This window comes from Lolium perenne, chromosome 4 (assembly GCF_019359855.2).
Source record: "Lolium perenne isolate Kyuss_39 chromosome 4, Kyuss_2.0, whole genome shotgun sequence".
In the NCBI taxonomy this organism is placed as follows: domain Eukaryota; kingdom Viridiplantae; phylum Streptophyta; class Magnoliopsida; order Poales; family Poaceae; genus Lolium; species Lolium perenne.
This window is the reverse complement of record NC_067247.2, coordinates 185366501-185438589: the sequence shown is the minus strand read 5'-3', so window position 1 is coordinate 185438589 and position 72089 is coordinate 185366501. Positions and strand designations below refer to the sequence as shown.

At 41.8% G+C, this 72089-nt stretch overlaps 2 protein-coding genes and 1 long non-coding RNA gene across 8 annotated transcripts; 1 reads left to right on the top strand and 2 right to left on the bottom strand.

The window, feature by feature from the left end:
• Nucleotides 1-57511: 57511 nt before the first annotated feature.
• LOC127294536 (sodium/hydrogen exchanger 1) lies at nucleotides 57512-62384 on the bottom strand. The gene is made up of 13 exons (XM_051324381.2): nucleotides 62043-62384; nucleotides 61839-61957; nucleotides 61118-61215; nucleotides 60974-61033; nucleotides 60621-60862; nucleotides 60496-60542; nucleotides 60326-60392; nucleotides 60029-60129; nucleotides 59824-59931; nucleotides 59594-59732; nucleotides 59446-59508; nucleotides 58255-58338; nucleotides 57512-58103 (listed from the first exon to the last, which is right to left on the bottom strand). The coding sequence occupies exons 1-13, from the start codon at nucleotides 62193-62195 to the stop codon at nucleotides 57759-57761; spliced, it is 1626 nt and encodes a 541-aa protein (XP_051180341.1). The 5' UTR covers nucleotides 62196-62384; the 3' UTR covers nucleotides 57512-57758.
• A 150-nt stretch (nucleotides 62385-62534) lies between these two features.
• Nucleotides 62535-69170, top strand: LOC127294537 (uncharacterized). Of its 5 annotated transcripts, none has more exons than XR_007846727.2 (7): nucleotides 62535-62666; nucleotides 62791-62853; nucleotides 65743-66009; nucleotides 66124-66507; nucleotides 66630-66860; nucleotides 66943-68078; nucleotides 68170-69170. It is a non-coding gene; the product is annotated as an uncharacterized lncRNA (long non-coding RNA). The 5 variants fall into 5 exon arrangements; XR_007846726.2 differs by adding an exon at nucleotides 63205-63330 and having other exon boundaries at nucleotides 62611-62853; XR_007846723.2 differs by having other exon boundaries at nucleotides 62616-62853.
• On the bottom strand, nucleotides 64721-67701 carry LOC127294535 (kinesin-like protein KIN-14O). Of its 2 annotated transcripts, none has more exons than XM_051324377.2 (10): nucleotides 67568-67701; nucleotides 67385-67468; nucleotides 67124-67285; nucleotides 66933-67039; nucleotides 66650-66837; nucleotides 66397-66561; nucleotides 66087-66296; nucleotides 65946-65983; nucleotides 65724-65851; nucleotides 64721-65640 (listed from the first exon to the last, which is right to left on the bottom strand). In XM_051324377.2, the coding sequence occupies exons 1-10, from the start codon at nucleotides 67680-67682 to the stop codon at nucleotides 65023-65025; spliced, it is 1815 nt and encodes a 604-aa protein (XP_051180337.1). In that variant the 5' UTR covers nucleotides 67683-67701; the 3' UTR covers nucleotides 64721-65022. The 2 variants fall into 2 exon arrangements, with proteins under 2 accessions (XP_051180337.1, XP_051180338.1); XM_051324378.2 differs by having other exon boundaries at nucleotides 66653-66837.
• Nucleotides 69171-72089: the final 2919 nt, after the last annotated feature.

The window sequence follows — 72089 nt, the reverse complement described above, 5'->3', positions numbered from 1 at the left end:
CTTGGCCGCGCCGACCTGTGGTGTGGGGCCCTCGTGTGGCCCCCTGACCTGCCCTTCCGCCTACTTAAAGCCTCCGTCGCGAAACCCCCAGTACCGAGAGCCACGATACGGAAAACCTTCCAGAGACGCCGCCGCCGCCAATCCCATCTCGGGGGATTCAGGAGATCGCCTCCGGCACCCTGCCGGAGAGGGGATTCATCTCCCGGAGGACTCTTCACCGCCATGGTTGCCTCCGGAGTGATGAGTGAGTAGTCTACCCCTGGACTATGGGTCCATAGCAGTAGCTAGATGGTTGTCTTCTCCCCATTGTGCTTAATTGTCGGGTCTTGTGAGCTGCCGAACATGATCAAGATCATCTATCTGTAATTCTATATGTTGTGTTTGTTGGGATCCGATGAATAGAGAATACTATGTTATGTTGATTATCAAAGTTATGTCTATGTGTTGTTTATGATCTTGCATGCTCTCCGTTATTAGTAGATGCTCTGGCCAAGTTGATGCTAGTAACTCCAAGAGGGAGTATTTATGCTCGATAGTGGGTTCATGTCTCCGTGAATCTGGGGGAGTGACAGAAACCTCTAAGATTATGGATGTGCTGTTGCCACTAGGGATAAAACATTGGTGCTATGTTCGAGGATGTAGTTACTGATTACATTACGCGCAATACTTAATGCAATTGTCTGTTGTTAGCAACTTAATACTGGAGGGGGTTCGGATGATAACCTGAAGGTGGACTTTTTAGGCATAGATGCATGCTAGATAGCGGTCTATGTACTTTGTCGTAATGCCCAATTAAATCTCACAGTACTCATCATAATATGTATGTGCATGGTCATGCCCTCTTTATTTGTCAATTGCCCAACTGTAATTTGTTCACCCAACATGCTGTTTATCTTATGGGAGAGATACCTCTAGTGAACTGTGGACCCCGGTCCTATTCTTTACATCGCATACAATCTACTGCAGTACTTGTTTTACTGTTTTCTGCAAACAATCATCTTCCACACAATACGGTTAATCCTTTGTTACAGCAAGCCGGTGAGATTGACAACCTCACTGTTTCGTTGGGGCAAAGTACTTTGGTTGTGTTGTGCAGGTTCCACGTTGGCGCCGGAATCTCTGGTGTTGCGCCGCACTACATCCCGCCGCCATCAACCTTCAACGTGCTTCTTGACTCCTACTGGTTCGATTAAACCTTGGTTTCTTACTGAGGGAAACTTGCCGCTGTGCGCATCACACCTTCCTCTTGGGGTTCCCAACGGACGTGTCAACTACACGCATCAAGCAAATTTCTCGCGCCGTTCTTGGGAGATCAAGACACGCTGCAAGGGGAGTCTCCACATCCCAATCTCTTTACTTTGTTTTTGTCTTGCTTTATTTTATTTACTACTTTGTTTGCTGCATTATATCAAAACACAAAAAAAATTAGTTGCTAGCTTTACTTTATTTACTGTCTTGCACTCTATATCGAAAACACAAAAAAAAAATTTAGTTACTTGCATTTACTTTATCTAGTTTGCTTTATTTACTACTGCTAAAATGGCCACCCCTGAAAATACTAAGTTGTGTGATTTCACAACCACAAATAATAATGATTTCTTATGCACACCTATTGCTCCACCTGCTACTACAGCAGAATTCTTTGAAATTAAACCTGCTTTACTAAATCTTGTTATGCGAGAGCAATTTTCTGGTGTTAGTTCTGATGATGCTGCTGCCCATCTTAATAATTTTGTTGAACTATGTGAAATGCAAAAATATAAAGATGTAGATGGTGACATTATAAAATTAAAATTGTTCCCTTTCTCACTAAGAGGAAGAGCTAAAGATTGGTTGCTATCTCTGCCTAAGAATAGTATTGATTCCTGGACTAAATGCAAGGATGCTTTTATTGGTAGATATTATCCCCCTGCTAAAATTATATCTTTGAGGAGTAGCATAATGAATTTTAAATAATTAGATACTGAACATGTTGCACAAGCATGGGAAAGAATGAAATCTCTAGTTAAAAATTGCCCGACACATGGACTGACTACTTGGATGATCATCCAAACCTTCTATGCAGGACTAAATTTTTCTTCGCGGAATTTATTGGATTCCGCTGCTGGAGGTACCTTTATGTCCATCACTCTTGGTGAAGCAACAAAGCTCCTTGATAATATGATGATTAATTACTCTGAATGGCACACGGAAAGAGCTCCACAAGGTAAGAAAGTAAATTCTGTCGAAGAAACCTCTTCCTTGAGTGATAAGATTGATGCTATTATGTCTATGCTTGTGAATGATAGGACTAATGTTGATCCTAATAATGTTCCGTTAGCTTCATTGGTTGCCCAAGAAGAACATGTTGATGTAAACTTCATTAAAAATAATAATTTCAACAACAATGCTTATCGGAACAATTCTAGTAATAACTATAGGCCATATCCTTATAATAATGGTAACAGTTATGCTAATTCTTATGTGAATTCTTACAATAATAATAGGAACACACCCCCTGGACTTGAAGCTATGCTTAAAGAATTTATTAGTACACAAACTGCCTTTAACAAATCTGTTGAGGAAAAACTCAATAAAATTGATATTCTCGCTTCTAAGGTTGATAGTCTTGCCTCTGATGTTGATCTTTTGAAATCGAAAGTTATGCCTAATAGGGATATTGAAAATAAAATTGTTACTACAGCAAATGTCATCCAAGTTAGAATTAATGAGAATATAAGATTAATGGCTGAATTGCGTGCTAGGTGGGATAGAGAAGAAAATGAAAAACTAGCTAAAGAGAAGAATGTAGCTAAAGTTTGGACTATTACCACCACAAGTAATGTTGATTCTTCACATGTTGCTGCACCTCCTACTATTAATGGTAAAATAATTGGTGTTGGCAATGTTTCTACTCCTAGTGCAAAGCGTACAAAACTGCCTGAAATTGCTAAAACTGCTGAAATTGCTTGTGATAAAACTGCTGAAATTTTTTCCAACCTTGGGGATGATGATCCCATTGCTGTAGCTCATAATGATTTAGATTTTGATGATTGCCACATCTCTGAAGTTATAAAGTTCTTACAAAAACTTGCTAACAGTCCCAATGCTAGCGCTGTAAACTTGGCTTTCACAAAACATATTACAAATGCTCTCATAAAAGCTCGAGAAGAAAAACTAAAACTTGAAACTTCTATTGCTAGAAAGCTAGAGGATGGTTGGGAACCCATCATTAAAATGAGGGTCAATGATTTTGATTGTAATGCTTTATGTGATCTTGGTGCAAGTATTTCTGTTATGCCTAAGAAAGTCTATGATATGCTTGACTTGCCACCATTGAAAAATTGTTATTTGGATGTTAATCTCGCTGATAATGCTAAAAAGAAACCTTTGGGGAGAGTTGATAATGTTCATATTATGGTTAACAATAACCTTGTCCCCGTTGATTTTGTTGTCTTGGATATTGAATGCAATGCATCTTGCCCCATTATATTGGGAAGACCTTTTCTTCGAACCGTTGGTGCTACTATTGATATGAAGGAAGGTAATATTAAATATCAATTTCCTCTCAAGAAAGGTATGGAACACTTCCCTAGAAAGAGAATGAAGTTATCTTTTGATTCTATTATTAGAACAAATTATGATGTTGACACTTTGTCTCTTGATAATACTTGACACACACTTTCTGCGCCTAGCTGAAAGGCGTTAAAGAAAAGCGCTTATGGGAGACAACCCATGGTTTTTACTACAGTACTTTGTTTTATATTTGTGTCTTGGAAGTTGTTTACTACTGTAGCAACCTCTCCTTATCTTAGTTTAGTGTTTTGTTGTGCCAAGTAAAGTCGTTGATAGTAAAGTTCATACTAGATTTGGATTACTGCGCAGAAACAGATTTCTTTGCTGTCACGAATCTGGGCTGTTTTCTCTGTAGGTAACTCAGAAAATTATGCCAATTTACGTGAGTGATCCTCAGATATTTACGCAACTTTCATTCAATTTGAGAATTTTCATTTGAGCAAGTCTGGTGCCCCAATAAAATTCGTCAATACGAACTGTTCTGTTTTGACAGATTCTGCCTTTTATTTCGCATTGCCAGTTTTGTCATGTTCGATGGATATTTCGATTCCATTGACTTTCAGTAGCTTTATGCAATGTCCAGAAGTGTTAAGAATGATTATGTCACCTCTGAACATGTATATTTTGATTGTGCACTAACCCTCTAATGAGTTGTTTCGAGTTTGGTGTGGAGGAAGTTTTCAAGGATCAAGAGAGGAGTATGATGCAATATGATCAAGGAGAGTGAAAGCTCTAAGCTTGGGGATGCCCCGGTGGTTCACCCCTGCATATTCTAAGAAGACTCAAGCGTCTAAGCTTGGGGATGCCCAAGGCATCCCCTTCTTCATCGACAACATTATCAGGTTCCTCCCCTGAAACTATATTTTTATTCCGTCACATCTTATGTGCTTTGCTTGGAGCGTCGGTTTGTTTTTGTTTTTGTTTTGTTTGAATAAAATGGATCCTAGCATTCACTGTATGGGAGAGAGACACGCTCCGCTGTAGCATATGGACAAGTATGTCCTTAGGCTTTACTCATAGTATTCATGGCGAAGTTTCTTCTTCGTTAAATTGTTATATGGTTGGAATTGGAAAATGCTACATGTAGTAATTCTAAAATGTCTTGGATAATGTGATACTTGGCAATTGTTGTGCTCATGTTTAAGCTCTTGCATCATATACTTTGCACCCATTAATGAAGAAACACCTAGAGCTTGCTAATTTGGTTTGCATATTTGGTCTCTCTAAAGTCTAGATAATTTCTAGTATTGAGTTTTGAACAACAAGGAAGACGGTGTAGATTCTTATAATGTTTACAATATGTCTTTTATGTGAGTTTTGCTGCACCGTTCATCCTTGTGTTTGTTTCAAATAGCCTTGCTAGCCTAAACCTTGTATCGAGAGGGAATACTTCTCATGCATCCAAAATCCTTGAGCCAACCACTATGCCATTTGTGTCCACCATACCTACCTACTACATGGTATTTCTCCGCCATTCCAAAGTAAATTGCTTGAGTGCTACCTTTAAATTTCCATCATTCACCTTTGCAATATATAGCTCATGGGACAAATAGCTTAAAAACTATTGTGGTATTGAATATGTACTTATGCACTTTATCTCTTATTAAGTTGCTTGTTGTGCGATAACCATGTTCACTGGGGACGCCATCAACTACTCTTTGTTGAATTTCATGTGAGTTGCTATGCATGTTCGTCTTGTCTGAAGTAAGAGCGATCTACCACCTTATGGTTAGAGCGTGCATATTGTTAGAGAAGAACATTGGGCCGCTAACTAAAGCCATGATCCATGGTGGAAGTTTCAGTTTTGGACATATATCCTCAATCTCATATGAGAATAATAATTGTTGCCACATGCTTATGCATTAAAGAGGAGTCCATTATCTGTTGTCCATGTTGTCCCGGTATGGATGTCTAAGTTGAGAATAATCAAAAGCGAGAAATCCAAAATGCGAGCTTTCTCCTTAGACCAAGTGTATTGCGATGATCCGGTAGTCCAAGCTAATTAGGACAAGGTGCGGGCACTATTAGTATACTATGCATGAGGCTTGCAACTTGTAAGATATAATTTACATGATACATATGCTTTATTACTACCGTTGACAAAATTGTTTCATGTTTTCAAAATAAAAGCTCTAGCACAAATATAGCAATCGATGCTTTCCTCTTTGAAGGACCATTCTTTTTACTTTTATGTTGAGTCAGTTCACCTATTTCTCTCCACCTCAAGAAGCAAACACTTGTGTGAACTGTGCATTGATTCCTACATACTTGCATATTGCACTTATTATATTACTCTATGTTGACGATTATCCATGAGATATACATGTTATAAGTTGAAAGCAACCGCTGAAACTTAATCTTCCTTTGTGTTGCTTCAATACCTTTACTTTGATTTATTGCTTTATGAGTTAACTCTTATGCAAGACTTATTGATGCTTGTCTTGAAGTACTATTCATGAAAAGTCTTTGCTATATGATTCACTTGTTTACTCATGTCATATACATTGTTTTGATCGCTGCATTCACTACATATGCTTTACAATAGTATGATCAAGGTTATGATGGCATGTCACTCCAGAAATTATCTTTGTTATCGTTTACCTGCTCGGGACGAGCATAACTAAGCTTGGGGATGCTGATACGTCTCCGACGTATCGATAATTTCTTGTGTTCCATGCCACATTATTGATGATATCTACATGTTTTATGCACACTTTATGTCATATTCGTGCATTTTCTGGAACTAACCTATTAACAAGATGCCGAAGAGCCGATTCTTTGTTTTCTGCTGTTTTTGGTTTCAGAAATCCTAGTAACGAAATATTCTCGGAATTGGACGAAATCAACGCCCAGGGTCCTATTTTGCCACGAAGCTTCCAGAAGACCGAAGAGGAGACGAAGTGGGGCCACGAGGCGGCCAAACCCTAGGGCGGCGCGGCCTGGCCCTTGGTCGCGCCGACCTGTGGTGTGGGGCCCTCGTGTGGCCCCCTGACCTGCCCTTCTGCCTACTTAAAGCCTCCATCGCGAAACCCCCAGTACCGAGAGCCACGATACGGAAAACCTTCCAGAGACGCCGCCGCCGCCAATCCCATCTCGGGGGATTCAAGAGATCGCCTCCGGCACCCTGCCGGAGAGGGGATTCATCTCCCAGAGGACTCTTCACCGCCATGGTCGCCTCCGGAGTGATGAGTGAGTAGTCTACCCCTGGACTATGGGTCCATAGCAGTAGCTAGATGGTTGTCTTCTCCCCATTGTGCTTAATTGTCGGGTCTTGTGAGCTGCCGAACATGATCAAGATCATCTATCTGTAATTCTATATGTTGCGTTTGTTGGGATCCGATGAATAGAGAATACTATGTTATGTTGATTATCAAAGTTATGTCTATGTGTTGTTTATGATCTTGCATGCTCTCCGTTATTAGTAGATGCTCTGGCCAAGTTGATGCTAGTAACTCCAAGAGGGAGTATTTATGCTCGATAGTGGGTTCATGTCTCCGTGAATGCTGGGAGTGACAGAAACCTCTAAGATTATGGATGTGCTGTTGCCACTAGGGATAAAACATTGGTGCTATGTTCGAGGATGTAGTTACTGATTACATTATGCGCAATACTTAATGCAATTGTCTGTTGTTAGCAACTTAATACTGGAGGGGGTTCGGATGATAACCTGAAGGTGGACTTTTTAGGCATAGATGCATGCTGGATAGCGGTCTATGTACTTTGTCGTAATGCCCAATTAAATCTCACAGTACTCATCATAATATGTATGTGCATGGTCATGCCCTCTTTATTTGTCAATTGCCCAACTGTAATTTGTTCACCCAACATGCTGTTTATCTTATGGGAGAGATACCTCTAGTGAACTGTGGACCCCGGTCCTATTCTTTACATCGCATACAATCTACTGCAGTACTTGTTTTACTGTTTTCTGCAAACAATCATCTTCCACACAATACGGTTAATCCTTTGTTACAGCAAGCCGGTGAGATTGACAACCTCACTGTTTCGTTGGGGCAAAGTACTTTGGTTGTGTTGTGCAGGTTCCACGTTGGCGCCGGAAACTCTGGTGTTGCGCCGCACTACATCCCGCCGCCATCAACCTTCAACGTGCTTCTTGACTCCTACTGGTTCGATTAAACCTTGGTTTCTTACTGAGGGAAACTTGCCGCTGTGCGCATCACACCTTCCTCTTGGGGTTCCCAACGGACGTGTCAACTACACGCATCATTTCACCACCACAAGCTTCACTTGCTAGTACTTCTGCTGAATCTGAAAACTCTTATAATATTGATAATGTTTCTGATGTGCTTGATGATAGTGGTTCATTGGGATCTTTTCTAGATGCTACAATTGCTAGGTCTAGACAAATTGAAAATACTGGAACTCCTAATGAAAATGCTGCTACACCTGTTAATTCACCCGAGTCTGTTGATTATTCTAGTGATGATCCTGATGAAGATTATGTGGAGCTTGATGATGATTTTATTGATAAATGCAATGCTATTACTGATGCAAGAAAAATTAAAAAGTTTCTCGCACGACATACTATTAGATATAAGTTATCTCCTGATCCTAAATTTGCCACATCTCCTATAAACATTAAGGATAAAGATTATGATTTTTCTCTTGATCTATCTCATATAGCTATCGTAGAGAAAACACCCTTTTGTGGTACTGAAAAAGAAAGTGCTGTAGAACACATGAATGAACTTTCTTCTATGAGTAGCTTGTTTTCTGATGATGTCAAGATGCGTACTTATTTTGTTGCTAAAAATTTTCCTTTCTCATTAAAGGATGATGCTAAAACATGGTATAATAATTTGTCTCCTGGTTCTATTAATAGTCCAAGTGATTTGCTTGATGTTTTCTTTCGGAAATACTTTCCTGCTAGTGCTCAACATGCTGCTTTGCAGAAAATTTATAGCTTTGACCAGGAAGATGGAGAGAAATTGCCTGAAGCATGGGCAAGATTTTGCTCTCTTATCAGAGCTCGACCTGGACATGATTTGGAAAAGCATGATTTACTTGATATATTTTATAGTGGACTAACTGTTGAGTCTAGAGCATATTTGGATAGTTGTGCTGGTTGTGTTTTCAGGAAAAGAACTCCAGACGAAGCTGAAGAATTATTGGCTAAAATAGGCCGGAATCATAATGATTGGACTACACCTGAACCAACTCCGACGCCGATATTGAAGAAGAGGGTCTTAATTAAATTAAATGATGAAGATATGAGGGAAGCCAAGAAATCTCTTAAGGAGAAAGGTATTAAATCTGAAGATGTGAAGAACTTACCTTCCATAGAAGATCTATGTAAGATAACTCCCCCTTCATCCATGATTGAGGTAAACTCTCTTCAACGCTTTACTAGGGAAGATATACCGTATTCAAAACCTTCTGCTCAATGCTTAGATGAGTTTGATAATTATATTGTTAAGCAAGAAAATTTTAATATAAGAGTAGAGAATCATTTAATGGAAAATTCTCAAGCTATTAGTAATTTGCATGATATTGTGGAGAGAACCTCCAATGATGTTAAGATGCTTGTTAAACATTTTCGTATGGTTCAAACTCAAATTGATCAACTCACTAAAGTGCAAAATGACTTGTTAAAAAATAATTCTAAAGAGAAACATGCTTATGAAGTAACAACTAGAGGCGGTGTTTCCACTCAGGATCCTCTATATCCTGAAGGGCATCCCAAAAGAGTTGAACACAAGATTCTCAACGAATTGAATCTAGTGCTCCTTCTAAGAAAAAGAAGAAGAAACATAAAAATGTTGTAGAATCCTCTGAACATGTTAATGATCCTAACAGTATTTCTATTTCTGATGCTGATGCTGAAACTGAAAGTGGTAATGAACATGATAATGATAATGATAAGAATGATGCTTCTGATAAAGAAGAGGTTGAAGATGAACCTGAAAATCATGCTAAAAATAAAAAGTATACTAAAGAAGATTTTACTGCTAAGAAACATGGTAATGAAAGGGAACCTTGGGTTCAAAAGCAAATGCCTTTTCGTGCTAAGAAACTAAAATCAAAGGAAGAAGAGCATTATAATAAATTTTGCGATTGGATGAAACCTTTATTCTTGCAAATCCCTTTGACTGATGCTATTAAATTGCCTCCTTATTCAAAGTATATGAAAGATATTGTCTCTAACAAAAGGAAAATTCCTAATGAGGAGATTTCCACTATGCTTGCTAATTACTCTTTCAATGGCAAAGTTCCAAAGAAGTTGGGCGACCCAGGTATACCGACTATTCCTTGTTCTATTAAGAATAATTATGTTAGAACTGCTCTATGTGATTTGGGAGCGGGTGTTAGTGTTATGCCTTTTTCTCTTTATAAGAGACTTTATTTAGATAAGTTGATACCGACTGATATATCTTTGCAAATGGCTGATAAATCTACTGCTATTCCTGTTGGTATATGTGAGGATGTTCCTGTTCAAGTTACTAATAAATGCTTGATATTAACTGATTTTGTTGTGTTGGAAATGCCTGAAGATGATAATATATCTATTATTCTTGGGAGACCTTTTCTTAACACCGCAGGGGCTGTTATTGATTGCAATAAAGGAAAAGTTACTTTCAATGTTGATGACAAGGAGCATACCGTTTATTTCCCCAAGAGGATTGATAAAGTACGTGGAGTTAATACTATTTCTAATGTGAGAACTATCAAAGTGGGAACTATTGATTGTCCTATATATGAGTCTAAAGAAGGATATCAAAATCTTATGATTGGATCCATATCAATACAATTCAAGGTAACATGATTGATTTGAGGTTTATTTCTTCTTATGCTATGTAAAATTTATTTGGTGGCAAGACTTGATCAACCTTGTTAACAAATACTTTTTATATGCATAGAGGAGGTAAACAACATTTCTTTCTTCCTCCACTTGTTCTACTTGCTGTAGCACTTTTGTTTTGCAAAGTTCTTTAGTTAATTAGAGTTTTCAAAATCTTTTTCTGCCCAGTGATAATAAATTTATTACCCAGAAATGTGCATTTTTCAAAGTTTTCAAAAATTCACAAAAATTATACCGTTGGTCTTATTTTTCGAAGAAGCACCTGGGAGCACATGGGGATGACCAGTGGGGCACCCCAGGGTGGCACCCCACAGGCCTGCGCGGCCAGCAAGGGGGGCGTGCCACCCTGGCGTGTGGGCCCCTCCTTGCCCCACCACTTCATCTCTTCCTCCCACTCTCTTCTCTCTCCCGAAAAAACTCGCACCAGCTTTCTCTCACTTGTGTTTCTGCTCAAGAGCTCAAGATTTCTCGATCTCTTTGCTCAGCCCAGATTTCTGTCTGAAATTTGGCACATTTGCTCTCCGGTATGTGACTCCTCCGATTATCCAAGTAGAATTTTGTTTGGTTGAGTATATCTTGAATATTTTGCTGCTGTAGGTAACATGTTTAGTGAGCTTGCATGCTTGTTCTAAGTTGTAAGAACTAGTTTTGATGCATGATTAGTGCTCTAGCAAGTTCCTATAGTAGTTCCCTTCAATTATATGTCACCAAATCAAATTTTATATTGTTTGTTGAAAATTTCAGAAAATGGAGTGGAATAATCACCAACTAAACCAACAAGAATTGGAGGTGCAACAGGTTATGAGAGTTCGCCGCGAAGAGGGAGTATACTCTTCTTACTATCCGTGCGTTGATTTTATGAGGAATGCAGGAATTCTGCAAGATGTTCAAAGTCTAATTTCCAGTGCAGGGTTGGATGATTTTGTTGTTGATGAACCATGCCAATATGCAAAACTGACTATGTCTGTAGTGCAGGATTATGAATTCAATTGGTCGCAATCTAACCCCATGGTTCAGTACAAAATTTATACTAAAACTATCAACTTGCCTTTCAATGATTTTTGTGCAGCAATTAGAGTGCCGCAATGGGGATCGTGCGAGAAGATAAGGGGATCACCGCAAGAGCTCTTGAATCTCTACAAGATGATTTGTCATGGAAGGAGCTTCTCAGAGGATGGTGGTAAAATCAGTAGTATTCAACTCCCAGCTATTCGTTACTTTGCTTATTTCATCACCAAGTGCGTTCTTGCTAAAAAGAATGCCAGTAAGTTATCTATCCAGGATTTAACTTTTCTAGCTGCTGCATTACAAGGTGATAGGACTTATAATTTGGGAGATTTGATAGCCCATAGACTTGCTACTAACCGTGAGAAGGGAGGAATTTGCGGAGGTCTCATCGCCTCTCGTTTATTAGCTATGCATGGTGTAGAACCTCACCATCTTGATATTCAGCTTTCAGTAGAGAAACTTGACATAGTCTCCATGATTAAACATGAATTTGTTTCTGATTCGTCTAATTTGAGTAACCTGTCTTACAAGATACCATTTTATAAGAAAACTTGGAGAACAACTAAGAAAACTGAAAGACTAGTAGGATTGCCTGCACCTGTTCTGTTTAACTTTGATTCCAGGAAGGATTGGTCAGTCACAGAAGGTGAACTGAATGCATACTTGGAGGGAGATGGCCATCATGCAAGAGACGGAATGGAGGAGGCCGAGGAACACCTCGACTCGTCATCCGATGCAGCAAGTTCTTCGCATCAACATTTTGGGCATGAGGAGCCTTCACCCTTTTCTTCTGCACTGGGACCTCACTATGACTACGCCATGTATGATCCACCGGCGTGGAACACTGACCCTCGCTGGGGTTGAACTCCACTTAGGCCAAAAGCCTAAGCTTGGGGGGAGGTATACCGGCATCACTCATTCTTTGCATATTATAGTTTCTGGATACTTGTATATACTTGTTTAGTTTTGTTGAAGTGGTTTTCTAATAAGAGGGAGATGATATTTGGGGAAGTGCTGATTGAAAACAGATTCTGGACTGTTACCAAAAAAATTCTCAAAAACAGCCAGAACGTTATTTTGCGAAGCCAATTTTTGTGCGTGTTCCTCAGGTTGTTATCTAACTTTCACTAGTTGAACACTTTTCTATTTGAGCAGCGGAAGAATTTCTTAAAAATCGATTACTGTACTGCTGTCAAGTTTGACGAATTCCTGCTGCTTTGTGTTTATGTGACTTTTCTGGTTTTCATTTTCTAGTTTTTTACTTTGTTTCTTTCCTAAAACACAAAAAGACCAAAAATATTTCTGTTGTTTCTATTCACCATTTGCTTATTTTGGTTTCTTGCTTTTACTTTGCTTTATTTGCTATCGTTGGTTTGCTATAAGAAAATCCAAAAAGATTTTGCTTTGTTTGCTTGTTTCCTTTTGTTCTTGTTTCCAATTCGAAAACACCAAAAATATTTGCTGTTCTTCTCTGGTTTTGTAAAGTTCATTTTGGAGTTCAATGGTCTTCGGTGGCTGGAGCGTGTTTTTATTCCATATTATTCAAGCTACACAAGTGAAAGGCAATAATGACGATCTACGACAATTCGACTGTGGTGAGAGGCTGGTATGAACTCTGTTTGTTTTCATTTTTGTACATATACACATCCATGTGAGCATGCTTAGTTGGTTCATGTGAGGTATATGTCATTTAAGAAAGTCTAGTAGTTCATGATCTCTCATGTTTAGCTCCAGTTTATTAATATGAGTAGCATGTCATGGATGTTTGCTTGCATTGTTTTATTCATAAATAGGTATGACATTGTGGTATCCTCCTCTAAATAATTCATTTGAATCGACTTGGCACATGCTCACGCATGCATATGACTGAACAAAAGTCAATTAAGCCTCGATGATTTACTTTGCTTCAGAGTTCTTGTATCACTTTTATGCATCCGTTAATTTATTTTGCCGCAAGCATGATTATGACAGTTACAGCTCTCTTGATTTGTCGCTCCCCAGTCTATTGCTAGCCTTCACTTGTACTGAGCGGGAATGCTGCTCGTGCTTCCAAAACCCTGAAAACCAAGTTGTTCCAAAGTGTCCACCATATATACCTATGCATGGCATTTCAAACCATTCCAAGTAAATTCTCATGCGCTACCTTTAAACCTTCAAAATGCTTCTCAATTTGTGTTAATGTTTTATAGCTCATGAGGAAGTATGTGGTGTTTATCTTTCAACCTTGTCATTTACTTTTGACAGACTTTCATAATGGACTAGTGGCACATCCGCTTATCCAATAATTTTGCAAAAAGAGCTGGCAACGGGGTTCCCAGCCCCGATTAATCAAACTTCATTAATAATTCTCTTCACATGTTTTGCTCTGATTCATCAGTAAGCAACTTAATTTTGCAAATAGACACTCCTCCATGGTATGAGATTGATGGAAGGCACCCGAGGATTCGGTTAGTCATGGCTTGTGTAAGCACATGTTGGGGGGGAGTGTCACTCATAATAAAACTAAAGTACATGTGTAAACAAAAGAGAAGAGGGATGATCTACCTTGCTGGTAGAAATAACGTCCTTCATGGGAGCCGCTCTTGAAAGTCTGGTTGGCGAGGTAGTTGGTGTACCCATTACCATTCATTGACAACAACAAACACCTCTCAAAATAATTTTACTCCTGTTTTAAAAATGAAAAGCTCTAGCGCATGTTAATCCCTGCTTCCCTCTGCGAAGGGTCAATCTTTTATTTTCATGTTGTGTCTCCATCCTTTCTTTGAGCACTTTCTTGAGAGCACAACTGTCATTCTTAGTATAATATGCTTGTCCCAAAATATGATTGACTGTGGTATAACTTTGATGCTTTTATCTTTGATAATCTCTATTTCTAGTCTTTCCATGAACTTCAGAGGTGCCTGAGAATTTATGTTTTGCTGATCAAATACGGGCAAGCGAGACACCACTTTATCATACCCTTTTATAAACATTGCAATCCTGCTAATAGACATGATTCATGATGCTTATTATTAATTTATTGGTACCTTTCCATGATTGACATAGCTATTAGATGATCTTATTTGCATGTATCTTATTATGAATTGCCTAAGTACTTGTCCATATCATGAGAATATTTACATCATATGAACAAATGTGTTCGTGAAAGTTCTTTTATCGCACTCAGTTGTTAACTGAATTGCTTGATGACAAGCAATAAGCTAAGCTTGGGGGGAGTTGATACGTCCAAAACGTATCTACTTTCCCGAACACTTTTGCTATTGGTTTGCCTCTAATTTGTGTATTTTGGATACAACTAACACGGACTAACGCTGTTTTCAGCAGAATTGCCCTGGTGTCTCGTTTTTGTGCAGAAATTCAACTTTCAGGAAAATCCCCGGAATTTATGTCGAAGGTCTTATTTTTCCAGAAGATTTACGGAGCCAGAAGGGCAAGCCTGGTGGAGGCCCGAGGCCCCCACACACTAGGCCGGCGCGGCCCAGGAGGGGGGCACGCCGCCCTACTGTGTGGCCCCCTCGGCTAGCCTTCGACACCCTCCTCTGGACTACTTAAGGGTTTCGATCTAAAAACGCGAGACGAGAAGTTGAAGTCGCCAGAAACCATCCAGTACGCCGCCACCGTCGCGAAGCTCCGTCTCGGGACCAGAAACTCCGTTCTGACACTCTGCCGGGACGGGGAATTGGAGGAGATCATCGCCATCATCATCACTGACGCCTCTCCATCGACCAACAATGTTTCCCCCATCAATGTGTGAGTAATTCCCCCGCTGTAGGCTGAAGGGGATGGTAGGGATTGGATGAGATTGGTCATGTAATAGCATAAGATTGTTAGGGCATAGTGCCTAGTGTCCGTAATTGGTACTTTGATGATATTGTTGCAACTTGTTATGCTTAATGCTTGTCACTAGGGCCCGAGTGCCATGATCTCAGATCTGAACATGTTATTGTTTCATCATGATATACATTGTTTTATGATCTTACCTGCAAGTTGTATACACATGTCGCTGTCCGAAACCCGAGGCCCCAAAGTGACAGAAATTGGGACAACCGAAGGGGAAGTCAGTGATGTGAGGATCACATGTGTTCACGGAGTGTTAATTCTTTGCTCCGGTACTCTATTAAAAGGAGTACCTTAATATCCAGTAGATTCCCTAGAGGCCCGGCTGCCACCGGCTGGTAGGACAAAAGATGTTGTGCAAGTTTCTCATTGCGAGCACGTACGACTATATACGGAACACATGCCTATGGATTGCTTAGTACTTGGACACCATTTTATTATTATCTGCAAATGCCCTGCTTTGATTGTTACATGAGTTTCTCTCATCCATGCAACGCCCGTCATCCATCCATGTGCCTATAGTATTTTAATCCTGCTGTTTACTATAATCACTACTGCTGTCTTTGTTACTCTGCTGCTGTTATTTCACTACTGTTACTGCTATAAACTATTACTACTGATAAACTCTTGCGAGCAAGTCTGTTTCCAGGTGCAGCTGAATTGACAACTCCGCTGTTAAGGCTTTCAAGTATTCTTTGGCTCCCCTTGCGTCGAATCAATAAATTGGGTTTTACTTCCCGCGAAGACTGTTGCGATCCCCTATACTTGTGGGTCATCAAAGGTCACCCCTCCAAGTGTAACAAGCTCACAATCTCTCACTTGAACTAATCGTAATGGAGAGCTCAACACTTATGCAAGGATGCAAAAGAAAGAACACCAAATGTGTTCAAAACCCTCACACTCAAATCCCACCAACGTAACAAGTGCTAGGGAGGAATTAGAGAGGAAGAACAATGGAGGAAATCAATAAATGACTCCAAGATCTAGATCCCAAGAGTTCCCCTCACAAAGAGGAGGAATGGATTGGTGGAGTTGTAGATCTAGATATCCTCTTTCAAATCCCTCAAGAATATGCAAGAATGTAAGGGTATTTTACCCTTATCCATTATTTTGGTAACAATGACACCGTGGTAGAGTATTTGGCCTAATACGTTTATAAGGATAATCTCAGGTATTAGGCAAAGAGGCATAAATGGTGTATCAAAGGAACAAGAAGGCTAAAGGAGACCCCCCACTTCAACAACAATCAAAAAGGGGTCTACAGCAGGAATCCGGCCTGCCGCCCGGTCAGCCGGCCTCCCAACCGGCCTGCCCGGCTTGCCGACCGGTCAACCGGGCGCCAACCGGGCGCCAACCGCGCCGGACTAGCTCCGGTCTGCCGCCCGGTCAGCCGGCCCCTCAGCCGGCCAGCCCGGTGTGCCGACCGGTCGACCAGGCGCCAACCGGGCGCCAACCGGGTGACCTCCTGGACGACGCAAAGTGACCCCGGTCAGGGTCCGGCCTGCCGCCCGGTTTGGACCGGCGGGTCCGGTCCCTGGTCCGGTCCGACCGGCCTCTGCACCGGACACTCCGGTCTGTGGTCCGGTTGATCGGGACTGTCGGGAGAAAAGTTGATGTGACAAGTGACCAACGGCCATATTTCGAAGAACACTATAAATAGCCCTTCTCCTACCTCTGAACAGTTAGGCACTACACTACAAGCTGTTCCTGAGCTCTCTCTCTCATACTCCATTGCTAGAAACACCAAAAGCCTCAGATCTCCCTCCTCCTCCACCCAAACTCAAATCCCTCTGGGGAAACGTTAGAGGAGGACCCGATCTACTGTTCTACCAAGCCAAATCTCATTCCCCCTTGTATTCATCAAGAATCTTGCTTCCTAGGGTTCCTTGGAAACCCTAGGTGGGCAAGAGGAGTCCGGAAGCATCCGGGCTGTGGATTTGCTCCGGGCAAGATTGTGAAGGTTTGGAGGCTACCTCAAAGTCTACCACAAGTGAGTGAGCTATTCCTTCGTGGGATAGGCTTCGGAGAATAGGGTGAGCCTTCGTGGCATGGGGTATCCTTCGTGGGACCTCCACCCCTCCAAACGTGACGTACCTTCTTGCAAAGGAAGGGAACACGGGAATACATCCTCGTCTCCGCGTGCTATCGGTTATCTCTAACCGAACTCCTTACTTGTGATTTAACTGCCTGTGAGAGCCTTCGTGCTCGAGTTAGTTGTATCCTCATATAGGTTGTTTCACCTAGTTTGCATTAGGCTCACCTTTATATTCCGCAAAGCCTAATATTGCAAAGAAAGAATTAAAATCTATAGAAACCTATTCACCCCGCCTCTAGGTTTACCATCTCTATACTTTCAATTGGTATCAGAGCCTGGACTCTTATTTAGGGCTTCACCGCCTTAAGAGTGAGATGGATAAACTATTCGAGGGTCTAGATGAAGACTCTAACCTTTCTGTTAAAGAGATGAAATCTAGATTCTTGGCATATGATGCCGAGAAGAAGAAAAAGGAGGATGCCTTACAAAGCCAAATGGCAGAGATGACTGCCATGCTTAAGAACTTGACTGGTGGGAATCCTAGTGGAGCTTCGGCTTTTCAAGGGAGTTTCCATGAAGTCAACCATGACTATCCCAAAAACACTTCACCCATGCCTCATATAAACCATAGTGGGAATGTTCCCCATTTTGATGGAACTCACTTTCCTTTTTGTAAATCTGCTATGGAATCTCATGTTTGCAGCTGCAGTGTGGAGCTATGGGAGATCATTGTTCATGGATACCGGGAGCCACAAGATCCCATTCGGTTGACCTCCACCGAATTCTACAACCGTCAGCTCAATGCCTCCGCACGTGACAAGATTAGGAGTGGCATCAACCGCAAGCTCCTTGATCAAGTCAATGACATAGACTCCGCTAAAGAGTTGTGGGATCGAATCATAGTACTCCAAGAGGGAACCGATTTGATCCAATCAGCTCTTTATGAGACCGCAAAGCAAGAGGCCCATCAATTCATGATTTGAGAAGGAGAATCCGTGGTCGATGCTTATGCAAGGCTTGGTGCTCTTAGAGTAAGGGTCAAGGGACTTGGAGTTGAGAAGTACAATGACGGCTTCAAGATGAATGAAGCATTCATAAAGTCCAAGGTCATTGCTATGATTGCTGTCAAGCAAGAAGACACCAACCTTGCACTCAACTTGCAAATCATGACCAAGAGTGCCGATCTGAACTCCGATGATCTAGTCTCCTATGTGGCCGCCAATGAAAACATGGCCAAAGCAGGAAAGAGGCTCATGGCAATGAACTGTGTTGATGAAGCCTCACACAACCATGAAGCGTCACACAACCTTGCTCTCAAAGCTAGAGCCGACCATGGAAGCAAAGAAGACTATGAAATTGAAGAAGATGAAGAGATGACTTCAACTAGTGACATTGCTACCGACTTTGCTTTCTTTGCCAAGAAGTACAAGGCGAAGTTCCCAATGCTCCTCAATGACAAGAAGAAGAAGAGAACTTGCTACAATTGTGATGAAGATAGCCACTTTGCAAATGAGTTCCCTTATGAGAAAAGGGTAGACAAGCCAAAGTTCATCAAAGGGGTCAAGCCAAGATTGAAGCCAAACCCAATCAACGATCGATACAAGAAGAACAAGGAAAGAGCTTTTGTTGGGGCCGAGTACTTGTCTGATGAAGAAGAGGAAGATGAGGAGAAGGAGGCCGGAGTGGCCGGTTTGGCTTTCTCTAAGCCCGGGTCACTCTTCACATATGACTACTCCAAGGATTACTCCACGGAGAATGATGTTGGCTCTTCCTTCATGGCAAGAACAACCCAAGATGATGACTCCGATGACTCTCCCTGCTCTACAATCGTTGGCTCTTGTCTTATGGCAAGGGAAACCAAGGTAATGGAACCCCCACCTTCCCTATCTAGTGTTCTCGATGATGAAACTGAAAATCAAGAAGAATTAATTGTGCTTAAGGAACTTTATGATGTTAGATGCACCCTTCGTGGTGAAGCTCTTGTCAAGTTTGATTTCTTGATGGACTCTCTCAAGGAAAAGGATGAGTCCATTGAGGAATTAGAATATCATTTGAATGAAAAGGAACGGAGATTCAATCTCCTAAGACAAGAGCTAAAAACCGAAAGCTGCATATCTCAAGGCCTTAAGCAACAAATTGAAACTTATGAACTTGATAAAGTTAAGGACCTATAAACTATTGATAGGGCTCAATCATTGACTCAAGAGCTCAATGCCTCAAAGGAGGAGCTTGAAGTTGCTCATGCTTCTCTCACTAGGGATCTTGACCGCCTTGAAAGAGCTAACAAGCTTGTTAAGGATGAGCTCAAGAAACTTGGAGAGAACCATGACCTACTCCAAGAAACCTACAAAAAGGCTCTTGGATCAATGAAGGATCCCATTGTTGTTGAAAAGCTTGCTTGTTCCTCTACTTCCTTTACTAGTGAGCATGCTAAACTTGTTGAGGAACATGTTCGTTTACAAGAGGAACTCTCTTTGCATGTTGATACCAATGCATATCTTGAATCATTGGTGACCAAGTATGGCCTCGACTATCATCCTAATGAATCTTCTTGTGAGCAAGCATCTATTCTTGAGGAAAATGTTAGGTTAACAAAGGAACTTGCAAAGTTCACCACCGCCAAGAACAAGATGGGATTGGATGACCTCTTGAGTAAGCAAAGGTCAAACAATCAAAAGTTTGGACTTGGATATGATCCCAAGTCTCACAAGAAGAACAACTACAATAAGGAGAAACCCGCTCAAGATAAGAACAAGAAGGTCACTAATGTTGGCAAAGCCTCAAAGGGCAAAGCCACTAGTGGTGACCGCACGGGGCCAAACGATCACTATGCTTTATTTGTTGATTATTATGGTGATGTCTATGCTAACTATGTTGGCCCTCGTAATGGCTATGCTTATAGAGAGTACTCAATTTGGGTACCAAAAGATATTGTTGCCATTGCAAAGGAGCCCATTAATCGATGGGTTCCTAAATTCTCTACTTGATTTTGTAGGGATATTCCTCCGGTGGTCCAAAATGGGTGTTTGATAGTGGATGCACCAATCATATGACCGGAGGAAGAGGTGTGCTTGATCAATTCATTGAAGATATCAACAAGAAGTTAAGCATCACCTTTGGTGACAACTCAAAGGGAAAGGTACTTGGGTATGGCAAGGTGGCAATCTCTAAGGACTTGTGCCTAGAAACGGTCATGCTTGTTGAATCCCTTGGCTATAACTTACTCTCTATATATCATCTTGCCGATGCCGGTTACAATTCATATTTTACTAATTATTGTGTGAAAATCTTTAGGAGTGAAAATCTCAAATTGGTCCTTGTTGGATATGTGGAGAACAACCTTTACGTGGTTGACCTCTCGAAAGAGAGCTCCTCTCCCTCCACATGTCTAATGGTGGCCAAGCATGACGAAGGTTGGTTGTGGCATCGCCGCCTTGGTCATGTCAACATGAGAAATATTAAACAACTCCTAAAGGGTGAGCACATTGTGGGACTAACCGGCATTTCTTCTGAGAAAGATCGTGCTTGCAGTGCATGTGTAGCCGGAAAGCAACTCAAGAAGAAACATCCTATCAAGAGTATTGTCACCACATCTAGGCCTTTGGAGCTCCTTCACTTGGATCTCTTTGGGCCATCACACTATGATACTCTTGGTGGGAGCAAGTATGTACTTGTCATTGTTGATGATTACTCAAGATACTCTTGGGTCTTTCTACTTAAGTCTAAGGATGAGACCCATAGAGAGTTCATCACCTTCACCAAGAAAGCTCAACGTATGTATGAATCCGAGATCAAGGCGATTAGGACCGACAATGGCACCGAGTTCAAGAACTACACCATGCAAGAGTTTGTTGATGAAGAGGGCATCAATCATGAGTTTTCGGCGCCATACACCCCTCAACAAAATGGTGTTGTTGAAAGGAAGAACCGGACTATCATTGAGATGGCAAGAACCATGTTGAGTGAATTCAACTCACCCCACAACTTTTGGGGAGAAGCCATCTCTACGGCTGTCCACTACTCCAACCGGCTCTTCCTCCGCCCCCTCCATAACAAAACTCCATACGAGGTTCTCACAGGTAACAAGCCTAATGTCATGTACATTCGTGTCTTTGGATGCAAATGTCTTGTTAAGAACAACAAATGAAAGCTCGGTAAATTTGAAACTAGAACCATAGAGGGCATATTTGTTGGTTATGCGGAGAACTCTCACGCCTATAGATACTACAACCGGTCCACTGGGACTATTGAAGTATCTTGTGACGTGGTGTTCTTGGAGGATAATGGCTCCCAAGTGGAGCAAGTTGTTCCATGTGTTGCAGGTAATAGTGATGATCCATCTAGTGCCATCAAACATATGGGCATTGGACACATCCGGCCCATGGAAGTTCATAATGATGATCAAGATGATGGAGTAGAAGTATCAAGCACGGCTCGAGTGGAGCCTAGCTCAACTCAAGCCGAACCATCAAGTGCAACTCAAGAACCATCCTCCACTCAAGATGAGTCACATTCCGAAGAACAAGAAGAAAGTCCTCATTCCACTGAGCAAGACCATGATGATGATCAAGAAACATCCTCAACTCATGATCAAGCTCAAGTGGTCCCTCATGATCAAGTACTAGCAAGAGATGAATTCATTGATCATGAAGGAACCATTCGGAAGATCAAGGCCGCTACAAGGGCAAGTGACATGAAAGTAGATCAAGTCCTTGGTAGCATCTCAAGAGGAGTGGTAACTCGTAGACACCATGCATTACTTATCACTTATTGTCAACACCATGCTTTTGTGTCTAGTTTTGAACCACTCAAGGTACATGAAGCCTTGGTTGATCCGGATTGGGTAATTGCCATGCAAGAAGAATTGGAGTGTTTCACTCGTAATGAAGTATGGTCTCTAGTTGAGAGACCCAAGGATCATCACATCAATGTTATTGAGACCAAATGGGTATTCAAGAACAAGCAAGATGAGAATGGCATTGTCATACGAAACAAAGCAAGGTTAGTGGCACAAGGGTTTGCCCAAATAGAAGGTATGGATTTTGAGGATACCTTTGCGCCGGTAGCCCGTCTTGAAGCTATTCGTCTTTTGCTTGCATTTGCATCTTTCCACAATTTCAAACTATATCAAATGGATGTGAAAAGTGCATTTTTGAATGGTCCCCTAAAAGAAACCGCATATGCGGCTCAACCCCCGGGTTTCGAAGACCCATGCCGACCCAACCACGTGTATTTACTCCATAAGGCACTCTACGGTCTCAAGCAAGCTCCACGTGCTTGGTATGAGTTCCTTAGGGATTTCTTACTACATGATGGGTTTTGCATGGGTACGGTCGATTCCACCCTTTTCACCAAGCGGGTTAAAGGGGGTGGCTTATTTATATGTCAAATATATGTTGATGATATTATCTTTGGTGGAACTAACCCCAATCATAACAAAGCTTTTGAGCTATTGATGACTAGGAAATTTGAGATGTCCATGATGAGAGAGTTGAAGTTCTTCTTAGGCTTCCAAGTGAGGCAACTTGCAAAAGGCACCTTCATCTCTCAAGAAAAGTATGTGAAGGACATGCTCAATAAATTCAACATGACCAATGCAAGCCCAATGAAGACACCCATGCTCGTAAAGGGGCAACTTGGCTCATGTGACGGTGAGAAGGTTGTGGACATAAAGGTATACCGCTCCATGATAGGATCCTTGCTCTACCTTTGTGCCTCTAGGCCGGATATCATGCTAAGTGTAGGGATGTGTGCTCGTTTTCAATCCGCTCCTAAGGAGAGCCATTTAATGGCGGTCAAACGGATTCTAAGATACCTTGTTCTCACTCCTACTCTCGGGCTATGGTATCCAAAGGGGTCAACCTTTGAACTCATTGATTATTCGGATTCCGATTGGGCCGGTGATAAGGTTGACCGGAAGTCTACCTCCGGGGCTTGCCAATTTATTGGCCGGTCATTGGTGAGTTGGTCATCCAAGAAACAAAACTCCACCGCTCTATCCACCGCCGAAGCCGAATACATATCCGCGGCATCTTGTTGCACTCAATTGTTATGGATGAAGCAAACCTTGAAAGACTATGGTGTGTCTCTTGGTACGGTGCCTCTTCTTTGTGACAATGAAAGTGCAATTAAGATCGCCAATAACCCGGTTCAACATTGTCGCACCAAACATATTGACATTCGCCATCACTTCCTACGTGACCATGTTGCCAATAAGGATATTGATCTCACACATTTGGGAACAACCTACCAATTGGCGGATATTTTCACTAAGCCTTTGGATGAAGCCCGGTTTGTTAACTTGAGAGGAGAACTGATACGTCTCAAACGTATCTATAATTTCTTATGTTCCATGCTACTTTTATGACAAAAATCACATGTTTTATATACACTTTACATAATTATTACGCATTTTCCGGCACTAACCTATTGACGAGATGCCGAAGAGCCAGTTGTTGTTTTCTGCTGTTTTTGGTTTCAGAAATCCTACAAAGGAAATATTCTCGGAATTGGACGAAATCAACGCCCAGGGCCTTATTTTTCCACGGAGCTTCCAGAAGACTGAAGGGGTTACGAAGTGGGGCGACGAGGCGCCGCCACCATAGGGCCGCGCGGCCAGGGTGGGGCCCACGCCGCCCTATGGTGTGGGCCCCTCGCCAGCCCTCCGACTCTGCCCTTCCGCCTACATATACTTTCCGTCGCGAAAACCCTATTACCGAGAGCCACGATACGGAAATACTTCCAGAGACGCAGCCGCCGCCAATCCCATCTCGAGGGATTTAGGAGATCGCCTCCGGCACCCTGCCGGAGAGGGGAATCATCTCCCGGAGGACTCTTCATCACCATGATCGCCTCCGGATTGATGTGTGAGTAGTTCATCCTTGGACTATGGGTCCATAGTAGTAGGTAGATGGTTGTCTTCTCCTAATTGTGCTATCATGTTAGATCTTGTGAGCTGCCTATCATGATCAAGATCATCTATTTGTAATGCTACATGTTGTGTTTGTTGCGATCCGATGAATATGGAATACTATGTCAAGTTGATTATCAATCTATCATATATGTGTTGTTTATGTTCTTGCATGCTTGATGACCCACAAGTATAGGGGATCGCGATAGTCTTCGAGGGAAGTAAAACCCAAATTTATTGATTCGACACAAGGGGAGGTAAAGAATACTTATAAGCCTTAACAACTGAGTTGTCAATTCAGCTGCACCTGGAAAAGCACTAGTAACAGGGGTGATGCGAAAGTAGCAGTAATATGAGAGCAATAGTAAAAGTAACACAGCAGCAGTAATAGCAATATGAGAGCAATGGCACCGGAAGATAGTTGATACTACTTCCAATGACATGTAGAACAAGTATATAATGATGAGAGATGGACCGGGGTTCCCAGCGATCTACACTAGTGGTAACTCTCCAATAAGTGACAAGTGTTGGGTGAACAAATTACAGTTGGGCAATTGATAGGAATCAAAGCATTAAGAAAGAACATCAATTCATTAATTATGTAGGCATGTTTTCCAATTATAGTCGTACGTGCTCGCAATGAGAAACTTGCACAACATCTTTTGTCCTACCAGCCGGTGGCAGCCGGGCCTCAAGGGAAACTACTGGATATTAAGGTACTCCTTTTAATAGAGTATCGGAGCAAAGCATTAACACTCCGCGAAAACATGTGTCCCTCACATCACCACCATCCCCTCCGGTTGTCCCGATTTCTGTCACTTCGGGGCCTTTGGTTCCGGACAGTGACATGTGCATACAACTTGTAGATACAATCTAAGCAATAATATAGAGCTCAAATCTAAGATCATGCCACTCGGGCCCTAGTGACAAGCATTAAGCATAACAAGATTGCAGCAACAATAACTTCACAAACTTTATAGATAGACTAATCATAATGTATCATCCATCGGATCCCAACAAACACAACACCGATTACATCAGATGAATCTCAATCATGTAAGGCAGCTCATGAGATCATTGTATTGAAGTACATGGAGGAGAGAATACCAACTAGCTACTGCTAGAACCCGTAGTCCATGGGGGGAACTACTCACGGAGCATGATGGAGGCGGTGGCGTCGATGGAGATGGCTTCCGGGGGCACTTCCCCATCCCGGCAGGGTGCCGGAACAGAGAGTTCTGTCCCCCGAATTGGAGTTTCGCGACGGTGGCGGCGCCCCTGGAGTCTTTCTGGAGTTTCGTCCATTGGTACTGCGTTTTTAGGTCGAAAGGGGTTTTATAGGCGAAGAGGCGGCGCAGGGGGGCGCCTGGGGGCGCCTCACCCTAAGCCGGCGCGGCCAGGGTCTGGCCCGCGCCGCCTTGTGGTGTGGTGGCCCCTTGGCCCCTCTCCGACTCTTCTTCGGTGTTCTGGAGCCTTCCGAGAAAAATAGGAGGTTTGGCGTTGATTTCGTCCAATTCCGAGAATATTGCCCGAACAGCCTTTCTGGAACCAAAAACAGCAGAAAACAGGAACTGGCACTGTGGCATCTTGTTAATAGGTTAGTTCCGGAAAACGCATAAAAACATTATAAAGTGCAAGCAAAACATGTAAGTATTTTCATAAAACAAGCATGGAACATCAGAAATTATGGATACGTTGGAGACGTATCAGCATCCCCAAGCTTAGTTCCTGCTCGTCCCGAGCAGGTAAACGATAAAAAGGATAATTTCTGTAGTGACATGCTACTTACATAACCTTGATCATACTATTACAAAGCATATGAAATGAATGAAGTGACTCAAGGCAATGATCTATAGTTGCTAACAAATAGATAACATATAGCAAAACTTTTCATGAATAATACTTTCAAGACAAGCATCAAAAGTCTTGCACAAGAGTTAACTCATAAAGCAATAAATTCAAAGTAAAGGCATTGAAGCAACACAAAGGAAGATTTAAGTTTCAGCGGTTGCTTTCAACTTTCAACATGTATATCTCATGGATATTGTCAACATAGAGTAATATGATGAATGCAAATATGCAAGTATGTAAGAATCAATGCACAGTTAACACAAGTGTTTGCTTCTAAGGTGGGAGGAATTAGGTAACTGACTCAACATAAAAGTAAAAGAATGGCCCTTCTACGAGGGAAGCATCGATTGCTATATTTGTGCTAGAGCTTTTATTTTGAAAACATAGAGAGAGCATAAAAGTAAAGTTTTGAGAGGTGTTTGTTGTTGTCAACGAATGGTAGTGGGCACTCTAACCCCCTCGCCAGACAAACCTTCAAAGAGCGGCTCCCATGAATTATTTTATTTTTGGGTGGCACTCCTTCCAACCTTTCTTTCACAAACCATGGCTAACCGAATCCTCGGGTGCCTGCCAACAATCTCATACCATGAAGGAGTGCCTTTTTATTTTAGTTTTATTATGATGACACTCCTCCCAACCTTTGCTTTCTCAAGCCATGGCTAACCGAATCCTTCGGGTGCCGTCCAACAATCACAAACCATGGAGGAGTGTCTATTTTTATTAATTAATTTGGGACTGGGAATCCCATTGCCAGCTCTTTTTGCAAAATTATTGGATAAGCGGATGAAGCCACTAGTCCATTAGTGAAAGTTGCCCAACAAGATTGAAAGATAAACACCACATACTTCCTCATGAGCTATAAAACATTGACACAAATTGAGAAGCATTTTGAATTGTTTAAAGGTAGCACTCAAGCAATTTACTTTGGAATGGCAGGAAATACCACATAGTAGGTAGGTATGGTGGACACACATGGCATAGGTTTTGGCTCAAGGTTTTGGATGCATGAGAAGTATTCCCTCTCAGTACAAGGCTTAGGCTAGCAAGGTTATTTGAAGCAAACACAAGTATGAACCGGTACAGCAAAACTTACATAAAAAACATATTGCAAGCATTATAATACTCTACACTGTCTTCCTTGTTGCTCAAACACTTTTACCAGAGAATATCTAGACCTTAAGAGAGACCAATCATGCAAACCAATTTTAACAAGCTTTACAGTAGTTCTCCACTAATAGGTTTAAACTACATGAAAAAAAACTTAATCATGATCTACTTGAGAGCTCAAAACAATTGCCAAGTGTCAAATTATCCAAGACATTATGAGGCATTTTCTGTTTCCAACCAAATAAGTATTGTAGCTTCCAACTTTTATCATTGAACATTAAAAGTAAAACGAAGAACAAGTGTTCATATGAAAAAGCGGAGCGTGTCTCTCTCCCAATCAAGGATTGCTAGGATCCGATCTTATTCAAACAAAAACAAAAATAAAAGCACACAGACGCTCCAAGTAAAACACATATGATGTGATGGAATAAAAATATAGTTTCAGGGGAGGAACCTGATAATGTTGTTGATGAAGAAGGGGATGCCTTGGGCATCCCCAAGCTTAGACGCTTGAGTCTTCTTGAAATATGCAGGGATGAACCACGGGGGCATCCCCAAGCTTAGACTTTTCACTCTTCTTGATCATATATCATCCTCCTCTCTTGACCCTTGAAAACTTTCTTCACACCAAACTTCTCATAAACTTCATTAGAGGGGTTAGTACTCAAAAAATTTGAATCCACCTTGGTCCTGTAGTGACACATTGCAAGAACTCAATAAAACATTAGCTACAGCTCTCCACGTCTAGAAAGCCTCGCTTAAAGTCCACAAGAGACAATGCAAAAAACAGAGACAAAATCTACCAAAACAGAACAGCCAGTAAAGACGAATTTTAAAGAAATACTTCCGTTGCTCAAATCAGAAAACTCAAAACTAATGAATGTTGCGTACATATCTGAGGAACGCGCACGTAAATTGGCATATTTTTCTGAGTTACCTACAGAGAAAACAGCCTAGATTCGTTACAGATAGAAATCTGTTTCTGCGCAGAAATCCAAATCTAGTATCAACCTTCGATTAGAGGCTTCACTTGGCACAACAAAACACAAAACTAAGATAAGGAGAGGTTGCTACAGTAGTAAACAACTTCCAAGACACAAATATAAAACAAAGTACTGTAGCAAAATAACACATGGGTTATCTCCCAAGAAGTTCTTTCTTTATAGCCATTAAGATGGGCTCGGCTTTAATGATGCACTCGCAAGAAATAGTATTTGAAGCAAAAGAGAGCATCAAGAGGCAAATTCAAAACACATTTAAGCCTAACATGCTTCCTATGCAAAGGAATCTTGTAAATAAACAAGTTCATGAAAAGCAAAGTAACAAGCATAGGAAGATAGAACAAGTGTAACTTCAAAATTTTAAGCATATAGAGAGGTGTATTAGTACCATGCAGATTTCTACCACCATGTTTTCCTCTCTCATAATAATTTTCAGTAGCTTCATGAATAAACTCAACAATATAACTATCACATGCAACATACTTTTCATGATTTCCAAACACATAATTTTTATCAAGTTCAAGAATACTGGAATTAAAACTTTCAAACTAACTTTTATTAATAAAATAACAAGGTAGTTGATCAATCTCAAGAGATATGGGACTCATAGATAAAGTCAAAAACTCTCCAATCCCATTTTCATTAGTAGCACAATTAATAGTATCAAGTAACATAGGACCATCATCTAGAGCTTTATCATAAACATTTGCTAAGCAAAATTCTTTAGTACCATGCATTTCGACATCAGGCACAAACAAAGCATTATCATAAGATTTATCAAAGTAGCATGGATTATCATAAATAACAGTAGCATAATTATTCTCACAAGTTTTACTCATAGGTACTATTTCAAGAGAATCCACAGGAACATAACATTCAACCTCTTTCGGTAAGCATGGAGGACAATCAAATAGTGTAAGAGATAAAGAGTTACTCTCATTAGAAGGTTGGCATGGGTAGCTAATCCATTCTTCCTCCTTTTGTTCGACGCTCTCCTCTTCTTTTTCATCCAATGAGCTTTCAGGTTCATCAATTTCTTCTTCCACCGGTTCCTGCAAATTGTGAGTGCATTCTTGTGCATTAATGTGTCTCTCTTTATAATCAAGGATATAAGGATTCCTACTGTAGCATTCTATGCAAGAATTAAGGATAGTAGAGACATAATCTTTAAGGTCCTTACAAATAGCACAAGTTTCATAATTCTCAACCATGAAGGATTCTATCTCGGAGGCTCCCATAAATAAGACAAATTGTTCTACCTCTTCGAACCCATAATGAATATAGCAATTCCGATTATAGTTCTTAATTAAAAATTCCTCACTAAAGCCACATTGAAATTTAAGATGTTTAGTATCCTGTTGAGAGCAACAGTTTATATCATGGCGTCTAAGCAAGATTCTAGCCATTGTATTCAATTTTTCTATCATAGCACTCATTATTTTACCAGTTCTTGATTCTCTATAATTATTATAACATTCTATAAGCTCCAAGTAGGTTGTTGGTTCTCCCATAACAGCAGTTTTTAATTTTTAGGTTTTTCAAATTTTTATGGATTTTCGGGTATATGAGGAAAATAAAACAAGACAAAAAGAAACTAAGCAAAAGTAAACTACGCAAAATAATACTAGACAGAAATAAACTAAGCACAAAGAAACTAGACAAAAGTAAACTAAGCAAAACGAAATAAAAGAAAATAAAAACAGAGAGAGAGGTAGAGTGTACTCCCCAGGTGAACTTATGAGTAGAGCTATGCCTCCCCGGCAATGGCGCCAGAAAACGGTCTTGATGACCCACAAGTATAGGGGATCGCGATAGTCTTCGAGGGAAGTAAAACCCAAATTTATTGATTCGACACAAGGGGAGGTAAAGAATACTTATAAGCCTTAACAACTGAGTTGTCAATTCAGCTGCACCTGGAAAAGCACTAGTAACAGGGGTGATGCGAAAGTAGCAGTAATATGAGAGCAATAGTAAAAGTAACACAGCAGCAGTAATAGCAATATGAGAGCAATGGCACCGGAAGATAGTTGATACTACTTCCAATGACATGTAGAACAAGTATATAATGATGAGAGATGGACCGGGGTTCCCAGCGATCTACACTAGTGGTAACTCTCCAATAAGTGACAAGTGTTGGGTGAACAAATTACAGTTGGGCAATTGATAGGAATCAAAGCATTAAGAAAGAACATCAATTCATTAATTATGTAGGCATGTTTTCCAATTATAGTCGTACGTGCTCGCAATGAGAAACTTGCACAACATCTTTTGTCCTACCAGCCGGTGGCAGCCGGGCCTCAAGGGAAACTACTGGATATTAAGGTACTCCTTTTAATAGAGTACCGGAGCATAGCATTAACACTCCGTGAAAACATGTGTCCCTCACATCACCGCCATCCCCTCCGGTTGTCCCGATTTCTGTCACTTCGGGGCCTTTGGTTCCGGACAGTGACATGTGCATACAACTTGTAGATACAATCTAAGCAATAATATAGAGCTCAAATCTAAGATCATGCCACTCGGGCCCTAGTGACAAGCATTAAGCATAACAAGATTGCAGCAACAATAACTTCACAAACTTTATAGATAGACTAATCATAATGTATCATCCATCGGATCCCAACAAACACAACACCGATTACATCAGATGAATCTCAATCATGTAAGGCAGCTCATGAGATCATTGTATTGAAGTACATGGAGGAGAGAATACCAACTAGCTACTGCTAGAACCCGTAGTCCATGGGGGAACTACTCACAGAGCATGATGGAGGCGGTGGCGTCGATGGAGATGGCTTAGGGGCACTTCCCCGTCCCGGCAGGGTGCCGGAACAGAGAGTTCTGTCCCCCAAATTGGAGTTTCGCGACGGTGGCGGCGCCCCTGGAGTCTTTCTGGAGTTTCGTCCATTGGTACTGCGTTTTTAGGTCGAAAGGGGTTTTATAGGCGAAGAGGCGGCGCAGGGGGGCACCTGGGGGTGCCTTACCCTAAGCCGGCGCGGCCAGGGTCTGGCCCGCGCCGCCTTGTGGTGTGGTGGCCCCTTGGCCCCTCTCCGACTCTTCTTCGGTGTTCTGGAGCCTTCCGGGAAAAATAAGAGGTTTGGCGTTGATTTCGTCCAATTCCGAGAATATTGCCCGAACAGCCTTTCTGGAACCAAAAACAGCAGAAAACAGGAACTGGCACTGTGGCATCTTGTTAATAGGTTAGTTCCGGAAAACGCATAAAAACATTATAAAGTGCAAGCAAAACATGTAAGTATTGTCATAAAACAAGCATGGAACATCAGAAATTATGGATACGTTGGAGACGTATCAATGCTCTCCGTTGCTACTAGAGGCTCTGGCCAAGTTGATACTTGTAACTCCAAGAGGGAGTATTTATGCTCGATAGTGGGTTCATGCCTCCATTGAATCTGGGACAGTGACAGAAAGTTCTAAGGTTGTGGATGTGCTGTTGCCACTAGGGATAAAACATCAATGCTTTGTCTAAGGATATTTGTGTTGATTACATTACGCACCATACTTAATGCAATTGTCTGTTGTTTGCAACTTAATACTGGAAGGAGTGCGGATGCTAACCCGAAGGTGGACTTTTTAGGCATAGATGCATGCTGGATAGCGGTCTATGTACTTTGTCGTAATGCCCTGATTAAATCTCATAGTAGTCATCATGATATGTATGTGCATTGTTATGCCCTCTCTATTTTCAATTGCCCAACTGTAATTTGTTCACCCAACATGCTATTTCTTATTGGAGAGACACCACTAGTGAACTGTGGACCCCGGTCCATTCTTTTACATCTGAATACAATCTACTGCAAACATTGTTCTTTACTGTTCTTCGCAAACAAACATCATCTTCCACACTATACATTTAATCCTTTGTTTAGTGCAAGCCGGTGAGATTGACAACCTCACTGTTACGTTGGGGGCAAAGTACTTTGATTGTGTTGTGCAGGTTCCACGTTGGCGCCGGAATCACTGGTGTTGCGCCGCACTACACTCCGTCACCAACGACCTTCACGTGATCCTTGACTCCTACTGGTTCGATAAACCTTGGTTTCTTACTGAGGGAAACTTGCTGCTGTACCATCACACCTTCCACTTGGGGTTCCCAACGGGCGTGTGCTTTACGCGTCATCAAGCTAAATTTCTGGCGCCGTTGTCGGGGAGATCAAGACACGCTACAAGGGGAGTCCCCCACATCCAATCTCTTTACTTTGTTTTTGTCTTGCTTTACTTTATTTTATTTACTGCTTTGTTTGTTCATTATATCAAAAACACAAAAAAATTAGTTACTTGTTTTACTTTATTTACTATCTTATTTGCGTTCTCAATATTAAAAAACACAAAAAAATAGTTACTCGCATTTACTTTATTTTATTTCATCATGTTTCCTCCTAAGTTCACTCTGAAAGATATACCGGTAGGACAAGGGTCTATCATTGGAAGAGATAATATATAAGATTTTTTCACTCATGTTAGTACGGTTGAAGATTTTGAAGATAGACACTTGGTAGAACTTGCTCCTACTTATGAAATTGCTGCTGCTTCTTTAGTACACATGTTAGAAGCTAGATTTGTTAATCTCAACCCCGTAATGCAACATATGTTTCTTACACTCTGTGATATGGAAGAAGGAGAAAAGAAAGATTTTGTCTTAGAAACCCTTCTTAAAGAATTTGGTGATGTAGCAAGAGAAGCTAGAAAAGTATTTATTAAATATAAGATGCTTGGCTTTTATACCAACTTTGCTAGTACCCTTGAAAAGATGGAAAAAGATAGACTAAAGTACAGTAATAAAGTTAATTGTGAAGGGAAGATTAAAACATCAATACCTTGCAAGCTCTTAGGAATGTGCGAGGCACTAGAAAAGAATTATGATTGGATTGTTCCTGAAAATTTATTTGATGAAAATAGCAAGCCTAAGAGTAATGAAAAAGGAGCCTCTGAAACTTACATAGATAAGATACAATGCATAGTTGAGAAAACTCTAAACCCCTCTGTTGATGCTTCATCTCTTGATAATACTTGATTCACACTTTCTGCGCCTAGCTGAAAGGCGTTAAAGAAAAGCGCTTATGAGAGACAACCCATTATTTTACTTCTGCACTTTTGATTTATATTTGAGTCTTGAAATTTGTTACTACTGTAGCAACCTCTCCTTATCTTTAACTTATTGCATTGTTGTGCCAAGTAAAGTCTTTGATAGCAGGGTTGATACTAGATTTGGATTACTGCGCAGAAACAGATTTCTTACTGTCACGAAATTGAGCAGCCCTGTCTGTAGGTAACTCAGAAAAATCTGCCAATTTACGTGCGTGATCCTCAGATATGTACGCAACTTTCATTAAATTTGAGCTTTTTCATCTGAGCAAGTTAAGTGCCCCAGAAAAATTCGTCTTTACAGACTGTTCTGTTTTGACAGATTCTGCCTTTTATTTCGCATTGCCTGTTTTGCTATGTTTGATGGATTTCTTTGTTCCATTAACTTTCAGTAGCTTTGTGCAATGTCCAGAAGTGTTAAGAATGATTATGTCACCTCTGAATATGTGAATTTTTGATTATGCACTAACCCTCTAATGAGTTTGTTTCGAGTTTGGTGTGGAGGAAGTTTTCAAGGGTCAAGAGAGGAGGATGATACAATATGATCAAGAAGAGTGAAAAGTCTAAGCTTGGGGATTCCCCCGTGGTTCATCCCTGCATATTTTAAGAAGACTCAAGCATCTACGCTTGGGGATGCCGAAGGCATCCCTTCTTCATCGACAACTTATCATGTCACCTCTAGTGAAACTATATTTTTATTCCGTCACATCTTATGTGCTTTACTTGGAGCGTCTGTTTGTTTTTGTTTTAGTTTGAATAAAATCGGATTCTAGCATTCTTTGTGTGGGAGAGAGACACGCTCCGCTGTTGCATATGAACACATGTGTTCTTAGCTTTACTTTTAATGTTCATGGCAAAGGATGAAACTGCTTCGTTCATCATTATTATGGTTGGAAACAGAAAATGCTTCATGTGGTAATTGGTATAATGTCTTGAATAATTTGATACTTGGCAATTGTTGTGCTCATATAGATCATGTTTAAGCTCTTGCATCATGTACTTTGCACCTATTAATGAAGAACTACATAGAGCTTGTTAAAATTTGGTTTGCATGATTGGTCTCTCTAGAGTCTAGATATTTTCTGGTGAGGTGTTTGAACAACAAGGAAGAAAATGTAGAGTCTTATAATGCTTGCAATATGTTCTTATGTAAGTTTTGCTGTACCGGTTCATACTTGTGTTTGCTTCAAACAACCTTGCTAGCCAAAGCCTTGTATTGAGAGGGAATTCTTCTCGTGCATCCAAAATCCTTGAGCCAAAAACTATGCCATTTGTGTCCACCATACCTACCTACTACATGGTATTTCTCTGCCATTCCAAAGTAAATTACTTGAGTGCCACCTTTAAAATTTCATTCCTTGTCTTTGCAATATATAGCTCATGGGAAAATAGCCTTAAAAACTATTGTGGTAAAGAATATGTAACTTATGTATCTTATTTCTTATAAGTTGCTTGTTGAGCGGTAACCATGTTTCTGGGGACACCATCAACTATTGTTGAATATCATGTGAGTTGCTATGCATGTTCGTCTTGTCTGAAGTAAGGGTGATTTATCATGATCAAATGGTTTGAGTACACTACAAGAAAAGTTATGATAGACAACGTCTCAAAATCGTCCGCTAAGGGGTATTTTTCGTCGCCTATGGGCCTAACCCGACGATATGGGTTCTGTTGTGGAAACTGCGTCAGGCAAAGTCCTACGACGATTTTTTCGGTCCGTCGCGCTTGGGCGCCCTTCCGCCACGGAAAATCGGACCGTTGCCCAAGTGTTTCCGGGAGCCCGTTGACTGCTGACGTCATGCAAACTGACACGTGGAAAATCGGACCGTTGCCCAAGTGTTTCTCTAAGCTTGGGGATGCTTGATACGTCTCAAACGTATCTATAATTTCTTATGTTCCATGCTACTTTTATGACAATACTCACATGTTTTATATACACTTTATGTCATTATTACGCATTTTCCGGCACTAACCTATTGACGAGATGCCGAAGAGCCAGTTGCTGTTTTCTGTTGTTTTTGGTTTTAGAAATCCTACAAAGGAAATATTTTCGGAATTGGTCGAAATCAACGCCTAGGGCCTTATTTTTCCACGGAGCTTCCAGAAGACCGAAGGGGTTACGAAGTGGGGCGACGAGGCGCCGCCACCATACGGCCGCGCGGCCAGGGAGGGGCCGCGCTGCCCTATGGTGTGGGCCCCTTGTCAGCCCTCCGACTCTGCCCTTCCGCCTACATATACTCTCCGTCGCGAAAACCCTATTACCGAGAGCCACGATACGGAAATACTTCCAGAGACGCAGCCGCCGCCAATCCCATCTCGGGGGATTCAGGAGATCGCCTCCGGCACCTTGCCGGAGAGGGGAATTATCTCCCAGAGGACTCTTCATCACCATGATCGCCTCTGGATTGATGTGTGAGTAGTTCATCCTTGGACTATGGGTCCATAGCAGTAGCTAGATGGTTGTCTTCTCCTAATTGTGCTATCATGTTAGATCTTGTGAGCTGCCTATCATGATCAAGATCATCTATTTGTAATGCTACATGTTGTGTTTGTTGGGATCCGATGAATATGGAATACTATGTCAAGTTGATTATCAATCTATCATATATGTGTTGTTTATGTTCTTGCATACTCTCCGTTGCTAGTAGAGGCTCTGGCCAAGTTGATACTTGTAACTCCAAGAGGAAGTATTTATGATCGATAGTGGGTTCATGCCTCCATTGAATCTGGGACAGTGACAGAAAGTTCTAAGGTTGTGGATGTGCTGTTGCCACTAGGGATAAAACATCAATGCTTTGTCTAAGGATATTTGTGTTGATTACATTACGCACCATACTTAATGCAATTGTCCGTTGTTTGCAACTTAATACTGGAAGGGGTGCGAATGCTAACCCGAAGGTGGACTTTTTAGGCATAGATGCATGCTGGATAGCGGTCTATGTACTTTGTCGTAATGCCCTGATTAAATCTCATAGTAGTCATCATGATATGTATGTGCATTGTTATGCCCTCTCTATTTGTCAATTGCCCAACTGTAATTTGTTCACCCAACATGCTATTTCTTATTGGAGAGACACCACTAGTGAACTGTGGACCCCGGTCCATTCTTTTACATCTGAATACAATCTACTGCAAACATTGTTCTTTACTGTTCTTCGCAAACAAACATCATCTTCCACACTATACATTTAATCCTTTGTTTAGTGCAAGCCGGTGAGATTGACAACCTCACTGTTACGTTGGGGGCAAAGTACTTTGATTGTGTTGTGCAGGTTCCACGTTGGCGCCGGAATCACTGGTGTTGCGCCGCACTACACTCCGTCACCAACGACCTTCACGTGATCCTTGACTCCTACTGGTTCGATAAACCTTGGTTTCTTACTGAGGGAAACTTGCTGCTGTACCATCACACCTTCCACTTGGGGTTCCCAACGGGCGTGTGCTTTACGCGTCATCAAGCTAAATTTCTGGCGCCGTTGTCGGGGAGATCAAGACACGCTACAAGGGGAGTCCCCCACATCCAATCTCTTTACTTTGTTTTTGTCTTGCTTTACTTTATTTTATTTACTGCTTTGTTTGTTCATTATATCAAAAACACAAAAAAATTAGTTACTTGTTTTACTTTATTTACTATCTTATTTGCGTTCATCATTATTATGGTTGGAAACAGAAAATGCTTCATGTGGTAATTGGTATAATGTCTTGAATAATTTGATACTTGGCAATTGTTGTGCTCATATAGATCATGTTTAAGCTCTTGCATCATGTACTTTGCACCTATTAATGAAGAACTACATAGAGCTTGTTAAAATTTGGTTTGCATGATTGGTCTCTCTAGAGTCTAGATATTTTCTGGTGAGGTGTTTGAACAACAAGGAAGAAAATGTAGAGTCTTATAATGCTTGCAATATGTTCTTATGTAAGTTTTGCTGTACCGGTTCATACTTGTGTTTGCTTCAAACAACCTTGCTAGCCAAAGCCTTGTATTGAGAGGGAATTCTTCTCGTGCATCCAAAATCCTTGAGCCAAAAACTATGCCATTTGTGTCCACCATACCTACCTACTACATGGTATTTCTCTGCCATTCCAAAGTAAATTACTTGAGTGCCACCTTTAAAATTTCATTCCTTGTCTTTGCAATATATAGCTCATGGGAAAATAGCCTTAAAAACTATTGTGGTAAAGAATATGTAACTTATGTATCTTATTTCTTATAAGTTGCTTGTTGAGCGGTAACCATGTTTCTGGGGACACCATCAACTATTGTTGAATATCATGTGAGTTGCTATGCATGTTCGTCTTGTCTGAAGTAAGGGTGATTTATCATGATCAAATGGTTTGAGTACACTACAAGAAAAGTTATGATAGACAACGTCTCAAAATCGTCCGCTAAGGGGTATTTTTCGTCGCCTATGGGCCTAACCCGACGATATGGGTTCTGTTGTGGAAACCGCGTCGTGCAAAGTCCTACGACGATTTTTCGGTCCGTCGCGCTTGGGCGCCCTTCCGCCACGGAAAATCGGACCGTTGCCCAAGTGTTTCCGGGAGCCCGTTGACTGCTGACGTCATGCAAACTGACACGTGGAAAATCGGACCGTTGCCCAAGTGTTTCTCTAAGCTTGGGGATGCTTGATACGTCTCAAACGTATCTATAATTTCTTATGTTCCATGCTACTTTTATGACAATACTCACATGTTTTATATACACTTTATGTCATTATTACGCATTTTCCGGCACTAACCTATTGACGAGATGCCGAAGAGCCAGTTGCTGTTTTCTGTTGTTTTTGGTTTTAGAAATCCTACAAAGGAAATATTTTCGGAATTGGTCGAAATCAACGCCTAGGGCCTTATTTTTCCACGGAGCTTCCAGAAGACCGAAGGGGTTACGAAGTGGGGCGACGAGGCGCCGCCACCATACGGCCGCGCGGCCAGGGAGGGGCCGCGCTGCCCTATGGTGTGGGCCCCTTGTCGACCCTCCGACTACGCCCTTCCGCCTACATATACTCTCCGTCGCGAAAACCCTATTACCGAGAGCCACGATACGGAAATACTTCCAGAGACGCAGCCGCCGCCAATCCCATCTCGGGGGATTCAGGAGATCGCCTCCGGCACCTTGCCGGAGAGGGGAATTATCTCCCAGAGGACTCTTCATCACCATGATCGCCTCTGGATTGATGTGTGAGTAGTTCATCCTTGGACTATGGGTCCATAGCAGTAGCTAGATGGTTGTCTTCTCCTAATTGTGCTATCATGTTAGATCTTGTGAGCTGCCTATCATGATCAAGATCATCTATTTGTAATGCTACATGTTGTGTTTGTTGGGATCCGATGAATATGGAATACTATGTCAAGTTGATTATCAATCTATCATATATGTGTTGTTTATGTTCTTGCATACTCTCCGTTGCTAGTAGAGGCTCTGGCCAAGTTGATACTTGTAACTCCAAGAGGAAGTATTTATGATCGATAGTGGGTTCATGCCTCCATTGAATGCAGGACGGGACGAGAAAGTTCTAAGGTTGTGGATGTGCTGTTGCCACTAGGAATAAAACATCAATGCTTTGTCTAAGGATATTTGTGTTGATTACATTACGCACCATACTTAATGCAATTGTCCGTTGTTTGCAACTTAATACTGGAAGGGTGCGAATGCTAACCGAAGGTGGACTTTTTAGGCATAGATGCATGCTGGATAGCGGTCTATGTACTTTGTCGTAATGCCCTGATTAAATCTCATAGTAGTCATCATGATATGTATGTGCATTGTTATGCCCTCTCTATTTGTCAATTGCCCAACTGTAATTTGTTCACCCAACATGCTATTTCTTATTGGAGAGACACCACTAGTGAACTGTGGACCCCGGTCCATTCTTTTACATCTGAATACAATCTACTGCAAACATTGTTCTTTACTGTTCTTCGCAAACAAACATCATCTTCCACACTATACATTTAATCCTTTGTTTAGTGCAAGCCGGTGAGATTGACAACCTCACTGTTACGTTGGGGGCAAAGTACTTTGATTGTGTTGTGCAGGTTCCACGTTGGCGCCGGAATCACTGGTGTTGCGCCGCACTACACTCCGTCACCAACGACCTTCACGTGATCCTTGACTCCTACTGGTTCGATAAACCTTGGTTTCTTACTGAGGGAAACTTGCTGCTGTACCATCACACCTTCCACTTGGGGTTCCCAACGGGCGTGTGCTTTACGCGTCATCAAGCTAAATTTCTGGCGCCGTTGTCGGGGAGATCAAGACACGCTACAAGGGGAGTCCCCCACATCCAATCTCTTTACTTTGTTTTTGTCTTGCTTTACTTTATTTTATTTACTGCTTTGTTTGTTCATTATATCAAAAACACAAAAAAATTAGTTACTTGTTTTACTTTATTTACTATCTTATTTGCGTTCATCATTATTATGGTTGGAAACAGAAAATGCTTCATGTGGTAATTGGTATAATGTCTTGAATAATTTGATACTTGGCAATTGTTGTGCTCATATAGATCATGTTTAAGCTCTTGCATCATGTACTTTGCACCTATTAATGAAGAACTACATAGAGCTTGTTAAAATTTGGTTTGCATGATTGGTCTCTCTAGAGTCTAGATATTTTCTTGTGAGGTGTTTGAACAACAAGGAAGAAAATGTAGAGTCTTATAATGCTTGCAATATGTTCTTATGTAAGTTTTCTTTGTACCGGTTCATACTTGTGTTTGCTTCAAACAACCTTGCTAGCCAAAGCCTTGTATTGAGAGGGAATTCTTCTCGTGCATCCAAAATCCTTGAGCCAAAAACTATGCCATTTGTGTCCACCATACCTACCTACTACATGGTATTTCTCTGCCATTCCAAAGTAAATTACTTGAGTGCCACCTTTAAAATTTCATTCCTTGTCTTTGCAATATATAGCTCATGGGAAAATAGCCTTAAAAACTATTGTGGTAAAGAATATGTAACTTATGTATCTTATTTCTTATAAGTTGCTTGTTGAGCGGTAACCATGTTTCTGGGGACACCATCAACTATTGTTGAATATCATGTGAGTTGCTATGCATGTTCGTCTTGTCTGAAGTAAGGGTGATTTATCATGATCAAATGGTTTGAGTACACTACAAGAAAAGTTATGATAGACAACGTCTCAAAATCGTCCGCTAAGGGGTATTTTTCGTCGCCTATGGGCCTAACCCGACGATATGGGTTCTGTTGTGGAAACTGCGTCAGACAAAGTCCTACGACGATTTTTTCGGTCCGTCGCGCTTGGGCGCCCTTCCGCCACGGAAAATCGGACCGTTGCCCAAGTGTTTCCGGGAGCCCGTTGACTGCTGACGTCATGCAAACTGACACGTGGAAAATCGGACCGTTGCCCAAGTGTTTCTCTAAGCTTGGGGATGCTTGATACGTCTCAAACGTATCTATAATTTCTTATGTTCCATGCTACTTTTATGACAATACTCACATGTTTTATATACACTTTATGTCATTATTACGCATTTTCCGGCACTAACCTATTGACGAGATGCCGAAGAGCCAGTTGCTGTTTTCTGTTGTTTTTGGTTTTAGAAATCCTACAAAGGAAATATTTTCGGAATTGGTCGAAATCAACGCCTAGGGCCTTATTTTTCCACGGAGCTTCCAGAAGACCGAAGGGGTTACGAAGTGGGGCGACGAGGCGCCGCCACCATACGGCCGCGCGGCCAGGGAGAGGGCCGCGGCTGCCCTATGGTGTGGGCCCCTTGTCAGCCCTCCGACTCTGCCCTTCCGCCTACATATACTCTCCGTCGCGAAAACCCTATTACCGAGAGCCACGATACGGAAATACTTCCAGAGACGCAGCCGCCGCCAATCCCATCTCGGGGGATTCAGGAGATCGCCTCCGGCACCTTGCCGGAGAGGGGAATTATCTCCCAGAGGACTCTTCATCACCATGATCGCCTCTGGATTGATGTGTGAGTAGTTCATCCTTGGACTATGGGTCCATAGCAGTAGCTAGATGGTTGTCTTCTCCTAATTGTGCTATCATGTTAGATCTTGTGAGCTGCCTATCATGATCAAGATCATCTATTTGTAATGCTACATGTTGTGTTTGTTGGGATCCGATGAATATGGAATACTATGTCAAGTTGATTATCAATCTATCATATATGTGTTGTTTATGTTCTTGCATACTCTCCGTTGCTAGTAGAGGCTCTGGCCAAGTTGATACTTGTAACTCCAAGAGGAAGTATTTATGATCGATAGTGGGTTCATGCCTCCATTGAATGCAGGACGATGACGAGAAAGTTCTAAGGTTGTGGATGTGCTGTTGCCACTAGGGATAAAACATCAATGCTTTGTCTAAGGATATTTGTGTTGATTACATTACGCACCATACTTAATGCAATTGTCCGTTGTTTGCAACTTAATACTGGAAGGGGTGCGAATGCTAACCCGAAGGTGGACTTTTTAGGCATAGATGCATGCTGGATAGCGGTCTATGTACTTTGTCGTAATGCCCTGATTAAATCTCATAGTAGTCATCATGATATGTATGTGCATTGTTATGCCCTCTCTATTTGTCAATTGCCCAACTGTAATTTGTTCACCCAACATGCTATTTCTTATTGGAGAGACACCACTAGTGAACTGTGGACCACGGTCCATTCTTTTACATCTGAATACAATCTACTGCAAACATTGTTCTTTACTGTTCTTCGCAAACAAACATCATCTTCCACACTATATATTTAATCCTTTGTTTAGTGCAAGCCGGTGAGATTGACAACCTCACTGTTACGTTGGGGGCAAAGTACTTTGATTGTGTTGTGCAGGTTCCACGTTGGCGCCGGAATCACTGGTGTTGCGCCGCACTACACTCCGTCACCAACGACCTTCACGTGATCCTTGACTCCTACTGGTTCGATAAACCTTGGTTTCTTACTGAGGGAAACTTGCTGCTGTACCATCACACCTTCCACTTGGGGTTCCCAACGGGCGTGTGCTTTACGCGTCATCAAGCTAAATTTACGGCGCCGTTGTCGGGGAGATCAAGACACGCTACAAGGGGAGTCCCCCACATCCAATCTCTTTACTTTGTTTTTGTCTTGCTTTACTTTATTTTATTTACTGCTTTGTTTGTTCATTATATCAAAAACACAAAAAAATTAGTTACTTGTTTTACTTTATTTACTATCTTATTTGCGTTCTCAATATTAAAAAACACAAAAAAATAGTTACTCGCATTTACTTTATTTTATTTCATCATGTTTCCTCCTAAGTTCACTCTGAAAGATATACCGGTAGGACAAGGGTCTATCATTGGAAGAGATAATATATAAGATTTTTTCACTCATGTTAGTACGGTTGAAGATTTTGAAGATAGACACTTGGTAGAACTTGCTCCTACTTATGAAATTGCTGCTGCTTCTTTAGTACACATGTTAGAAGCTAGATTTGTTAATCTCAACCCCGTAATGCAACATATGTTTCTTACACTCTGTGATATGGAAGAAGGAGAAAAGAAAGATTTTGTCTTAGAAACCCTTCTTAAAGAATTTGGTGATGTAGCAAGAGAAGCTAGAAAAGTATTTATTAAATATAAGATGCTTGGCTTTTATACCAACTTTGCTAGTACCCTTGAAAAGATGGAAAAAGATAGACTAAAGTACAGTAATAAAGTTAATTGTGAAGGGAAGATTAAAACATCAATACCTTGCAAGCTCTTAGGAATGTGCGAGGCACTAGAAAAGAATTATGATTGGATTGTTCCTGTAAATTTATTTGATGAAAATAGCAAGCCTAAGAGTAATGAAAAAGGAGCCTCTGAAACTTACATAGATAAGATACAATGCATAGTTGAGAAAACTCTAAACCCCTCTGTTGATGCTTCATCTCTTGATAATACTTGATTCACACTTTCTGCGCCTAGCTGAAAGGCGTTAAAGAAAAGCGCTTATGAGAGACAACCCATTATTTTACTTCTGCACTTTTGATTTATATTTGAGTCTTGAAATTTGTTACTACTGTAGCAACCTCTCCTTATCTTTAACTTATTGCATTGTTGTGCCAAGTAAAGTCTTTGATAGCAGGGTTGATACTAGATTTGGATTACTGCGCAGAAACAGATTTCTTACTGTCACGAAATTGAGCAGCCCTGTCTGTAGGTAACTCAGAAAAATCTGCCAATTTACGTGCGTGATCCTCAGATATGTACGCAACTTTCATTTAATTTGAGCTTTTCATCTGAGCAAGTTAAGTGCCCCAGAAAAATTCGTCTTTACAGACTGTTCTGTTTTGATAGATTCTGCCTTTTATTTCGCATTGCCTGTTTTGCTATGTTTGATGGATTTCTTTGTTCCATTAACTTTCAGTAGCTTTGTGCAATGTCCAGAAGTGTTAAGAATGATTATGTCACCTCTGAATATGTGAATTTTTGATTATGCACTAACCCTCTAATGAGTTTGTTTCGAGTTTGGTGTGGAGGAAGTTTTCAAGGGTCAAGAGAGGAGGATGATACAATATGATCAAGAAGAGTGAAAAGTCTAAGCTTGGGGATTCCCCCGTGGTTCATCCCTGCATATTTTAAGAAGACTCAAGCATCTACGCTTGGGGATGCCGAAGGCATCCCTTCTTCATCGACAACTTATCAGGTCACCTCTAATGAAACTATATTTTTATTCCGTCACATCTTATGTGCTTTACTTGGAGCGTCTGTTTGTTTTTGTTTTAGTTTGAATAAAATCGGATTCTAGCATTCTTTGTGTGGGAGAGAGACACGCTCCGCTGTTGCATATGAACACATGTGTTCTTAGCTTTACTTTTAATGTTCATGGCAAAGGATGAAACTGCTTCGTTCATCATTATTATGGTTGGAAATGTAAAATGCTTCATGTGGTAATTGGTATAATGTCTTGAATAATTTGATACTTGGCAATTGTTGTGCTCATATAGATCATGTTTAAGCTCTTGCATCATGTACTTTGCACCTATTAATGAAGAACTACATAGAGCTTGTTAAAATTTGGTTTGCATGATTGGTCTCTCTAGAGTCTAGATATTTTCTGGTGAGGTGTTTGAACAACAAGGAAGAAAATGTAGAGTCTTATAATGCTTGCAATATGTTCTTATGTAAGTTTTGCTGTACCGGTTCATACTTGTGTTTGCTTCAAACAACCTTGCTAGCCAAAGCCTTGTATTGAGAGGGAATTCTTCTCGTGCATCCAAAATCCTTGAGCCAAAAACTATGCCATTTGTGTCCACCATACCTACCTACTACATGGTATTTCTCTGCCATTCCAAAGTAAATTACTTGAGTGCCACCTTTAAAATTTCATTCCTTGTCTTTGCAATATATAGCTCATGGGAAAATAGCCTTAAAAACTATTGTGGTAAAGAATATGTAACTTATGTATCTTATTTCTTATAAGTTGCTTGTTGAGCGGTAACCATGTTTCTGGGGACACCATCAACTATTGTTGAATATCATGTGAGTTGCTATGCATGTTCGTCTTGTCTGAAGTAAGGGTGATTTATCATGATCAAATGGTTTGAGTACACTACAAGAAAAGTTATGATAGACAACGTCTCAAAATCGTCCGCTAAGGGGTATTTTTCGTCGCCTATGGGCCTAACCCGACGATATGGGTTCTGTTGTGGAAACTGCGTCAGGCAAAGTCCTACGACGATTTTTTCGGTCCGTCGCGCTTGGGCGCCCTTCCGCCACGGAAAATCGGACCGTTGCCCAAGTGTTTCCGGGAGCCCGTTGACTGCTGACGTCATGCAAACTGACACGTGGAAAATCGGACCGTTGCCCAAGTGTTTCTCTAAGCTTGGGGATGCTTGATACGTCTCAAACGTATCTATAATTTCTTATGTTCCATGCTACTTTTATGACAATACTCACATGTTTTATATACACTTTATGTCATTATTACGCATTTTCCGGCACTAACCTATTGACGAGATGCCGAAGAGCCGATTCTTTGTTTTCTGTTGTTTTTGGTTTTAGAAATCCTACAAAGGAAATATTTTCGGAATTGGTCGAAATCAACGCCTAGGGCCTTATTTTTCCACGGAGCTTCCAGAAGACCGAAGGGGTTACGAAGTGGGGCGACGAGGCGCCGCCACCATACGGCCGCGCGGCCGTGGAGGGGCCGCGCTGCCCTATGGTGTGGGCCCCTTGTCAGCCCTCCGACTCTGCCCTTCCGCCTACATATACTCTCCGTCGCGAAAACCCTATTACCGAGAGCCACGATACGGAAATACTTCCAGAGACGCAGCCGCCGCCAATCCCATCTCGGGGGATTCAGGAGATCGCCTCCGGCACCTTGCCGGAGAGGGGAATTATCTCCCAGAGGACTCTTCATCACCATGATCGCCTCTGGATTGATGTGTGAGTAGTTCATCCTTGGACTATGGGTCCATAGCAGTAGCTAGATGGTTGTCTTCTCCTAATTGTGCTATCATGTTAGATCTTGTGAGCTGCCTATCATGATCAAGATCATCTATTTGTAATGCTACATGTTGTGTTTGTTGGGATCCGATGAATATGGAATACTATGTCAAGTTGATTATCAATCTATCATATATGTGTTGTTTATGTTCTTGCATACTCTCCGTTGCTAGTAGAGGCTCTGGCCAAGTTGATACTTGTAACTCCAAGAGGAAGTATTTATGATCGATAGTGGGTTCATGCCTCCATTGAATGCAGGACGTGACGAAAGTTCTAAGGTTGTGGATGTGCTGTTGCCACTAGGGATAAAACATCAATGCTTTGTCTAAGGATATTTGTGTTGATTACATTACGCACCATACTTAATGCAATTGTCCGTTGTTTGCAACTTAATACTGGAAGGGGTGCGAATGCTAACCCGAAGGTGGACTTTTTAGGCATAGATGCATGCTGGATAGCGGTCTATGTACTTTGTCGTAATGCCCTGATTAAATCTCATAGTAGTCATCATGATATGTATGTGCATTGTTATGCCCTCTCTATTTGTCAATTGCCCAACTGTAATTTGTTCACCCAACATGCTATTTCTTATTGGAGAGACACCACTAGTGAACTGTGGACCCCGGTCCATTCTTTTACATCTGAATACAATCTACTGCAAACATTGTTCTTTACTGTTCTTCGCAAACAAACATCATCTTCCACACTATACATTTAATCCTTTGTTTACAGCAAGCCGGTGAGATTGACAACCTCACTGTTACGTTGGGGGCAAAGTACTTTGATTGTGTTGTGCATGTTCCACGTTGGCGCCGGAATCCCTGGTGTTGCGCCGCACTACACTCCGTCACCAACGACCTTCACGTGATCCTTGACTCCTACTGGTTCGATAAACCTTGGTTTCTTACTGAGGGAAACTTGCTGCTGTACGCATCACACCTTCCACTTGGGGTTCCCAACGGGCGTGTGCTTTACGCGTCATCAAGAACTTGGTATTCTTGATCCTAAAAACTTGGATCGATTAACTTCTTGCACTATATTCTTGCATTTATCTTGCTCTCTAGTTTAGAGGTATAGCACATATGGGGATAGTCATCTTACCATGTCTTGGTATGATGCATACCTATGTGTGCAACATAAATAGACCCAATGTCATTATATGGACCCAAGCACGTCTCTTCGAGGTCTCATGACATTTGCGCTTTCACATAGGGGGAGTAATCCCCCGCCCCTCATTGAGCCTCTATTACAACTTGATTTGACTATATAAGGCCAAATGATCTTATTGCAAAAACCATTTCAAAATGACTTATGATTCTTGATATATATTTCGAATCATGCCCATTGTTGCTACTTACATCTTGTTTGGATTTTCACTCCAATGGGTATGCCTAGAGAACTTTGTGTTTCCGATCCCATGTCTATGCTCATCTCATCATCATCATCTATCTATCTATATGTACATGTCATCATCTGAGCATTCATACACATTTACACAAAGAATAGGGGCAAAACGAGGCAAAACGAGACAAAACGGGGCAAATTGTCCCTGGCCCGGTTGGACCGGCCTCTGGGCCGGACCAGCCGGCGCCAGGCCCGGTCGACCGGGCGCCCGACCGGCCGCGCGACTGGTTATGTTTTGGGAGAGGATACCCCTTGGGGTCTTCTTCCTCATTATCCCCCATCTCCAAAACCTCCATGGCCGCCGCCTCCACCACCTCCACCACGTTCTAGGACCTTCCCACCACGAGAATCCTCCCAAACTCCACCAAACCATAGATCGGGTCCCTTGGAACATCTCCACCAAAGGATTTGGTCCCTCTCAAGATATTTTGGGAGATCTTGGAGTTTTGGCTTTCAAGCCCTACCTAGGTGTTCTTCTTGCTCTCTTGATCAAGGAGGACCATGTCTTCGGGTAATTTGTTCTCTCTTTCTCTCTATTTCCTAGTCCTCATCACACATTGCACATCTTTGAGAAGATTTGAGGAAATTTTAGGGTTAGGGTTAGGTTTTGTAAGTCCTCATGCCATTAGAGTGTCTCACAACACAATGCACATATTCCACTCTATTGATATAGTCTATATTCAAGTTTATGAGTTTTTGCATGATTTTGTGGTAGAAATTCTGGGCAACATCTCACAAATTCGACAGACCCGGTCACCAGCCCGGTCAACCGGCCTCTCAACCGGCCGGCCCGGCATGCCGCCCGGTCAACCGGATTGGCAACCGGCTCGTCCGGTCTGCCGCCCGGTTGGACCGGCCTGTGCGCCGGATCGCCCAGTTCTTCGCACAATCTCATAAAACACTTGGATATATGCTATGCTTTTTGGCTTCCCTACTTACTGATGACATGTACACTTACCCCACTGATATCCTCGCTCTATTTTCTCATTCACAGATAGTTGGAGTGGTGAAGAACGTGACAATGTTGCCAAGAGAGGAAGGCCTACTGAGCCTCCACCCCGCCGTACTAGTGGCCGCATGCCCCCTAAAGCACCTCAGACTACTGACACTGGCAGCTCCGCTGGGGGAAGAAGCAAGAAAGTTGGTGGTAAGAGGAAGGACAAGCATGCCGCCCAAGAGGATGATGAAATAGTGCCAGCCTTTAATATTGGAGACGCACATCATGGTGATTGGCAGGATTTGAGGACGGAGAATCCGTATCGCTATGAGCAACGGACTTACACTGGTGGGAACAAGTTATTCTGGACCAAGACTCAAGCATGCCTATGGGAAGATTTCTATGACACTAGAGAGTGCATGAAGAATGGTGCTGTTGTGATGCCCAAGGCCATCAACCCTGAAGAGCTTACCTTGCATGCTGCCACAAAGTACCGCTTTGTGGTTGATACCTTGAAGGGTTTGGGACTCTATGAACTTGTGTGCCTGAAGCCCGATGATGAATTAGCAGAAAGCATCTATTGTCCCCTTCTAGTCCGTCAATTCCATTGCACCATATTCTTCCATGATGATGAGGACCGCACTATGACTTGGATGACTGGCAAGGAGAAGTACTCATGCACCTACACTCAGTTCTATGAAGCCATGGGTTTTGGTGGTGGCCTTGCTCAAGGGTACATGATTCATTCTCGGTCTAAGCTCACTAAAGGTGACATCTCCTTTTGCTATCCCCCGAACCCCACAGCTGGGCCTCCCACTATCTCTGGGATGTACTACTCTTATCTTGTCCTTGCCAAGATGTTCCGTGAGAGTTTCATCAGCAAGTCAGGCGATACCAGTGAAGTCAGGAACTACCACCTGAATCTGATGTACTATTGTCACCCTGACAGGATAAGGAAGATTGATGGCTGTGATCTCATTCACTGTGAACTGAAGCGTTCAGTTATGGGCCGCATGACTCCCAACTATGCTCAGTATGTTCAGCGGCTCATCAACCACATGGTACCTCCTCCTCTCAACACACTTGATCAAAGAGTCATCATGGAACCATTCAAGTTCCCCACTCAGGACGGTCGCCAGGACGTCCCTTCCATGATGCCCTCCTCTGAGCGCCGTTCCAAGGAACGCCATGATCCTGCAGCGAGCTCCAGCTACTCTCGGCGCCCCAAGCGTGGTGCCGCTCGCTTCTTCTCCAGCATGTGGCAAATGTGCAAAAATACCAATGATGTTGCACATCAAAGTCTTGCTTTGAACCAGGAGACACGGAGGAGACAGAATGAGTTCATGACTGCACGGAATGTCACTGTTCCTCCTTCTGGCCCTGAGATGGAGCATGTGGTTGCACATGCTTGGGAGATGCCTCCCATTACTGATGAGATGCTCCAGAACTTCGACATCTCCATGTATGCTCATGGCGGCCCTCCTCCTAGGACTGCTCGTGCTCCTACTGATGATGATGCTGACGAGGATGAAGGTGATGCGGATGCGGCTGCGCGTTATGATGGCGAGAGCTCCTATTCCACTGGGCATGAGTTCTACTGATGGTGCGCTAGCATCTCTCCTCTTTTCTTCGCCTTTTTGGTGTTCCAATGCCAAAGGGGGAGAAGAGAGTAGAGTCTAGGATCACGGGGTTCTTTGATTGTCACAAGCCATGGGTGTTGCTTTATTTGATTCTTATATGGCTTGTGCTTATTTGCTTTGATTTCTCAAGAACCATTTGCTACTTCGAATAATTCGTGTATGAACGACTATTTGTATGCTTAAGCACTCTATTAGGATGATCATGCTTTATGCTTATATATCTTGTTATACTTGTCCATACCATGCTTGTTTCCTAAAGATATTGGGGGAGCTTCTCATATTCCACAAATGGTGCACTTTGTATTCAAACGCAAATTCTCCAAGTGCACACATTATGGGGTAGCTGTCTTAATATCTTATATGGAATCAAGGTTACAACTTATCATAATATCTATATGTGACTCTAGCTCGGTTTGTCATCGTATACCAAAAAGGGGGAGATTGTAAGGGTATTTTACCCTTATCCATTATTTTGGTAACAATGACACTAAGGATAATTTCAGGTATTAGGCAAAGAGGCATAAATGGTGTATCAAAGGAACAAGAAGGCTAAAGGAGACCCCCCACTTCAACAACAATCAAAAAGGGGTCTACAGCAGAAATCCGGCCTGCCGCCCGGTCAGCCGGCCTCCCAACCGGCCTGCCCGGCGTGCCGACCGGTCAACCGGGCGCCAACCGGGTGCCAACCGTGCGCCGTACTAGCTCCGGTCTGCCGCCCGGTCAGCCGGCCCCTCAGCCGGCCAGCCCGGTGTGCCGACCGGTCGATCGGGCGCCAACCAGGTGACCTCCTGGACGACGCAAAGTGACCCCGGTCAGGGTCCGGCCTGCCGCCCGGTTTGGCCCGGCGGGTCCAGTCCCTGGTCCGGTCCGACCGGCCTCTGCACCGGACACTCCGGTCTGTGGTCCGGTTGACCGGGACTGTCGGGAGAAAAGTTGATGTGGCAAGTGACCAACGGCCATATTTCGAAGAACACTATAAATAGCCCTTCTCCTACCTCTGAACAGTTAGGCACTACACTACAAGCTGTTCTTGAGCTCTCTCTCTCATACTCCATTGCTAGAAACACCAAAAGCCTCAGATCTCCCTCCTCCTCCACCCAAACTCAAATCCCTCCGGGGAAACGTTAGAGGAGGACCCGATCTACTGTTCTACCAAGCCAAATCTCATTCCCCCTTGTATTCATCAAGAAGCTTGCTTCCTAGGGTTCCTTGGAAACCCTAGGTGGGCAAAAGGAGTCCGGAAGCATCCGGGCTGTGGATTTGCTCCGGGCAAGATTGTGAAGGTTTGGAGGCTACCTCAAAGTCTACCACAAGTGAGTGAGCTATTCCTTCGTGGGATAGGCTCCGGAGAATAGGGAGAGCCTTCGTGGCGTGGGGAATCCTTCGTGGGACCTCCACCCCTCCAAACGTGACGTACCTTCTTGCAAAGGAAGGGAACACGGGAATACATCCTCGTCTCCGCGTGCTATCGGTTATCTCTAACCGAACTCCTTACTTGTGATTTAACTGCCTGTGAGAGCCTTCGTGCTCGAGTTAGTTGTATCCTCATATAGGTTGTTTCACCTAGTTTGCATTAGGCTCACCTTTATATTCCGCAAAGCCTAATATTGCAAAGAAAGAATTAAAATCTATAGAAACCTATTCACCCCCCTCTAGGTTTACCATCTCTATACTTTCAAAGAATCATGAGAGGGATGGAGAGGTAGCAAGCTTTTGAGGTTCAACAATGGAGTAGGAGAGAGAGAGAGAGCAAATAGAATGGTTGACCTTACCTCCTCAAGGAGGATGAAGGGATATAAATAGTCCAAGGAGAAAACTAGCCCTTTTAGGGCAGAGTCACATAATCCGGCGTACAACTCGGTAGGGCTGGGCCAGAGGCTGGGTCACCTGGTAGAAGCACCTAGTTGGCTGGGCCAGAGGCCGGCCTACCCAGCAGCAGCACCCGGCGGGCCAGGCCAGAGGCCGGGTCGACCAAGCGGTTGGGACACTCGGCACCACACCCGGTAGGCCGGGCCAGGTGCCGACATACCCGGCAACAGTACTCGGTCCTGTTGGGCCTTATGCCGGATTGCTCGACTTCACTCAAACGACCATTTTTCTCCGATAACTAAAAAGCTCTTCTCACGTAGTTCACGAACTCCGATTGAGATGAAACCAATTTTGTTGGAAAGATAACAACGAATAGATAAAGACCAATTTTTTGTGTGTGGAAATATTGAGACTTATAGAGGGAGCCTCCCAACGTCAAGAAACGGTAAAGACGTCCAAACTCGGAAACGTAATATATAATATGCATACGAATTCCGTTTTCGATGAACTTGGGCTTGTTGAAAATCTAACAACAAGCTCAAGAACCTCACACAGAAAAACACCAAGAAGCAACAAGAATATAGGGATGCAAGATATGCAAAGGATTGAGCTCCCTAAGATGATGCGATCAAATTATTCAGCCGAAAGCCCCTCTTGATAGTACGACTATCTATCCTATAACCCGGTCTCCCAACAACCACCTTGAGAACGGTAAAAGGAAAACCTGGCAAGGCCATACCTTTGCCTTGCGCACCCCTCTTGATCTTGACGACAATGCTTCAAGCTCCACGTACTCAAGCCGAGATGCCTCACTGATGCATGTAAAATGCATACATGAACTTTGTCCTTTATCATATTGGATGCCACATATTTGCAACATATATGATGATAATACCATGTTTTACATTGATTTATGGGGATTTACCAATGAGCCCCTTTATTTAGGTTATAACGCTGCAGAACAGGAAAACCCTATTTTGTGTATTTTTCACTTTCAGAGACCTATATAGAGTCAAATTGACCTAGGATTTTTGGAGCGTCATGTTTTCATCGGGAGAAGCAGCATGGGACTTGGAAGCTCAACTGGAGAGGCCCGAGGGCCAAAAGAGGCCAGGTGGCGCGCCCAAACCCTTAGGGGCGCCACCCCCCCTCTTTCAGTCGTCGATCGCCCGTTTGCCCTGATTCTTTTGCGAACCGACGTGTTTTGCCCTAAAAACGACTATATATATGACCTTGAAGAGTTCTCGGGAGGAGAGCGCCGCGCAAACACAGAAACACGAAAATGGAGGTTGCTGCAGAGAAGATTGGAGGGGGAAACTCCACCGGGATCACCGCCGGAGGGATCTCCAGCTTCTCCAACGTCTTCATCATCATCACCATGACCAAGAGGGAGTAGTCCACTTCTGGACTAAGGGTTTGTAGTAGTAGCTTGATCTATTTCTCTCATGTTCTTCACAGTTCTTAGTGCTATATGAGCTGCATATCATGATTATGGCCATATTTGTAATACTTATGTGGTGGATCCTTATTCTATGATATTGTTTTATGAGATCTGATCTTGTTTTTAAGAATTTATTCTGATCAAACATATGTGCATGAGCGTGTGTGGGGTGATGTGTGTACTAGATGGAGTAGCATGGTTTTAGTGATTGGATAGCGACAATATGTCTAAGATCTATTATTGTTTGGCCTTTTCTTTTGCTACCTCACTAGGGATAAAGTGAATGCATGTGCTATGTTCATCATTTGACAATAGTGATGATCTTGTTTGTTCAAGGTAGCACATTTGATATTCAAACTTCATGTCAAAGTACTTATTGCTATGCTCTGTTAATTCTTAATACAAGATTAACAAAGTTTCTTTCTTGTGGAGTATAAGAGAGGTGTGTTGCATCATCTCTATGTTAGGACGTGATGCCCATATTAATTCTGATCTTACATATAATATTATTTGCACCTTCATATCTCATTGATGAATTGTTTTTTTGTCCACCACAACTTTAAGAGAGAATAGTCAAGTGACCCATGAACCTTGGTCCACTTTTTATCATAAGAAACACCTATATATTGTTTACCTTGTTTTCTATTTGTGCACTATTTTAATCCGAAAATACAAAAGTATTTACTTTTCTTATTTGCATCCAAAACACCAAAAAAATCAATCTCTTTATAGTTTTTACTTAGTTATTTTATCTAGTTTAGTTTTTACTTGTTTTATTTCTACTTGTGTTATTTACTTACACGAAACCTTGTGCTTGACAACCACACGGTGGAGTTGGGGACACAAGGCGCTTACTTTACCTGCAGGATTGCTAGAAGAAGAGAGAAGAGAACACTCTTTCATCCAGTTTCCCGAGAGTTCGATATAAACCCTCGAGTCACCCTTGTGGGGAAAATACTTTGCTGACGCAACACTCTGCACTTGGAGCCCCAAGTCATCACTCACTTGATCGTTGTTGCTTCCTGAAGACTCACAATTGCTCCCCCATACACCACTATGGGATAGCTCCATTGAGGCGCATCTTCACATGTCCATTATCACCAAATAGATGACAAGTTTCAAGCATGATATCTTCGATATGATCATCTTAAACTTGCCCTTATCAACCTTGATGACATCAAAGCTTGATGCCATCCTCCCATGGGCTATATGAGATCATACTCTTGATGCATACCCATGGCAAGATACGTACCTAACCCACATAGACAACACAGATGCACATATATAGTGGGTTAGCTCATGAAGCATAATTGACAAGCCTTACCATCCACAAGATCACATGATCCAAAGTGGTACAATCTTTATGCTTCATGTGTTGACCAACTTGAATTCAATCTTCACTCTTAGTATTGGTCAACCCTTGTATCTCTTCATGCTCTATCATAATATCTTGATCATTCATTGCTTAACACACAAGCTAGAGCATGACAAACTTGAGTTCCACACAAGAACTCCATCTTCATTTCTTCTTCTTGATCATATCATATTTTTCTCTTTAAATCGATGATCTTGATGCCAATACCAAAAGTATAACATTATATTCATGGTATCCACATTTGAATCCAACATATGGACTTCAAGAAATACCTATGGAATATTCCTTCATATAAACACAATGAAAACATTAGTCCATTGAGGATTGCCATTAATTACCAAAAACACACTTAGGGGCAATGCACCCTTACAACATATAAGCTTGATACTTTGCGCTTCACATTCATCTAGCAAAGACTTGGTTCTTGCATATTCATCACTCAAGAACTTCTCACGGAGATCAAATTGACTAGGAGGCTCATAACCGGGGCCAAACTTTCCGCTGGCCTCACACATTTCCTTGAAATCTTCATTATCAAGAGCACTGAAGGGTACAATGATGGGTTCGAAACATAGAAAACAAAATTTCAACCGTAAGAGTGAAAAAAAACCAAGATCCAATCTACTAGATGAGAGCAACGAGATACATCTTACCCTTGAAGACCGAAAGCGTTAACGAGATCAGATGATATCCACTACTTGCTGAAATATAATACATGATAATGTATGATACTCAACAATTTAACGCATATTCTGTTTTAGTAGAATACATTTTTTTAGTCACGAGGCATAATTTATATGTGTCAAAATATCAAGTATCTAAAGACTTTGTGTTTCATCATAATGAACCAAATAACACCAACATGATTTAAAATAGTAGTGTCATTCAAAAATGATGTCATTACCAATTTTGGATATATTTCATCATTTTAATGTTTATAAATGCTTAAACTACTACCATCGAGATTAAAATAAGAATAACTCATTCATAACCGAACTGTGGCCACAAAAGATTTTTATTCATAAAAGAATAACAACTCGTTTGTCTTTGATATGAATAATTGTCTCGCAAAATGCAAGACATGCTAATAAAGTTCGCACACATAGCGATTACAAAATTTATTCAAATCCATATAATTAATATAGATGATAAAGTAGAGGGAGAGTGTCGTTGGCCATCAGCCATCTTGCTGCCATCAACACACATTGTCTCCTCATCTCCTCCAAACAACTCTCGAGCAATAGGTTATGTTTTCAAAAATAGACAAAGTATCAAATACTTAGAAAACCGTGGTAAGTGTTTGTAATAAAAAACATTTATAACACATATATCATATATACCTTCTCGTCGATGACTTCCCCTGCAATTATTGGTGTCACTTTCAGAGTTCTCAACTCAGCCATGAATGCATGAAAGGTGAATGATTCCTCTCACACAACATAGCACATGGCATGATCTTTGTAGTTGGGGGAAGTGAATACAACACCCCATATACCACAATTTTTTTGTCAACCAATAGTCCCAATCGTGCACCAGGTCCCAATCGAGGTTACTACACTTCCATAATTATCGCAACGATGAACTTAGTGACTTAATCGTGTTGCAATACTTATATTGGGTATGTTCATAATATCATTCACCCAATAATATGATCCATTGTCAATTGACATAAATATCCATGATCCGGAAACCTCGATCATCGTATGACCAATGAGCTAGTTCGCACATAGGCTTGCTAGAGACTTTGGTTTGTTTACATACCACACATGTATCATTGTTTCTGATTAATATAGTTATAACATGTCATAAAACTTATTACGAACTAATGAGATGTAATAGTAAATACTCTTTATTATTTACCTCTAGGCACTATCTCCAACACTCCCCTCATCTTATATTGGGGGAGGGGCGGCCAAAGGAAGGGAAAGATCCCTTCCCAAGTTTTATCTCCTTAATTTTAGGGACCCCGATCTTATCTCAATTCAATCTTGATATGATCTCGATTTGATCTAGATCATAAAGGGGCAGCCACATGGGCCCATGGGGCATGTGGGCCCCCTTCTGGAAATTCTAGAATGTTCCGATATGATACTTGAAAAATCCCGAACTTTTCCCGAAATCCTAAAATAACATACCATACATGTTTTCTTTATCTACGGACAATTCCAAAGCTCCTCATGATGTCCTAGATTCAATCCGAGACTCCGAACAATATTCGGTCTCCAACTCATATTTCCGTATGTAGCCTAAGCATTAATGAACCTGAAGTGTGTCACCTTACGGTACGCAAATGATGCAGACATGAGTCCGATCAATAACTAACAATGAGATCTAGAGATCCATAATGACTCCTACATATTCAATAATGAAGAAAAGGCGAGGCTCGCTGTTTTCTCTTTTTCGCTAGGTGATCTTTGTGTCAACTCTAGCTGATTCGTGATGTTGCAATAAGTACTTTTGTGATATGAATAAAGCAATAAAGTGGCCACATGGACCATTTTGATGCAGTGTCTGTGTCCCCCATTTTGAAAAAAGATGTTGTTGGATTCATGTACAAATAAAGTTTCTAATTACAAAAAATTATGACATCATTCTCCTTGTTGTATTGATGGTTAAGTGGTACGGAGGCGTAATGGTACACAAGAAACTAAGCAAAGTAGTACTCCCTACTCCCTAGCTCCACCCATGGTTACAAGGACATTTGAAGATGTTTTGAACAAGATTGCTTCCATAAACTAGCTCAAGGTTTCATATGAAAGATTTTTATCGATATAATAGTCTTACGAGAAAATTTGATTATGTATGCTTATAGCCTTAACAAAAAAAATGTACGGTTGATGTTTTCCAATTTGAGGCTCAAATTTAAATTCCGCTCAAAATGAAAATAGAAAATAGAAAATGATACAAATGGTTCCAGATCCTCAAAATGAAAATAGAAAATAACAATTTTCGCGGTGTTCTTCATTTGTTTGAATCGCTAGGAAAATTGTACTATCAACACCGGGTCTGCTTCAGAAGGTATGTCAGGAATCAATACATGTACACGTCCCAGAACCAGCCAAAGAGACTCCTGATAGAAAACAGTGGACCCGGCCTTCTAAAAACAATTTCCCTCATACGATTAGTATCCCCTAAAATAAATAAATCATATTGCCGCTTGCTAAAAAAAAGAACAGTTAGCATTAGAGCGACTGATTTAGAAAGAACTGAAGTTCATCCATAACGTTCACTTCAAAACAGATAAATTGCTGACAAAATTTTGCTTGATTCCTTTTGCTAAATCTGAGAGGGCAGATCATCATGCGGAACACCAATGTATAATTTGCAGGGACCAGTGCTATATACATAACCATAAACAGGTTACGTAATTAGCCTACATCAGCACCTACTAAGAACACTTCTACTTCAGATTTACAGCAATTATACCCACACAAGCTAATTTACAGAACTTCAGTTCCTGTCAGATTTCTCCCCTTTCCTATTCTGTGCAGTCTAGTTTTCACTTACAGGGGCTAGCAATGGCACACTACTTTCTGTGGGTGACCCGGGAACAAATGGGACGAATCCGCGACCTCCAAACACCGGTCGCATGAAGGCATTGTCAAACTTGCGCCAATAGTGATGGACTGACCGTGTTGGGCTCGCCAGGAGCATCCGGAGGCTCGTCGGGCGGCGTATGGTCACGGCATTCTCGAGATCGGCGTCAGGCCCATCCACACTCACATGTTCAAGGAAAGACTTTGGGCTGGATGGTTCAGAAAGAGCGCTCACTTCCCTCGTGAGGTGCCTCGTTGGAATCAGGAGTCTGATCAATGGCTTAGTCAGTAGCCCAAAGACCTGATGAAAGTAAGAAATTAGATCATACGAAAACAGAGTTGCGTAATTGTTTGCAGGCCGGCTTTCATATTATGTGTTTGCTCTTATTAGTGAAATTGCCTTTGTTGGCATGATTGGAAGGATGTATGCCATTGTCTGGAAGGAAACTTACAATTGTGCTGAAAAGAACAACAATGATTGTACTGGTGATCATGATAGCATTGCTAGGAAGCTGAGTGTGACCTGATTTTGCAAACTGCAAACCATAAAAGTGGCTTGTTAGACAAAGCACGAATGCCAAACAACGTGAATATACATAAGCGGAAATCTAGCCTTCTAAATATACATGCACGCATGCACACTGAGATATCATTTTACATTGGTAACGACTATATTAAATATTTATTTCCATAAAAGGGTTAAACTTAGAAAGATATATGCTTACTATTTCTGTTAGCCAAATGTTCTCAAAATTCCGCAGAACTTTATTTTGTAGTATTTTGAAATTGGTCCTTATAGATATGTGAAAGAAATAATCTATATATTTCAGTCACATGTTACAACTAAATACGTCAACTTCACTAGCATAACAAGAACGCAGGCTGTGCTTGCATAACATGTTTGGGTTATTGGTACATTACTATTATGCAGGTAATACTACACCCATCAACATAAATTGAATGGCAAAGATAGTTAGTTCATCTATTGCTTCGGACATACACACTCATGACTCATGAAACATAAACTACATACATTGCATGTCATAACCTGATCGAACGGATATTCCAGGCTTCTAGATGCAGTGAAGCAGTACATGTCAAAATTTCCAGAAGTAAATAAACTATGCTACGACATTTCCTGAACTCATTCATCAATGATCACTGGCGAACCGTGGCTGCCATTGAAGGAGGTGCCGCTTGGGGTAGACTAGGCCGAATTGAGCCACTAGACCAATTATAGTTGACAAATTAATATTTTAATGAACCTGATGGCCACAAAGGCCTTGCTAATATTGTTTTCAGTTTGGAAAGAACGGGCCATGGCCTAGTTTGGTCACCAAGAGGGACCGCAGTGCCAATGATTGTGGTAGAAATTAACCATGTGGAAGGTAAATAAACAGAGTTCGACATGCGGATTGCACACCCGCATCGATATGTTTTCTCACAAATTTGGTCTGAATTCCCATTTAAGTCAATAGAATTCGTATATCTGTTCCAGAAATGAGAACGTTCTAATAGAATGAGGTGTTAAATACTTAAATTAGCATACACACTTAAGTATGATAAAACACGGAGATTGGAAAACTTGATCATGCATTTCAAACCTAAAGCACAAATAGAATGCATCATACACAAGACCTTACCTTATTGTAGGTCAATGCAATGGACACAGCACCTCTCATGAGACCCGACCACCAAATAATAACCTGAATGACCCACATCATGTAAGTCACAAGACTATTCTTGCAAGTGGACATAATACACTAAGATGTTGCTAAGTAAGACACTCACTTGCTGCCTAACAGAGATCTTCTCGCCTGGAGTTTTTTTGGTCAAATTGGACAGATAGGATAGTGGGAAAACAAAAGCAGCTCTTGCAACTAGCACCAAGGCCAAAATAACGGAGCTCAGGGCGACTGATTTCATTGGGCTGCATAACATAGAGAATGTGTTACATAACTCATAACCGTCTGTGGATTTGAACTACAAGTACGTTATCACACGCAGAATAGAAAACATACCTATATGTTTCACTAACAATCTTCCACTTTTCTATATCCAGCGCATCCATGCCAACGTAGAGAAAGAGGAAAGTCTCAGAAATGAACGACAATGTGGCGAAGGCATGCCTGTTGTCAGATACAATCGTGTAAGCATGATGGAACTTCAGATGTCGAATGATGGGAGTCCCATGTATTGCCTGATAGAAACCATGCAGATACTTACTTGGTTGTGACCCTGGAACTTTCTGTTACATTGTGCCAGGTATAGTGCGACATTAGAATACCACAGAAGAAAACTGTGAGAATACCACTCAAATCAAGCAACTGCCACACAAAGCAACCAGGAAGTATCAATTAGAGCTAGCTGATAGTGCTGGATCATTTACCCTCTCCGCCCCATAACATAAGATGTTATTACAACAAATATACAAATATACTTGTATATTGGTTGTAATAACATCTTATATTATAAGACGGAGGGAGTAGTATCTATGTGATGTTAATAGTGTCAGGTGCTTACTTCAGCCAGCATGTAAGATAAATAAGCCATGAGCATCATAATAGCAACTTCACGATCAGTGGAGTGCCTGAAAGGAATGCCAAATTAGAGGGATAAGTCTTGAAAGCGAATTGGAAAGTTACAAACTGCATTGTAATTGGTGACACGGATAAGCAAATTAGAGTACCAACCTGCCAAAGTACAATTTCTTGATTACATAAGCACTGAGAAGTCCAGTCTGCAGACGTGACATAAATCCAGTAAGAGAAGAGAACATAGCTTTCGAAAAAAAGGTGGGGAACATGACAGAACTTACAGCTACTCCAAGGAAGGTGCTGGCGCCAAACAGATAAAGGAAGTTTCCAATAAATTGAAAGAATTTGAGGGTACTGAGATCTCCAAGATCAAAGTTCTGGATTGCATTGAACAGCACAACTGAGGTTGCATCGTTGACGACACCTTCACCAAAGACCAAACTGTAGAGGAAGGGTGTCTCGTCTTGGCTTAACACCTGCAAGGTGCATACAGAGTCCGTCGCCGAGAATATTGCCCCGAGCGCTGAAGAAGTGAACACGCACAAGGAGTCAAAAGCAAGAACCACAAGAAGGTTATCGAAATTCTTATAGTCATGTCAATTGAAAAGCTTGTACTCCAGGATGAATAACTGACCGAGGTAGTCTCCAAGCTCAAGGGCACCTAAGTTCAGCCTTGATATTAGCCCCAGCGCACCTGCGACAGATTGTACCAGTGAGACAGGCGAGCGCAAATCATCATGCTAAGTAGAATTTTAATTGAAAGTGGGATAGAATTTACCGAGTGATATTATGCTGAAGGAGATGAGGGTCCCAACTACAGCAAACAATGTAATAGTCATGAAGTTGCGGAAGAACTGCTTCTTCTTCACTTGGAACCTGGTCAGGGGGATGGGAAAAAAGGAATAGTTAGTAATGCAACACTTGGCTCCTTGAGCAAAACTTTTTTTCAGTTATGTACTTGGGGAATTAGTTTTTAGTATCACTATAACCCTTGATTGTTGCTCTAATTTTTTTTTGGCATACACTAGAAAGTAGATTTTATTCAGCAGACTATTTCTAGCATCTTAGTTAAGAGAATCAATCTGCAACGAAGAAGTGATAGTATGGCATGCATTGGTCCCTCCTAAAATTAGAAAACAGCTATATGAAAAAGCCAGCTCCTTGAGCAAAATATGTCAGGTATGTACTAGGAGAGTAATTTAGTGTCACTATCACCCTTCCTTGATGCTCTAAAACAAGGGTACGCTGTTAGGTTCAATTATCAGAGAGAGTACTACTCCGGTATGTATGCATCGGACAATTTCCACAACCTTAACAGAGTCAATTTAAAGCAATAAAAAGTGATAACATGACATGCATCAGAAAACAGCTGCCTTGATTACAATTTCGGTCGGAGAAAGATTCCCAGTAATGATCATGTATGTTTTTCGATAAAGAAAGATCATGTATGTAATGTAGAGAAAAGAAAAAGAAAAAGCATAACAATATAATCTGCATACCCTGCATTGAAAATGATTGGCGGTAGGAGGTAGATGAAGAATAGATCCTCGCTGAAGACTAGTATGTGCGACTGCTTCCCGCTTGAGGCGAGCAGGATGACGGTGCCGGTGCCGAGCCCCTGCAACCCCAGAATAAAACCACCGAGCGCCTAAACCAAGCAGCAGCAAAAGCACAGAGAAGGCATATATGTAAGGGAGACTCACAATGAGGAGCGCGGTGGTTGACTCGTTCATCCATCGGTTCTCCTCGAGGAGGTGTCCGACGACGATGCAGACGCACATGAGCGCGACGAAGAGCCCCACGGCGGCGATCGAGCCGTAGTCCGCCGGCGGGTCGCCGAGCCCGAGCCCCATCATCACCCCTTCCAACGACCTACCTATTCAGAAGGAATAAAACAGATCGCTTGGCTTGGACGGCAACCCAGCACTGAAAATCAATTGGACATGGAGAGCCTTCGCTTCCAAGGCAAGAGAAGAGAGGCCGGCGTCAGCCTTGATGCCTAAGGCAGGCAGGAAGGCAGGTCGTCGGAGGAAAAAGTGGGGCGACAGCGACAGCGACGGCGCTCGGAGGGGAGGGGAATCGAAGGAAAGAAGGAAATTTGTTGGCTTTTATCGGCCGGTCGATGGCCACGTGCGTGTGGCGGATGAACTCCTCCTCTAGGACTACGGTTGGGGGAACAGACGAGAGATATTTCAGTTTGAAGTGACGGTGGCGCCAGGGGAGTGGGCCCGGGCCCACCGGTCAGTGCGCCGCGGGGAGCCATCTCGTATCGTCCCCTCCACCTCGCCGGAGGTGGAGGTGGAGGCGGATCATCCGCAGATGGTTTGGTTGGTGGCTTCGTACGACCTGATTTCACCATGGACCGCCGGATCTTTTCCTCTTCGATCTGAATCTGGGTTATTTCTACTCACACATGCTTCGCATCCTCAATCCTGATCTTGCGCTGCGCAGGTGGGAAAGCTTCTTGTGGGCTGGAATCATCTGGATCCTGGATCCTGGATCCATCCATCAGAGGTACTACTATGCCCTGCCATTTTTTTCTCTGCTAACGATCCACTGCTCTGTCATTTTCTGCAAATAATATACACATGGTCAGCCAATGCTTACTGGGCCGCCGATGACTAGACTAGAGCTGCTACTTGGCTCATAATAAGCACAAGTGGAGCAAGATTAAACAACACAAGGCATGTACTGTAATATACTGCTACTCAATTTGCATGCTAGCAAAACGTACTTCACATGGGCAGGCTGCTATTGCATTAGTCCAAGCCCCTGTATCTCCGGTATTGACATTCAGCTGCTTACCTGTGCTGCGATTAACGTGGGTGTGCAAGCTGCCACCTACCCATTCATGTTACCAGGCAGTTTACAAGTTCTCTTGAAAGTTGAAACTTAAATACATCACAATTACCAACTAAGGTATGCAGTTCCAGAGAAAGAGTAGCGACAGTGAAAAGTGTGCAGTAAATTGAGGTATAGCTAAGTTTCAAGGTAAGTACGAATTCCTCACCTCAGCTCTTTGGTAAATCAACAGATGACCAATTATTCAGTTCTGTCATCTGCAGGAAATTAGGACCATAGTGTAATTCATGCAAATCTTGCAAAAAAAACTTGCAGCCTATCTGTTTGCTAAGCCTCTACCAAACCACTACATTAGTGATGGTGCACGCTATTTTTCCATTCCAAAATTACAAATGCAAAGAGCAATCAAAGGATTTGGACAAATAATTTAGACGTGGTCAGTGAATGCTTACTGAAGCGCTGATGTTTAGACTAGAGTTACTTGCCTGATAATAAGCACAAGTGGAACAAGATTAAAGATCAGACACATAATATACTACTACTCAGTTTGCCTGCTAGGAAAACATAGTTAACATGGGCAGGCTGCTGCTGCATTAATCCAAGCACTATTTCTCCGGTATTGGCTTCAGCTACCTACTTATGCTGTGATTAACATGGGCGCGTTAGCTTCCACCTACTCATGTTAGCAGGTAGTGATGAGTATGAGTGATGCTTGATTTTCAGATCATGATTCACAATTACTTAGCTGATTAGTCAACCGTATTGGCTGGACCATCATTTTTTCTCTGCTCTTTGGCAGCCTGGATGTCAAGTGCCAACAGATATGTTCCTCTGCATACTTCCACTCTGTCCTCTTCAGAATACCCAAAGGACCTCATATGTTTTTAGACGATAAAAAATAGTAACAAGTTATGAGCCGATTCTGATTCGACCCCCTTTCTTTTCTGTTTTTTTAGCTCCCAACTTGATAAATGCATCACAATCAGGGTGTACTTTCTTTGCTGAGTGCTGCTTTTCTTAAGGGCCAGAGGCCCAATTATTATTGTAAGAAGAAAAGAAGAAAGAACCCCTGTACAGTTTAGCCCCAATATCCATATACCATTTCTCTAGTAACAGCTTAGGTTTTATACTAGTCTCTCTTCTCCCCCCCCAAAAAAGTTACAGTACTCTCTAAGTTTTGGTCAATTAGATTGTGTACTCTTACGGTTAGATTGTATCTGAGATGCTGCAGTTATGGTTCCAAGTTTCCTGCACTTGTCTAGTGTGGGGAGAGAAAAAGGTGCTTTCACATCTTTTACTGATGGAATATTCTTAACTTAGAATTTAGCTCTTCTATTGAAAGTTAAAACACTAAGGTATGAAGTTTTTGCATCAGTATGAAATTCAGATCCTTGAATTATAGCTAAGTTTCAAGATAACTAATTGACCATCTCAGCTCTTTTTGGTAAATTAAAAGATGTCCAATTATTCAGTTCTTGTATCAGTATGAAATTCAGATCCTAGGATAGTTCATGCAATCTTGAAAAAAGCTTGTACATTGAAACAATCCTGCCTATCTTCAAAGCCTCTACCAGAATACTATATCAGTGATGATGCATTTTTATTCCTTTTCAAAGTTACAAATCCACAGACCAATCAAAGGAATTGGTCAAATCCAATTACAGTTCCATTTACTATATCCCTCACACCCTTCTGCCCTTCCAATCCAAACCAAAAACCAGCAAAGGAAGGGCCCTCCAGTAGTTAACCGTAATCACAGATCTACGAAGCTAACACAAACAAACTATCAAAGCGATGTAAAAACCCAATCATCTTTCCAAAACATTTCACCACCAAACAAGAAGTCAAAATCAGAGCTATTCAATCTGTATTTATGTGAGTTCAGGTTAAACAGGACATCCTTCTCCTGTGCTGATGTAGGGGGGCTCTCTGCACCGGCCTGGAAACAAAACTTTCCCTTCGTTGAGGCGCTGACGCTGCCGTTGAATCAATGCTGTTACTACTTATGTTGATCTGATCAGATTTTACTGACAAGTACTTCAACTTAGACACACCGGACGAGAATGCCGCCGACCTAGCCTTCGATTTATTCTTGCAGCTGGAGTGGCTGAGGCTCCCGCGGAGCTCAGCTGGATATCTGTTTACTGATTTTGTCAGCCTTGGTTTACTGACAGAATGGCTTGCTATGCCATGTCTTTGCCGGCTGCACTCGGTTGGGGACATGAAGTGAGGAACTGAGCCACGAGACACCCTGCTTTTGGCCTTTTCGGTTGCCCGAGGGCTGTCTGTAGCATCAATGTGCCCTACCACCAGAGTGCTTCTCGGCGACCCCTTCTCATCGCAGAGAGCCTGACAGACAGATGGAGAGACCTTCTTCCTCTCTTCAAGTGAGACCTCAGCGCTACTTATTTCTTCACTGAGATCCTTGAGCTCGTGCTCAGTGTCACATATTTCCTTGTCAAGCTCTGAGAGTCGCTTCTGCTTAAGCATATTCAAGTCCTACATCAAGAAAACAAATACCTACGCATGTAAAGTAGGAACTTTGATCAAGGTGATCACATTTTTTCATTAATTTTTCTTACCTCTGAAAGCTCTCTGCAGGATTCTATCAACCTTGCTCTTTTTGCGAAGCCCAGTGAGCAGATGGTCTCGCCGACATCATCCTTAGAAGGACTGATATGCACTACCATCAGAACTTTTGAACCACCACCTGTAACATATCAACATAAACCATATAGGTTTACATTACATTACATTTCTTTGTAACTTTGATGCTTCAAATTGGACTGGGAAATTTCCCTTACCAAGAGAATCACTGAGAATTTGGGTGAGCTTGCTGTTTCTGCAGAGTTTGAAAATTAAAATAAGGTAAGCATAAACACTTCTGAGATAACTTTAAACGTTGGGATGTATCTGTCTGGATGAAGATGCATTGGTCAGTTTACCTGTAAGGAACATGACTTCTCTTCCGCCTTAGTGCAGCAATGACATCTCCAAGGGCTGATAGAGAGAGGTTTATGGCCTTACCTTCATCCATTGTCAACCCAGACGCACCAGTCTTTAGCAACCGCTCACTGCCACCAAGATCGACGAGCCAAAGCTTGCTGACTTCTTCAGTGACACCTCCAGATCTTCTTATGGTAATTCTTGTCAAGCTACACACAGACACAGCTAAGGCACATAAAATTGGGTACTGTTCAAGTTACCATACTGCAGAAACTGAAACTCTGTAGCTGGAACGGCTCATCAACCCACCAGTGTGATCGGCTCGAAACATCGTTGACATTTGTCCAGGATGTCGATCGGGATCGCCGCCCTCTGCAATACCACTGGTTGGCTTTCTTGATGTCTGGCATCGCAACATCGGTGAGCCCCTCAACTTCGACGGCACCACTTTTAGTTGCTAGAATGCTGAGATTACTGAAAAACTCAAAAACACACGAACATTTGCACTTTGTCAATTGATGGTCTTACTAGAGAATTTACAGGTGAATTGATGGGTCTTTACCACGTTGTATTGCATTCTGTGGACCTGAAGAGATGCTGCCTTGGTGCCAACAAGTCCCTGAGACTTCCCATGTAGACCTCAAGCATGCTTATGGAGAAAGAATATGTGGATGAACTATCTTGAGAAGCATGCGAAAACAGTTCTTGTATCGCTCGAGGCACGACGCCAAGGTTATCGTTAGTTCCTTCCTGCATGCAGTTTGGAAGGAAAGGTAAGATGGAATACATATAATGTCTTCACTCTTCATTTCAGTTGAAACATGACATAGGAGGCACCAACTGACCATTGTATAGGTCTTTCCTGTCCCAGTTTGGCCAAAAGCAAGGATGCAGACGTTGTGCCCATCAAGTGCAGATCTGATGATTGGCTTTACCTCATGGAAGAGATCATCTGCAGCATGAACACGGTTGAAATGAGTTATACTTTAAGAATATGAGCACTGGAATTGTGGAAAGGCAGTGAAGCAAGATGAACCTTGCGTTGACTCCTGGTCAAACACCCTATCAACACTGAAATCTTTCTTGACGCCCACTGCTCGAACTGTGATCTTCTCTTGTTCAACAGTAACTGGTGATTTGATCTTGAAGTTGCTGGTTGAGATTAACGGCCGGACCCGGCAGAACACCCTGATACTTCCTGAATTGTAGCCAAACTCAGCTCATTGGACTCTCAAGGAATAATAATAGCTCTATGCTGTGGAGAACACCAACTTCTATCTTGTATCAAAGGCAGTACCTTTCAGGTCTATGAGTTTGTCCAGCGCCTCTCGCCTTCTCCGGTTGAGATGTCTATGCCTTGATCTCATAGCCGAAATCTCCTCTGAAACAACATTGGGCCAAAAGGATTATATTCTGGTTTTTCTGTTTCAATAAACCGTCACATGAACTCAATACACAAGAGAGTGGTGTTTGTCTGAACCTTGCAGAGTTGACATGTCCTTGTCATGGCCAAGTACGATTTCACCGTTGGGGACATCCAAGCTCAGGTTCTCCAGTGGCAGCATCACATGACCCCCCATGGCCTCCTTCTCCATGCAAAGAAACAAGATCTCGTTCTTCCTTCCTCAGAGAAGCTTCGTCTGCCTCATGTCAAGAGAGGAACTGGAAGAGGAACCAAAATATCAGCTTATCTGTGTGGACTGTGGAGGAATCTGAAACAACTCAATCCAAGCAAAGAATGACAAGAGCAGAGGGAATATATTCCAAACACTTTTCAATGATTGGCCCTATACCGGGCCGGAAGACATCAATGTGTGTACTTCAAAGAGAATATACACATCTGAAGAACAATACATAATTTCTCCAGTACCTTATGAATTATGATTGTTGAACCTAGAGCTCCTCTTGGACCTAAACCTCTTCTCCTAAACAGCTGCAGCACAACAGAGAAGAGTATGTTGGTAAATATGGACAAAAAGAACACAAGAAAGGCCAGTAGTACAACAGAATTTAATTTAGTACCTTGAGGAGAATCTGCTACTGCTTGAAGTTATCCCTGATTCTTTTTCTCCTTGGAAGCAGGGTGCTCTGTTCTTCCTCTTGACCCAGTGCTAGAGTAAGGACAGATATGAGGAGGGAAGAGTGAGCCAAGGGGACAACCTCTCACTACAATGCAGCTAAGACTTTTGGTCCTGATCTTTCTTGGATCTTGATGCCTAAAAGTTGTGTTGTAGCTAGCAGCAATTGCCAAAGTTCAAAGCTGCATGCAGCACATGGCTGTGGAAGAAGGAAGAATCCTACCTATCCAAAGCCACATGCATGCTCTAGCTTTATTCCACTCAAGAACAGCACACAAGCAAGCTAAGCTATACACCAGAAAGTGCTTCACACCACACTGGAAAGGGAAAGCCTCACAAAGGGGCTCTTTCCAAGATCACCCAAGGGAGGTAAAAACCATATTTCAGAGCAAGAAATCCATCAATGAACAGTTGCACAAAGATGGGGAGAGAGAGAGAGAGAGAGAGAGAGAGAGAGAGAGAGAGAGAGAGAGAGAGATGATAGTCCAGTTAAGGAGACAGTTAGGTGGCGTGGAGGGGCCTGGATTTAGAATATCGAGGGTAGGAAATGGTGTGATCAAACAGCCCCCGCACTACTCGCTGGAAAACAAATGGGGAAGAGGTGGTGGCTGGATTGTTTGTGGTGTCAGCTTTTGAAGGCAATTGCTGTGTTGTCTGCTAGATCTTTAATTGTTGGCAGCTCTCATTTTTATGAAGATGTTTTGCTGTTGAATTAGGCTGCTGGCAACAGTTAATGAGTTTGCTGGAGGTTGACCAATGGTGTTAATTTTTTGTTTTTTAGAGAGCGACAGAAATTTGTCCTTTTTTTAATAATTATTATGCAAGAATAAAGTGCAGAATAATTTACATGAGGACAGCCAAATCTTATTCTAGGACACACCAGGTCAATTTGTGCCTTCTCCAAATCTTATAAATTGGTACTATCTTGGAAGTTTGTTGGTCTTGGTACTTTGTTTTAATGTTGAAAAATATTGGTCACGAAGAAGGCCTGATTTTTAATTGGAAGACTATTCTAACTTCTTTTAATACGAAACGCTATACTAATATCAGATTATAACCTTATTTTTTTTTGGAAAATTGAGTACCTGGTTAGTACTGAGGCTAGACCTTTACAGCATTTATGTTGGGCAAATAAGCTGCCTTACTGCCCATTGCAACGTCTCACTTGGAAATTGAAGCCAAAAATTTATGCAGCATATTTAATTGCCGCAGAAAATCCATGTCCTAGTATAAAGTATTCTGGTTTTGTGTACTCCATTGACAAATGATAGTATGAGTAGATGGTCCCATGATTTGACTGCAGAAGCACTCTGCTAAACTGCAAATAGTCCCAAAGTTCATTCAATTGTAGGGGTGCTAGCAAACAGGGGAGTGAGTAGATCTCTTTACCCAAGATAATTCTACTGCACGTTGCAGAGTTCTTCCTCCCTAGAAAATCTTAACTGATGTTTCTAAGAAAATGGCCCACTGACCGATGAGCAAACAAGTTTCAGGTTTATTTTAATCTGTCCGAAACACTAAATTTTCTTTTGAATTAGACAGGTTAACGGTTTTTATGAAAATTTGTGTTCCAAACGGGCCCTTTTGCTATGTTGATAGTAGTACTAACAAAAAGTAGCTAGCAATGACATCCTATGCTAATTGATAGCCTTCATATTTTCTAATCGGAGAAGACCTAATGGAGCACAGTTGTATGAGAAGCGTGGAGTAAGGAACAGACGACATATGACAATTGGGAGAACCCTCCTCCTCAAAGTCCTCGCATTCAAGAAAAGCTCCAATGATCTAGATGTATGGTTATCTGCCGTTGTGGCTTTATTAATTTAAAGCTGGGCTTAGGCCTTATTTTAAAATCTGGACGTCATCTTGCGAAGCCAATGCTACTAGGCTAGTGGTTAGGGTTAGGTGGTAAATACTAGTACTTCAAAATACACATCAAGGAGTTAAAAACAAAATGACACCATAATCAGTGGAGTTAAAAACCAAAATACACATCAAGGAGTTAAAAACAAAATGACACCATAATCAGTGGAGTTAAAAACCAAAATACACATCAAGGAGTTAAAAACAAAATGACACCATAATCAGTTTTCTCATCACAGTTTTGGTAGCCAGTCATGTCATGAAGAGCACACATCCACTGTCGGATATGAAATCGATCTTATCCATGGCTTCTTGGATTCTTGCAACAATACTATTCTGGTCTCTTTTATCCATCTCGTATTCTTCTTCTCCTGTCTCTTCTGAAATATACCTTTGAAAGAAGGGAAAATAATTATTGGATGGGAATATTCTCTTAAGTATCTTTATTTAGCACCACTTCAACACATTATATTCACGCTTATAACTGCTAGCGTCACCTAACATTGTGCTTGCCCACAATAATAAAAGATTAAGATGCAGATTGCATCTCCTGTGTAAAAGATGGGATGTGGCTTACATGCTAGTGGATGCGAATAAAATACAGGTTATGCCTGCTCCTAACCCAGATAGGTCCAAGGTTTCAACTGATCTGAATAGACCAAAACAAAGTACTAATTATATATATAAAAAACACGGGTGATGCCAAAGTTTCAACTCATCCTTTATCATCCCAAGTTCCCGATTGCATTGGATACCAAGTGCATGTAATTATTTATTAGTTCACAAAAGTGAATTCCATAGTCAACTTGCACTACTAGCAACCGGCAAAAAAAAAGCTTGCACTAGTAGCTGGTGAATTCTCTCGTTGATTTTAAGATAGAATCTCTTAGCACCTTGGACACATATTTGTGTACAGATTTTAAGCTAGAAAACATATTTTTTCTCTTCGGACTTCGAAGGCAGGGTCTCTCATGTAAAGCTTCTGAATCATCATGCGCTTCCTTGATGATGCTTTAGATGATCACGTACTGATGTGAGCAGGAAATTGGTAATCAAACATTATCTTCTTCCACAGTTGTACTTGAAACAAGAAAACAGTAGCGGCACCATCACTGCCCCCAAAATGCCATAAACTGTACCCAAAATTTATGAAGTTCCAATAATTACACCTCGCTGCTTTCTGTTACTCCTACTGTACCGCGGGGCAAAATGTTCGAGAAAGAACATACGGAGTACTATGTGGTGAAATAGAACAGGAGGTTAATTGAAGGAGGGCACACAAAGGTACAACCTTGCAACAGGTACGAATCCTCCCCATGTGAGTGACTGATTGAGCGGCAAACACATGGACCCTTTGCCTGCATGCATGGCTCTTGTAGTAGGCTTTGATCAGTCCGAAGTTTGAACGGTTCGTGTGTTGCTGTGTGTGTCACAGTGTTCAGGCCTGTCTCTCTGCATCTATGTTTAGCTCCAGGCTTGGAGTCAAAGCCAAACAAACTTGCATAATGATCTGCCTACACTTTACACTGTGTATTGGATTGTGGATCAGGAACTCTGCTTGTTTGCTTTTCACTTGGAATGTGGTGACCTGTTGTTCAGTAAAACCACACGCATATTACTACTGCACAATTCAGCGATGAAGCTGTTCTTTTTTCCCCATCGTGCCATATAAAAGCAGTTATTATGGTGTGATTTGGAGGGACTGATGAATTAATTAGAGTATAGTACCACTACATGTTACTGCACATTGAGCAAAGCTAGGAATGGCACCGTTGTAACATGGATGTACATAGTAAATTATCTGGTCACCTCTTCAGCATGTGCCTTTGGGATCTATGCAGCTGGATCAGGGCCTGATCAGGATAAAAACACTGCATCATTAGGTCATGATCCACTCATTCTTTTCTCTTCTTTTATTTCCCAAAGGGAACCTCGGAATTCACCAGTCCTAGCTGTGCAGAATGCAATGTGATCGACACAGCTGTGCATGTAAGTTCTGGAACCTAGTAAAGAACTTTTCCTGCAATGCATCATAAAGCGTGCTGGGTTGCATTTTTGGAA

Coding starts and splice junctions, on each gene's coding strand:
- LOC127294536 (XM_051324381.2), bottom strand. CDS start 62,195: ATGATGGGGCTCGGGCTCGGCGACCCGCCGGCGGACTACGGCTCGATC. Junction 61,034..61,117: donor CTTCAGCATAATATCACTCG/GTAAATTCTATC, acceptor AATCTGTCGCAG/GTGCGCTGGGGCTAATATCA. Junction 60,863..60,973: donor TGAGCTTGGAGACTACCTCG/GTCAGTTATTCA, acceptor TCACTTCTTCAG/CGCTCGGGGCAATATTCTCG.
- LOC127294535 (XM_051324377.2), bottom strand. CDS start 67,682: ATGGAGAAGGAGGCCATGGGGGGTCATGTGATGCTGCCACTGGAGAAC. Junction 67,286..67,384: donor CAAACTCATAGACCTGAAAG/GTACTGCCTTTG, acceptor GCTACAATTCAG/GAAGTATCAGGGTGTTCTGC. Junction 65,984..66,086: donor AGAAGTCATGTTCCTTACAG/GTAAACTGACCA, acceptor CAAACTCTGCAG/AAACAGCAAGCTCACCCAAA.